This window comes from Lissotriton vulgaris, chromosome 2_1 (genome assembly GCF_964263255.1).
Source record: "Lissotriton vulgaris chromosome 2_1, aLisVul1.2, whole genome shotgun sequence".
Lineage (NCBI taxonomy): Eukaryota > Metazoa > Chordata > Amphibia > Caudata > Salamandridae > Lissotriton > Lissotriton vulgaris.
The window spans coordinates 1,413,306,033-1,413,370,106 of record NC_141687.1 but is presented as its reverse complement, the minus strand read 5'-3'; the positions used below and the strand labels follow the sequence as shown (position 1 = coordinate 1,413,370,106).

Sequence of the window (64,074 nt, the reverse complement as noted above, 5' to 3'; positions counted from 1 at the left end):
ATCATCAGAGCTGTGTGAATAACTGCATCAGTCCCATGCCCGAGGTGCATCATCAGAGCTGTGTGAATAACTACGTCAGCCCCGTGCCCGAGGTGCATCATAAGAGCTGTGTGAATAACTGCGTAAGCCCTGTGCCCGAGGTAAGTTATTAGCTCTACCAACAACTTTAATTTGATTTTTTAAAAGCAAAATGAAATTAATGCTTTCAATACTGTGCCACAAGCATGGGAATATTAGCTGCCTTTAATAAGCAAAGCATGGAGGTGCTGGAGGAAATGAGAAGTACAAATGTACTCTGTGATGCACGCTGTTGAATAATTGAAGACACAGTAGCAATCAGTCGGATCGAAATAGTTGAATAATTATATACCGGTGGCTGTGTCAACACAATTGTTGTTCACATTATCAGTGGTCAGTAAAGACACACAAAAGGAAACAAGTGCACTCTGGGGAAACAATACGGCCAAAAATAAATACAATCAAACTGCTGCTAAATGTAAATGAGATTCCATCATCAGAGCTGTGTGAATAACTGCATCAGCCCTGTGCCCGAGGTGCATCATAAGAGCTGTGTGAATAACTGCGTCAGCCCCGTGCCCGAGGTGCATCATCAGAGCTGTGTGAATAACTGCCTCAGCCCCGTGCCCGAGGTGCATCATCAGAGCTGTGTGAAAAACTGCGTCAGCCCCGTGCCCGAGGTGCATCATCAGAGCTGTGTGAATAACTGCGTCAGCCCCGTGCCCGAGGTGCATCATCAGAGCTGTATGAATAACTGCGTCAGCCCCGGGCCCGAGGTGAGTGGCACCGCACGCCATGCTGCCTTTCCGTGAAGCCGGCCAGGAAGAGAGCATATATCGGCGCACGGCGGAGACGCTGGCGCCGTGACCGTGCGCGTGACCAAATCTGCGCGTGGCTAGCTCTTGTCGCTCCTTCTCCCATTCACAATGCTGCGTGCGTGCACAGCTCTTGTCTCGTTTTGTCGGCTGAAATGATCGCTATAGTTCTCTGGCGAGAACGCGCTTCACGCGTTTCTAGCCGAGACCTAAAAATTACAAAAGCATGTGCAATATTAGAAGTGTATATTCGCTACAAGGATACTAAAGGGCTTATTTGCAGGCCCCTTGCGCCGCTGGTGCATCCCTGTTTTTACGCTCTGGCAGTGCAGACTGCAGACCCACATCTACAAGTTCACGCACAGCCACTTTGCGTGGCTTTTCATGGCATTGCAGAATGCAGCACACATAGAAAGAGGAAAAAACAAGGAGAAGTAAGGATATTTCTCCTAGTTACACCTCCCTAACGCCACCCATGGGGTGACGTTAGATTCTGACCCATTCCCAAGTTTATGATTCCTCATAAACCTGAGAATGCTTCAGATTCAAAGGGTGTTGCCTCAGAACACCCACAGCAGCACCCATGAAATGCCCCTTTCACGCAGTGGTTTGCGTGAAAGGGCCTGCGTCAAAAATGTGTAAATGAGGCCGTAAGTGGATGAGGTGTTGGAATGGAATGCTTGTGTTTGGTCCTGGTAAAGTGGTGTGCATGATTTGCTTGAGTAGTCCACACCTGAGGTTATGTTTAGACTGAGACTACAGCCTTTTCTGTGTTTGAAATAGGGTTAGGAAAACGCGATGACAGACAAGACAATGATAGTTCAGTGGTGTCCCTGGAGCTATCCCTCCCATGATGATAGGATCTGTGTGGGCTGCGCTTAAATTGTAATAAAATAACTGCCGGGCCCAAAGATTTGCTCAGAAACCCATGGTTGGTGCAGTCGTAGATGTGATGAATACCAACTGCATAGCCCTGATTCCACCTTATGCCTCTTAAATCCACCACCACAAACTCCCTGATTCTATATCTCACTCTTGCAGTCCTTTCAGCCTTGCTTTCTTCCCGTGTCTCAGTTTTTCCACCTTTTCTTCATTCCCCCTTTTGTGTTTTTCTTTCTGTTTTTCTCAAAGCCTGCTGTGAAAAAATAAGTGCGGGTTCCCTATAATGAGTCCTGGTGGGCCCCAACTTCAACCAACGGCTCAAATGAAGCAATGGATGTGGGACATTTTGTTAAATGTATTGAGCAGAAACCGTTCTTTTTACTTTTCTCACTGTTCTGGAACCTCGTGGCAAAGTGAACCCTGTATCACTGTATACACTCTCAGTATTCTGACACCACAAAGTGTTACCACATATGCCATCTTGAGGGTAACACCAGGAAGTTGGGGAGGTTCCAAGCTAATTTCCTCATATTATTCCCCTTGGTTGGTCAGATTTTTACCACTGGGATTTACAAGCCATTCATAATGAGGTCCAAGATTCTAGATCAAAATCAATTTGATAAAAGATGACATTTATAGTGTCCCCTAAGAACACGATGTCGACTAAACGTCCAAGATCGGCTTCACAAAACATGCTCATCCCGCCCCAGGAGAGATACAAACATTTTGGTGGCATAAAGTTCTGCGTGCAAAGCTCCATCCCTTGGAACTCTTGTCATTCTATCTGTTCATCTTGAAGCTGACTTCCAAAGATTCCAGGAAGTCCTGAACAGATGCCTTGGGTTTTTTTTTTTTTTTTTTTTTCGTCACAAAGAAAAGCCAGCATTTACAAAGTTTCCAACACTTTTTTCCAGCATTCCCCCCCTTGGGGTTCCTTTGGGATAGTCCGCTTCATCATTCCTGCCCAGCAAGCTACACTAATGGCGTGATTTAAAGTTTGGCGGCGAGGGTACTCTGTTGCGACGGAGGACAATTTCCACCAAACTGAAGTACCACCCTCCTCATTTAGAGTTCAGCTGTACTTAAGTATGTCAGTGATGGAGACTGTCAGTCTCCATGACTGACATACTCCTCCGACGGCCCGAAGGAGTAAGGACCATCAGAGGCTTGGCCATGTGTCCTCCATCCTTATTTAGAGCGGGCTGACAAATGAGCAGATTTAGCTTTTACACATTGCCATCTAAAACGTAGTGTGTGGTGAAAGTAAAAACGCGTCAGTTTGTACATACAGTGAGCTTCCAAGAAGTAAGTTTGTTTCTATTCATAGAACATGTCAACAATTCCCTCAGACCACGGCTGGAAGATACAGCACAGAATGATAAATTCTACCCTGCAATGGAACGCCTTGAAGACAGGGCGCACGTGGTCCCTCCATTAAATTATTAGGGGCTGTCTAGCTGCTATCGGCTGAACTGCCTCCTGGCTTTACAGCACCATGTGGCGCCAATGTTTTGTGTTGTTTTTCAACAGTAATCCCCACATTTCGGACCTTGGATACCGGTTGTATTCTGACCACACATTTTACTTTCATTGGAAAGAGGTGTTGGACAGATTGGTATCACCAGTGCTATAACTTTCATTTTGGGTTCGTTAAAGGCCAGCAGTTATATTATGTTATGCTGTGTTGCTACCTTGTGTTATGTAATAAGCATGTTTACAGTACTCTTCTTTCATTTGTATGGCCCTCTAACGTTCTCCTAGTTTGTCTTCCTTTCACTGTCCCTTATCAGGGCCGAACTGGGACCCCAAAGCAGCCCTGGAAAGTTTGTCGAACCAGCCCCCTGTGGAGGTGCAAGTGTGAAGCACTGCTGCTTTTATTACTGGGGACTGGTATTGCAGCACCACTGCGAAACGGGCTACCAGGAACAAAACCGTCTCCCACCATTTCAACCTCCTGGGGAAAAGCCTGATGCCCGCCCGCTATGACCAGTCTGGGCCTGCCTGTGATTCTTGTTGAACGGAGTCAACAGGGCACAAGTCCTAAAAAAGAAGTGGGGGGACGCTGTTGTCACGACAGGAAGTGATGCCAGGAAAGGTGGCTTGCACCATCAGACTCATTGCCTCCCCTCGCTCACCCCTTAGCAAATGGAGCCACACATCCACTCTTTGGCCTCTCTGGGGCGAGATTTCGCCCCAGAGAGGCCAAAGAGTGAATGTGTGGCTCCATTTGCTCCAGTAATCGAGCTCCCAGTAAAATAAGTGGGGGGGGCCATCCACCCGCGTGGTACCCCAACTCGAGCCCTGGGAGTCAAGGTCGGTTGACGTGGGGGCGCTAGAGGGCGCACTGCAGAATGGCCGCACTGTCGTGAGGCTCCTGCTGCCCGGAGCTCTTATCCGCCTAGGGATCCTGATTTCCATCGCTGCGCCCTGATCTGACCCTATAGATCCACTGGGATACCGACTGGCCACCCACGGTCCAACTCCTGGTCCATTCGGTGGTTGCTGGCCGAAGTTACGAGGGCTCCAAGTTTCCCCGACTTGCGCTCTGGAGGCCGGGTGTTCCGTAGCCCGGCGTCATCCTTCACGCTAGCCTGCGGCTCTGCAAGTGGAGTGTAGGCCCTGCTCTGCCTCTCTCCACCGGGCCTGCTTGCCGGCCGGGCATGATGCTGGATGCACCCTATCCTTGAACTGATTTCTCGGCTCCTACATCTGCCTGCCCAGGAACTATTGCTTACGGAGACACAGCGGATCATCGTCTGGTCGCCTGGAGAACAACCCCTTTGGCCTGGAAGCGGAGACGGCCATTTCTCTTCGCTGGGAGTGGCGGGGCGTACATGCCTGCTCGTGCCCCCGTTTTTCGGCGCTTGGCCTAGAACTTGGGCCGGCCTGCAGCCTAACTCTTCTTGACTTTGGTGCCCCACTGTGCTACTAGCGCTTTACTATGGGGAAGCCGGACACTAAACAATCTAAGTTGTCCTTTGACTCTGGAGTGGCTAGGAGGGGAACGCGACTGCTCCAGGATGCTGGGACTTCGCGGTCTCCCCCCCCCGCCTGTCGCTGATGCCGTGCCGCAGCCACCAACTCCGGACTTTCACCAGATGATGCAGGAGATGAGGCAGGGGTTTGCCACGATAGTGGACAAGGTGGACAAGATATCGTCGCGCATGGATGCGGTGGTCCAGAAGCTAGACGTGCACGAGGAACGCCTGACAACGGCGGAACAGCGCATCTCGGACCACTATGACACGGCTGCCACTCATACCACCCAGCTGGCGAGAATGGATAATATATTGCGGGTAATTGCCGCTAAGAATGAGGAGTTGGAGGCGAGGAGTAGGCGCAATAACGTTCGTATTGTAGGTGTGCCGGAGTCAACGAATGTTGGAAAGATGGAAACTTATGTGGAGAGACTTCTGGTGGGCGCCATTGGTGCGGATGCTTTCTCGTCCCAGTTCATCGTCGAGAGAGCGCACCGGTCACTGGGGCCTCGGCCGGCCTCTGGAGCCGCACCGCGCCCCATCATTGCGCGTCTTTTAAACTATCGTGACCGGGACGCTGCCCTCCAGGCTGCCCGCACCAATCGGGCCCTCTCCTTTGATGGGGTGTCTTTCACCATGTACCCCGACTTCACGCCGATGGTGCAGGACCAGCCTCGTAAGTTCCTGGGGGTGAAAAAGAAACTTCGGGAACTGCAAGTAGACTACGCTTTGCTTTACCCTGCCAAGCTTAGAGTGACGCACCAGGCTAAGCAACACTTTTTCACTAACCCACAGCATGCTGAGGATTTTGCAAAGCGCCTCAAGCGCGATCGAGCGGCTGCAGATCGAGGAGGTGATCGAGACCCTGAGGATGAACATTCGGCGGCTGAGGAGGAGGTCGCCTGATTGGGGTGACTCTGTTCTTTATTTTGTATTGAGACATTATAGACGTATGTCCTTTGCATTGACTTCCTTGACCGCATTGGAGGCCTAACTGCCATCCATTTGTTTGAGGCGGGGGCCTTATCTTGCCTGTTTTGCAATTGTATGTATGGGTGGCGTTTATTGGGGTCGGTATGGAACCGCAGGATGGTGCTATTTGATTTCGCGCTCTGGGCACCCACCCCCCCGCGCTGCGCCTGGGGCCATTTGGGACTCGTTGGCTCGGACACTGGCGTGGTGTGTGGGAGTGGTGTCGTGCACCTCTAGAGGGTTCCCCGGAGGGTGTACCCCACTTGTACCTTTGGTTTGGATTCTAGTCCTTTGTTGGTTGACTAGATGTGTGTTGGGGAATGGGGGGGGGGGGTGGGGGTGTGCATGGCCTGATAGTTGGGGTGTCATCAGGTGGGTGGGTGGGGTGGGGATGATGCTGACGACACGTGCTCGCCCAGGCCTCATGGGTCCTTGCGGGGATTGCTATTGCTGTCTGTGTGTACAGGCGCGGCTCCGAGCCCGCTGCTTCGGCTGGTCCATTTTTATTTTTGGCGGCATTGGTCCTGGGGCCTTCGTCCGTTGTGGGCCTGAGAGGAACGGCCGCCATCTTTGGCGACCGCGTGGTGGTGAGCGCGCTACACGAGGAACGCGTGTGCGGGTTGTGGGCCGGATGAGCTGTGTTTGCTGCGTGCTGCGCGATGTGTTTCCTTGGTGCCTGTTGCACGGATGGTGCAGCTGGGGGGGGTTGTTGTGGTTCTGGTTGCTTGGTTTGGAGATGGCTGGGATGTGTGTGGAGTGTATGTGGTGGGGCGACTGCGTCCTGGATTGGTGTCCTGCTGCTGGCTGCTGCTGGGAGTCGGACGTTCCGCCTTTGCTCATTGGGTCCTGTGGGGCCCTGAAAATGGCTAATGTCGACTGTCATTATAGACCAGATATCAATTGTGTCCTGGAATGTACGGGGTCTTAATGATGCCAGAAAATGTCGTAATGTGATCCAGTATTTGGACAGGCATGCTATTCATGTTGCCCTCCTCCAGGAGACGCATCTGCGACCCGGACCTTCCCCCAGCTTTGGTGGGAGGTGGGCTGCGGCCAGGATGTTTGCTTCTTACTCCTCTTATGCTCGCGGGGTTGTTATCCTTGTTAAAAGATCGCTCGCATTTCAAGAACTGGGATCTATGGGGGACCCTGAGGGGCGCTATGTGCTACTGTGGGGGCGGCTTGGGCAGGTCACTGTGCTGTTTGTTAATTGCTATGCTCCCAATGTTGATACGCCAACCTTTTTTATTACACTGTGGGGTCATGTGCTTGCTGTAGATGCCACTTACATTGTGTGGGGGGGGATTTCAACTTTGCACTTCATGCTCAGTTGGATAGATCGGACGGGAGTCCTCAGTATAATGTGCAAGCTAGAGAAGTTCTGCGTGGGGTTGTAGAGGAGGCTGGACTGATTGACAGCTGGAGGTACTCTCACCCTGCCACTACGGAGGGCACTCATTACACTGCACATGCGCGCTCATGGGCGAGGCTGGACTATGTGTTTCTCTCTGGGGGGTTGGCGGCTGGCCTACGGGAAGCTGTGCATCTTGCTCGTACGTATTCTGATCACTGCCCGGTGAAGGTTGTTTTATCTGTTCCCGGGCTGCAAAGGCCGCGCCCGCCTTGGCGCCTTTTTCCGACTGCTTTGCTTGACCCTGTGTTCAGGGAGGAGCTTGGCGAGGAGGTGGAGGCGTTCTTCCCCAGAAACAAGGGTTCTGTCAACAGTGTCGAGGTTATATGGGAGGCGTTCAAGGTTACGATCCGAGGAGTCACTATCTCTAAAAGTTGTGGAATGCTTAAAGTGATTGTTCGGACCCTCGGGGGCTTGGAGGGTGACTTGCGTGACTTAGAACGCAGGATGCAGGCTGACTCGGATCCCGGTCTTTTGAGCCAGTTCCGTACCAAGCTCTCCGAGTATGAAGAGGAGGCCGCCAGGGAGGCTAAACATAGGGGAAAGTATTGGACGGCGAGGAGGTACTGTGAGGGGGAGCGGCCCGGTAAAGTCCTTGCTGCCCTTACTAGACATCCAAGGCATGGGTCGGACGTGCTGGAATTGGTTTTGCCGGATGGCACTCGCTGTCGGGACACTGCGGAGATTCAGCGTACCTTCATTGACCATTACGCACACCTTTACACGACACAGCAGACTGGTGAGACACGATATGGCGGATTTCTTGATGAGTTGGCGCTTTGTTGGCTGTTGGATGATCATCGGGCGTTCTTAGGTAGGCCCCTGGAGGTGGAGGAGGTCAGGAATGCCATCATGTCTTTGAATAATGGGAAGGCCGCTGGTCTGGATGGCCTTCCTGCTGAATTTTATAAGTGTTATGTGGACATTATGGCCCCCGTCCTCCGCGAGGTTTTTGAGGAGTCCCTGGAGGAGGGGCGACTGCCGTGTTCCATGCGGGAGGTCCCTATTACGTCGCTGCTCAAGCCGGGAAAGGATCCGTTGGATGTGGGTTCCTATAGGCCCCTCTCATTGCTCAACTGCGATGTCAAAATACTCGCGAAGGTCCTGGCGGTGAGGCTCGCTGAGCTCATGCCTGTTATTGTTCTGCCCGATCAGTCGGAGTTTGTGCCCGGTCGTGCTACCTCCCACAATCTTCGCACCTTGTTTTCCCTTATTTCGACCATCGCTCCAGATATCCCGGTCGCCGCCATCTTCCTTGATGCCACTAAGGCGTTCGACTCCGTTGAGTGGGGCTATCTTATAGATGTTCTTTGTCGGATGGGCTTTCCTCGGATCTTTATTTCATGGGTTAAGCTCTTATATACTGATCCGATGGCGAGGGTGGTGGTGAATGGGGTGCTATCCCCCCCGTTCCCTCTCACAAGGGGGACTCGTCATGGATGCCCCCTCTCGCCCCTCCTATTTGCCATTGCCATTGAGCTTCTGGCCTGCAGGATTCGTCAGCTACACCAACAGAGCGCCTTTAATTGTCTTCAGCGTCAGGTCGGGATCTCTTTGTACGCTGACGATGTCACGCTTTATGTGAAAGATCCTGAAAGCAACCTTAATGCGCTCTTGCGAGAGCTGGTTGCTTTTGGGGGTGTCTCCGGTGTCCATATCAACTGGCGGAAATCCCAACTCTTCCCCCTTACTGCGGCTGTGGCTAGGTTTCCTCTTGATTACCCTTTGGAGTGGTGCGATTCGGAGCTGCGGTACCTCAGCATTGTTGTGTCATTGGACAGAGAAGAAACGATCAGGCTTAATTATGGTGTGGCTATTACTAAACTGGCAGACGACGTCACTAGATGGATGTCCTTGCCTCTCTCCATGGCCGGTCGGGCGTCACTTATCAAGATGGTGGTTTTGCCCCGCTTCCTGTACCTCTTTCAAAACCTTCCATATCATCCTGGTGCTTATTTCTTTCGCAGACTTCGCTCTGAGCTCATACGATTGTTTTGGGGGGGCAAACAGCCGCGGGTGGCTTGGGCTACCCTTACACTACCCTATTCTGATGGAGGATTCGACGTCCCTGAATTTGAGCTTTACTATCTTAGCGCTCAAACGCATTACGCTTATCACTGGATGCGCCCCACCCCGTTTATGCCCCAAATAGCGGCTGAACATTGGGTTGCCCATCCGCTCCCATTGGAGGGGTTAGTATTGGGCAAGGTATCAGATGTGGATACGCCTCGAACGACGGTGACATGCACGGTGGATGCTTGGAAACGGGTAGCACGACTGCTGGGTGTCTCCTTTCTTTATTCGCCGGCCCTGCCTCTATCCTATCATCCTGATTTGTCTCTGTTGCTGGAAACGGGGTTTCAACGAATGTGTAGGCGGCTCGGTATTCTTACGTGGGGTGACGTGTTTCACGAAGGTGCCTTCCGTACCCAGGCTCATTTCTTTGGAGCTGCTGCCTGCTCCCCTTTGGAGCTGTTTTACTATGTTCGTCTGAGGCAGGGCATGCGTGCCTTGTTACCGGATTTCCCTTCGGAGCCGGAGGTCACCCTCCCCCTCCATGTGCGATTGGTTTCGGATGGGCGTCACCTGGTGTCGAAATTATACGGTGCTATTCGCCGACAGCGCTCTGTCCCGGCCAATCGGGTGCGTGTGCAGTGGGTTGCTGAGCTGGGAGCCCCTATTACTGACGAGCAATGGAAGTATTGCTGTGGACTCACGGCCAATGTTTCTTCCAGTTGTCGCCTGAAAATCATCCATTACAAATTTGTCCAGAGGTACTATTACACCCCGGCGAGGAAACTTCGGTTTCATTTATCGGAGGATGACAGATGCGCTAGGTGTCGAGCAGAAGGTGCTGACTTTCTGCATTTGGCTTGGAGTTGTGCGGGGGTTCTGGAATACTGGACTCAGGTCCATGTGGCCCTGCAGGCTATGGCGGAGGATGGAGTGACGTTTGACCCCTTGGTGATGTTGCTGGGTTATTCTAAGGACGCGCCTGCCTCTCATCGTAGATTTGTTGACGTGGCCCTGCTTCTGGCTAAGCGTAGGGTTGCTTGCTGCTGGGGTCGGGGCAGGGTACCGCGCTTCCAGGATTGGTTGAATGACCTCATATACTGTCAGGACCAATATAATGTCTATTCTGAATTGATGCCTGTGAGGTGCAGGCCCAAGGACTTTTGGAGCCCGCTTCAGGTGTACCTCCTAACTAGAGCTGTGCAGGATTCAGATTCTGAACATGAGGACCGAGTAGGTGTTGGTTAACTGCAGCACGGTGGGCTGGGATATTATTCTACATTTGCTGATCCTCAGGTATCGGGGGGGGGGGGCTGAACTGCATCCTCTTACTGCGAGCTCAAGGGGGCTGTATTTCCTTGTATGTCACTCAGATGGTAGAAATAGAGATTGACCTCCTGTCGGGTCTTAGCCCTTCTTGCTGGTTCTCCTTTTGTTTTATTTTTTTTGCGCTAACTGAACATGCCCATACTGTATCGTGTCATCAGCTTACCTGTTCGTCCTGGATCATCATTCTCCGACATGCTATGTGAATTTAAATATTGCTATATATATTGACTGCTTTGCCACTCTGTACTCGGGACTTTTTTGAGTATGTCGTACTATTGTAATGGCCATTTATGACTGTATGTATCATGTATGCACTTCCTTTTTCCTTGCTTATCTCCAAATAAAGGTTTAAAAAAAAAAAAAAAGGTCGGTTGACGTCATTGCATTTGGTGTTAGATGATCTGTTTTCCAGTGTATTGTATACAGTTGGTTCATGACGAAGGTAAGTTAACTTTTTATTTATTTGTTTAAAATTAAACCCCCGCGCGACTCACTCACCCGCAAGTCATGCCAGCCGCGACTGTTAAGAAGAATTTCTGAATATACTTCAAGTAAAGTGTCAGTCACGTCAGACTGGTGTCCGGATTTATGAGAATGTCTCATTCCCGCTAGTGGCCTCACGGTCTATTACAATTTAATGAAGACAAGGAAGATCACCGGAGGAACCCCACACACAGCAGCAAGCTGGTCAAACGCGTATTAGTACCCATTAAGACTTTGTTACTGAGGACTTCTCCATGCAGTTTGTGGCCATGCTGCACACTGGCACCAGAGTGGCTACAACTGGGTGCCTTTCTGGGCCCTACTACAGGCAGTGTCTGAGGTCCTGGCACCTCAACTGGGCCAGTCCAAGAGAAGAGGCGGGTGACAGTTCTCAAACGCCAGAGTAATGAAGTAGTGAAACAGCAACAAACACATTGTATAAATGCAACCAAGAACTAAGCAGAGGTCAAAAATGTTTATGGAACCCTGAGAGTGAAAGAGTGAGTCTAGTTATTTAATTAGCACACAATAAGGTCTGACTTTCTGTAAATGGACATTTAATATTTTAATATTTCCTGGTAGGACAGATTCTTCAAGGTACCAGGTAAGAACGCATGGATTCAAAGGTTGGACAACAGTCTCCATAGGGACTTAGTACCAAGCGTGATATTACCGGCACTTGTTGGAGCTCAGTCTTGCTATGAAATAAACACGAATGACATTTGCTGGTGGTATCCTGGACCCCTTGCAATCCTTGCCAATTCTGCAAATCTCACCATATTCAATATCCTCCATTGTTGTTACCAGTGCCGGGGCTCTTATTCTTTTGTTCTTGCAGCAGCTCAACCTTCACCGGATGGATCTTAGCTGGAGTTTCGGTGCCGCGCCTGGGAGCCTCAATGCTCAGGATGCCATCATGGGAGAGCGTGGCCTTAACCAGCAGGGGATCCACGTCAATGGGCAGGATGTAGGTCCGGCTGAACTCTCTGGAGATGAAGCCATGTTGGTCGAGCTTCTGAGGGTGCTGAGCCGTCACCTCCAGCAGGTTGTCCACTGTACGGACTGCGATCTCATCTGGCATGAAATGGCACACATCAAGGAATACCTGGAACTTGTGGTCATTTTTGTTGATCTCTGAGAAACCTCGATCCTCCTGCTTCTTGATTCTGGGTCTGACATAATAGCCGTGATACAAAGTGGGAGCCAGAATGTCTTCAGGAGACAGACCTTAAAAGAGAAACAAATAATGTCATAGTTACATAACTATAAACATGCTACAGGATCATCTAATTAAAAAAAATAGGTAAATACAGAATGTAAGGCAAAAGCGAGAAGCACACTCATATATATGAGTTCAAAGTAAAGAAGTCTCATATGGGAAAATTATACCCATCAAAGGATAGTAAACAAACAGAGTTACAAAATCATTGGAACACAGAAACTAGACATCACACAACATTGTACTTTTTCTGAGAATTGATTCTTTCTTTTCTTTTCTTGCAGTTTTAAAAGCAAGGACAAGGAAACAGCCAACGCATTTCGTTCATAAACATAGGGACTTCTTCAGGGCTTAAAGACGTTTTTATTGTAGTATCCAAAGATTTGAGAAGGAGGTGGCTAGACACTACCCCGTAATGTTCTTAAAATGTGTCCTGCTTAAACTGTATTTTAAGTAAAAAATTAAGTTCTTCAAGTTACAATGACATGAAAATGTAATCCGATTTCAGGTATGCAAATCAAGTCAAAAGTCCCAACATGATTGTCATGCGAAGACTCTCTGGGGCATATTACCAACAACTAGCGATAATTTTTGTCTCTAACTTGTTTAGAGACAAAAATTATCGCCGCACATCGGCGATTTTTATCGCAGATAAACCTTGCTATTAACAAGGTTTATCGCAAATGCGATAAAAAACGGCCGAAATGCATGAATATCGCTGAAAAGTCAGCGATATTCATGCATTATCGAGCAAATGCTCTTAGCCATGTTATCCACCTCCCATTGGATAACATGGCTAAGAACTGCTCAGGGCAGGTGTTAGCTTTTGGAGATATTCCCGCTTAGCGTGAATATCTCCAAAAGTTGGTAATAGGAGATAGCTATGTTAGCGACTGTTTTCAGTCTCTAACATCTTGGCACGCCCACTTTGCATCTCATTAGTGATAAATATCACTGACATGCAAAGTGGGGCCCAAGATGGTCGCTATCTCCTACTAGCTGTCGCTAACTGGTGTTATCGACAGCTTGGTAATAGGGAGATAATTTTATCTCCGCTTTCTTGGCTTTTAAAGCCAAAAAAGCGGAGATAAACCCCCTTGATAATATGCCCCTAAGTTCCTCCGCGTGCTCTAGCTGTCGTGTAAATATTGAACCTTTTCTGTGACACAATCACCTGTAATTGATAGCAAAATACAAAAACTTTATAACATCGACAAATTTAAAAAAAGGCCGGCCAGAAACTATGACAGAAAGGCATTTGCACAGTGGCTTGACCCTGACATTTTGTGCAATTGTCTAGATTAAAGAAAGGTGCAAACACTGTATGACAGCTTTTTTAAACAAAAGCCAGCTATGCCGTTTTACATCAAAGGGCACAGAAACTCGTTATCATCATGTAATTTAAACTACAGTTTTAGGGGGCGTGGTCGACTGCCAACAGAATAAGGAGTGTTGAACTCACCTCCAATAAATACATTATAATGTCTCAGTTCAATCAGTGAAGTGGATGTTGTGTGTGGCTGACCTGGCTGTACTTGCCCATGGAGACAGGCCTGGTTATGAGCCATGGCTTGAGCGCACAGATAGCACCTACGGGTATGGTGATCACATCGTGCGACCAAAAAATAGCACATTTTGTAAAAATAGAAGAAGGACTACAAGCCTACATCAACAAAGTGGCAAAGAATGACATAACTTATCAACACAGAAACACAGACGAGGCACTAAGAAAATAAATAACGTTTACTTTTTTTAAACTAGCATCATACCTGTTAATTAAATTGCATACTTATAACAGCTGCTATCTAGCTCTGCTTTGGAACACCTAAAAAATGCCTCAGACTTTTTTCAGTTTACCCTTTCATAAAACCGTATCGTGAGCCAATTTTACCGAAATCTGCCGGGACAACTGTTGAAACCCAGGACCTATGGGGCAGGAGTAGGTCTATTCGGTTGGGAAAATCGGTAGGGAGTCTCCAGGCAGGAGAAGCTGTAAACAGGGAGGTGATGGAGCAGCCGTCCGACTGGAACCTGAGTGGAGCCAGAGTCCATTGTATTTGGACTGCGCACCATTTGAAAGCTATTCCAGTGAAGCTGTGCAAAGGAGAGCCCAGTCTTCAGGGCACAGGAACTAGTGGTGGGGCTAATTTACAAGCCCCTTGGACCTGAAGGTACATCACTTTTTCTCATATTGAAAGTGATGCACCGGTAGCGTAGGAGGCTTGAAAATAAGCATCCGCCGCTAGTCCATTAGGGATAAGGGGCTATGCCCCCCACCTTTGCCCCACATGAACAGAGTTGTCTGCTCACCTTTGCCTCACATAAACACAGTTGTCTGTCAGGCTGACAAAGGTCAGCCTGACAGACAACTGTTAATTTTCAGGTCAGGCAGCCATCAGCCAGACATGCACTAATTGCGCAGGTTCCTGGCTGCCTGAGCTGAACTTTGCTGGACTGAGGAAGTCACAGCTCCTGTGGGCGTGACCTCCTCAGCTAAGCAAAGGTCCCTGAGGCCCTCACCTCAGTGAGGAGGGGTAGCGTCACTGATTTCTTCACCCTGGGCATTTCAGTTTTAAGCCCTGAAGCACTCAGGGTCGAGTGTCAATCAGTGACGCTTTATCACAGAGTGGGGTGGGGTCCATGCCACTCGGTGATGACGTTGAGAAAGGAGCCTTCCGTCATTGGCTGAGCCAGGTCAGCCAACAAGGAAGGCAACAGTCTTAAGCCTCCTGGGACCTTCGAGGCAGAGCTTCAGGTAAGTATGTGTTTGTTTTTCTTTTTTAATTAATGTTTGGTGCATTTGTGCATGTATGTATGAATGTTTGGTAATGAGTGGGCGGTTTGCGCCTGTTTGGATGTCTGGTGTACATCCTGTTGGGGCACCACGCTAGTTTGGAGGCAGGGTCGGATTGGGATCACAATTTGGCCCGGGCACTGATGGAAAAAGTGGCCCACATTTAAGGGGCGTGGCTCACATTTAAGGGGCATGCTCACATTTAAGGGGCGTGGCCCACATTCAAGGGGCGTGCCCTTTCGTAATACCAGTCGGGAGCCCCTGCTCCCGACTGGTATCACGGTGCTTCTGTCATTGCATCCAGATATGTAAAACAAGTAACATTACACCTACAAGCAGCCAGGACTATTGGCTTTGTCAATGGTTGTTAGTTGCATAAGAAAAATCAAACACCATTTGCACAGACAAGGATTGAAAGTAGGAGGATACTGGTCTTGTGCAGGACACAGGGCCAAGGTGACAATGGCCTACATGCTGAGCAACTAAAAAACACAGCAAGGCCCCTTTCTGTCAAAATTATTCGAGCCCTCCAGCGCAGGAGCATCTGAATAGCAGCGAAGCCCCTGCTATTACTAACCTACTTAGCCCTCCCCAGACCTTCAGCTGAGGAGCACATGAACAGAGGTAAGGCCCCTGCAATTAGTAAATTATTCAGCCCTCCCCATCCCACCAGGCCTCAGGGCAATGTCCTGGCAGGGGAGCACAAAACACAGCTGAAGGGCCATCCACGTTAGCCAGGGGGAGGCTGAGGTAAAGATGGCGCGAGTTCCAAATATCACCTGGCCCCCACAGCCAGAACCATCCTTCCTCGCCTGCTATGCCCTGAATGTGAAGGGCCCTGGGTGAGGTGTTAAGAGACTAACACTGTTTCTGGGCTGCGTGGGCCCCAGGGGGCCGAGGTGAAAATGGCTCAAAGGTCTGAGCAAAACCTGGCCCCCAGGGAGGCCGATTCTTGCAAACAATCAGCCCTCCCCACCCCACCCTCAGCGTGATTTCTTGGCAGGGCAGGGGTGAAGGAGCGGCCACAGCTGATGATTGCTGTAGGGCCCCACAGCGAGGCTGCTTTCATTTCTCTGTCTCCGTGCCCTCTGTGGGCAGGTTTTTTTCTCCCCTGTCCCAGTCCACTCGATGCCCGAATGCCCGCATTGCCAATCCGCCCCTGTTTGGAGGGGATCTCGGGAGGGTGGAAGCTGAGACCTTTTGTACAGGGAGTGAACAAGGGGAATTCTCACCAAGTTGGCACTACTGGGTGCAGCGCTGATTGACTGTGGCAGAGTGCAAACCCCCTCCCGTGTTTACAATGCATACTGAGAAGCTGCTGGGACTAATGGTGGGGGAACGGTAGGCAATGGCTGGACAGCTGCCGAGGGTGCTGGTAGTGGGGCTGTTCGTTTTTTCCCTGCTTCCAACCCCAACAACTTGCTTCTAGGGCAATGGGAGACCCAACTTCACCCATTTTCTCCATTCACTTTGAGTATCTGCACAAAACCTCTGCACACTATTCACATCCACCTACAAAATTCCCTTAGACTTTAATGACAGAGCTGATTTAAAGTGTTCTTTATTTTATTTAAATTTTTATATCAACTTGCGTTGGATGTTTATTTTGCCTGCACTTTTGGCGCTCAGTTGGACGGGGATTTGTGTTCCCTCTCCTTTTTAAACTTGCTGTAGTACAGAGTTTAACTGACACTATTACAATATAGCTGCCCACAATTTGATTGCTTCCCTGGTGGTGATTTGTTATTGTCCCTTTCACAAACAATCCATAAAATGCATAGCACAACTGAAAAGCTTGTTATTTAAAAAATTATCAATAAAAAGGACCAATCAGTAAATATTTTACAATTTAAAATACTTATTGTAAGCATACAGCAGCCATGTTTCAGTGGCTGCATGCTTTTGTAATTTCATTTTGTGGACTCCGCTTGCATTAAATGAAAACGAAACAATTACCGATTGCACCATCTTATGAAGGCCAGATCTATTGGCTTTACCAATGCTTGCTCAAACTTGTTGCCATGTTTCATTATTGTGTATAGATGAAAAATGACTCGGTATACATGTACAGGTAAAATAACAAAGATTATTGTATTATGTAAAGTTCCAGATGTACATGTATGGATAGATAGGCCGAACTTCAGACTTTTAGGTGTTGCTGTACATAAAACTAATGTACTTGTGTATTTTTATAATATATCTATTTTGTGCATATTTTTTATTTTTATACTTTCCTCAATATTCAATAGCAAAGCACTTATAGATGCAATTATTATGTTTATATTTATACATAGTGATATATAGATGAATAAAATAAACATAGACCCATAAGCAACTAATCAAATAACTTATATGAAAAACCATACACTGACCTATATATATATGCTAAGCATAAAATGATACCATAAGTTATATATATCTATTTGTTAAGCAGACCTAAAGAATATTTATATATTTTTAAACATTAAGTAATAAGTTGTACAAAAGAAATGCACATACCTAAATACTCACATAAAATCAAATTATACATATTTACATGCACAGGCATTTGTTGTACATTTATGTTTGATTGTGGTGGTCATGTTGGAAAGAGCCAACTCATGAGTAGTCTTCTGAAGATAAGATAGTTATCGATGTTTGTGGATAATGAATTCCATAGTTTGTCTGCTTGAACAGACATAGATGTACCACCCATGGTTTATTTCTTGTATGGAGGGGTTTAGCGGTTGAGGTGCTAATCTTGAGTGGGGATTCCTTTGTTGTATGTGTTTGGTAATTTTATTCAATGAAAAGTGGTCCTGTTTCACGTATCACTTTGTGGGTGAGGCAAAGTAGCCGTCTTTGAAAAACGGCGCCGGGAACTACAGGAGGGGGAAGACATTCAGTCAGGTGTATCCGCCTGTCTATTTGAACTTGAGCGCTACTGCTTCATATTCTCTCCTCCCGGTTATGGCTTCCTTACTACTACATTAAGAAACCACCAAACTACGCGAGCAACGTTTATATTTTCCACACTTCGCCCATTTGGGCGTTGGCCACTACACCATTTCCGGTTCTTTCTTTAAGAGGCCCTGAAGATTCGCAGTCTGTTTCCCTGCGATGAAACACGTGTTGGCCAGTACAAGAGGAACAATAAACCGGTGTTATATACCAAAAACTTTACTTCATTTGAATTCCTTTTACAGCACTATGTAATCTATTGACTTTGGAAATTTCGATGTGCACGTTTGACTTATGCTACTGAAACTAGAAGTCATCCAGACAATATAGTTGTTTATCCAGTGCAGGGGCTTTGTTGTTTTTAGACATAGATGTACCACCCATGGTTTATTTCTTGTATGGAGGGGTTTAGCGGTTGAGGTGCTAATCTTGAGTGGGGATTCCTTTGTTGTAGGTGTTTGGTAATTTTATTCAATGAAAAGTGGTCCTGTTTCACGTATCACTTTGTGGGTGAGGCAAAGTAGCTTGAAGGTGGATCTTCTGGCAACCAGTAACCAATATAGGGTTCTCTAAGAAGGGAAGATGTGGGAGATCCGTTGAAATGTGCCGGTTGTATACTATAGCATTGTATACCCAGTGGAATGTGGTGTTGTCACTATTGTGACAACCAGCTGTAAGGCATATCTGATGTACGTGCATGCTGTGTTTTGATGCAATTCTCTAGAACAGTTTTGTAGTTCCACTTGCGACCAAAAGAAAGAATAGGTGGGTATTCATTATCAGGATGGAGAGCAGTAGCAGCCCGTGGAGGGAGGGCTGCAGGGCGGTGGGGCGGGGTGGGGGAGGAGCAGGGTGGGGGGGTAGTAAACTATGGAAGAAGGCATAATGGAGGTAAGTAAACAAATAAATAAATAAAACTAATTTCATTGCGCGTACTGCATTGCATTTGGCAATGTAGCGCGCGCAATGAAATTCGTTTTATTTATTTAGTGTATTGTCCATAAGGATCCCCAGATTCTTTGCGCATTGCTTTGGAGCAGGGGCATCACCCAGTGTCTGGGGCCACAAAGTGGTATTCCAGACAAGTTTAGCTCCTCCAAAAAGTACCAATTCAGATTACCCTGCATTTAATTTAAAGTAGTGTTCTGCCATCCAGGTTGCCATCTCCAAGAGGCAGTTATTCAATTTTAATCTTGTGTTCTCGTGCCATTCTTCAATGGTCATCAGCAGTTGGGTATCATCTGCGTAGTGGCACATACCAAAGCCCCACTTCTCACTTGTAAGTGAATTTTACACACAGATTTATTGGGACTTTATGTGTCATTATTAAGCCATGGCAGACCCAAGTAAAAAAAACCTCAAAGATCAAGATTTTCAGAAGCTAATTAACCACAAGCCGACTATGTTTGCCAATTTCCCCAGGCTGTTGCAGCACCGTGACTGATACTTATAGCCTCAGTCATATATATATTCACTGAAAAAACCATAGGTTTCACACCAGTTATAGATCGGAATTAGCATTTAAAAAACCTATTAAATTCACTGAAAAAACCAAAGGTTTTACACCAGTTATAGTTACCTGGAAATTTTACTGACATAAAACCATTGAAATTCCCACGTTATAGTTAGTTGGACTCACTATAACTTGCGCGTCAGCAATGCACTGCTGATGACGTCACATATTACATCACTCATGACATGGTCAGTGACATCACTCATGACATCACTGATGACACCATCCAGTGAATGTGTGTCTTTCTGAAAAATAAATATGTTTTATATATGTATATGTAAAGGTCGATGGAAGAATAAATGTTTTAATAAGTGTGTAAATGGATGTTTTAAAAAAAGTTGATTGGTTAACTGGCTTATTAAATGTATCTTAGTGAATACATATATTAGCGAATACATTTTAAATATTTAAATATATGTATCAGTGTTTCACTTTGTGTATAAGTGGCTGCATGGGTTGGTGAGTAGCTATATGTGTGTGTATAGGGGTTATTAGATGTTTTTTTTAGTATCAGTATGAGTGTCTGAATGGTTTGGTGGGGGTATTACTTAGCACATAGATGCATCAATGACTGACTCACTGTTTGTATGTGTTTTGAAGACAGCATATGTGCAGGACTGTATGGGTGGATGAATGTTTATATGTGTGTGTTAGTGAGTGAATGACTGTGTCACTAGTGTCTTTATCAGTAACGACATATGTTTTAATCTAGTATATGTGAGTATTGATGTATATAAGTGAGTATATGTGAGAGTGAGAGATTGTAAGAGTTCGTGTTTAATTAAGTATGTGTTTCTATAAGTGATTGTTTAAGAGAGTAAGTATGTGTAAGTTCCCTTAGGAGTAAGGTGGTAGTGTGTGTATACTTGTATATGCAAATAAATGGATGTTCAATAGTTTATTTGCATGTGTGAGTATGCGTGTGAGTAACTTTTGGATGACTGTCGGTGTGTAACAGGATGTATAAGTGTATCACTACATATGATGAGTGAGTATATATATGAGTGACTATATAGAACTGTTTGTGAATGAATGGATGTGTATATAGATGGTGGAATTACTGAATTGTTTGTTGTAACTGGTATGGGTATCTCCACTTTTTTGAAAATGTTAAATACTATTTTTGAATATGTGTTTCAAGGCTTATATTACACTGAAAGGAGGTCTGTCACTCTGTCACAAGGATGGTGTCATCAGTGATGTCATGAGTGATGTCACTGACCATGTCATGAGTGATGTAATATGTGACGTCATCAGCAGTGCATTGCAGGCGCGCAAGTTATAGTGAGTCCAACTAACTATAACGTGGGAATTTCAATGGTTTTATGTCAGTAAACTTTCCAGGTAACTATAACTGGTGTAAAACCTATGGTTTTTTCAGTGAATTTAATAGGTTTTTTAAATGCTAATTCCTAACTATAACTGGTGTGAAACCTATGGTTTTTTCAGTGAATTTCAAAGGTTTTTTAAATGCTAATTCCTTTCTATATCGATTTTCTAACCTTTTTTTTTTTTTTACAATTTGCTGTTTTGTGTAAGTATTCATTTTTGATGTTTTTTTTAATATAATTTTTTTCTTTTGCGCTCTGGGTGCGCACTCTGGTAAGCTCTCCGGTAAGCTCTCCCGTAAGCTTTCCGGTAAGCTCACCGGTAAAAAATGGGACTTTTGTTATGTTAAAATGGGACTTCTATAGCGCAACGGCTACTCCAAAGGAGTGTCCCGCCGCTTTGTGCTCCAGACCTAAAGAAAGAGCTGGAAAACATAACAGTAAAAAAACAGGAGCCTAAAATAGGAAGCGGACTATCCGGCGAACAGCCAAGTTTTTAAGTCCTTCCTGAAGACAAGCAAGTTCGAGGTAGTCCGCAGGGACACCGGTAGGGAATTCCAAAGCTGAGGGGCAAGAAATCTAAAGGACCGGCCGCCTAGACGGGCCCTTTAGATACGTGGTACCCGAGCCAGAGCCAATGTTTCCGACCTGAGAGATCGTGTAGGTCGGTAGAAGTCCAACCTCTTCTGGAGATATTTGGCACCATTACCATGCAAGGCCTTATGGGCTAGGGTCATGGCCTTGAACAGTATCCTCTTCCGTACAGGGAGCCAATGGAGGGAGAGGAGAAGGTTAGAGGCACTAGTGCGACGATGCAGGCCAAAGATCGCTCGAGCAGCAGCATTCTGGGTCACCTGCAAACGCTGAAGGAGATATTCTGGCAGACCCAGATATAGGACATTTGCATAGTCCAATCTGGATCCTATAAGTGCCTGGACAGTAATCCTCCGATGTTCCTCAGAAAGAAGGGGAAAGAACTTGCGCAACATTCTGAGGATCCCGAAGCATGTTCCCGTAAGAGTAGAGACCTGGGATTTGAGCGAAAGCTCATTGTCAATTTTTACTCCCAGGTTCTTAGCCCACTTAGATGACTGAGTTGGAGGGAACATGTCAGCAGGCCACCACCCATGCCAATCTGGTTCCGATGGGCATCCGAAGAATAGTATTTCGGATTTATCCGAGTTGCACTTGAGGCTGTTGTGTTGGAACCAATTAAAAACAGCCCCAAGGCACTCACGGATCCTATCTCCATCGAACTCCTCGCCCTTATCGCAGGTGAACAGAAGCTGGGTGTCGTCAGCATAGGAGACGATCCGGGCCCCACAGGACTCTGCCAATGTCGCCAGAGGGGTCATAAGGATGTTGAATAGAGTGGGGCTCAATACAGAGCCCTGAGGCACTCCGACTCCCAATGGCGGCATTTCGGCAGACCCAGGTGGGACCCAGACCGACTGCCGGCGGTTGGCTAGGAAGGAACAAAACCAGTTGAGCACCATCCCCCCCAGACCGATGTCGTGTAGTCTAGTGAGGAGATCCTCATGGGGGACGGTGTCGAACGCCGCCGACAGGTCCAACATAACCAACATCACCCTGCCTCCAGCATCCAGCACCTCCTTCACGATCTCAGAAACTTCCAGGAGCGCCGTCTCGGTGCTCAAGTTGGAACGAAAGCCCGACTGGGATTCATGGAGCAACTCGTGTGACTCCAGGAAGTTAGAAAGCACGCTATGTACGTGCTTCTCCAGGATCTTGGTAAGTGCTGGAAGGAGCGAGATTGGCCTATAATTGGATGGTACTTCTGGGTCAAGATTAGGCTTTTTAATGAGAGGGATGACCATGGCCTGTTTCCAGGACTGGGGCAGAAATCCCTGACTCAGGGAAAGATTAAGAATGGGATTGGCAATGGGGTTAACGGCGTCTGCCATTCTCGCTAAGAATTTTGCTGGGCAGGGATCTAGCGGAGAGCCCGATTTAAGGTTCCTCATCAAGGCTAAGGATGCAGCAGTCGACAGAGGCGGGAAGTCTAACAGAACTGGGCCTGGAGACGACAGGGGAGTTGTCTCAGTCGGCAGAGTTGACGGGTCATCTATAGGTCTCAGAGGAAAAGAGTCCTGAATTTGCCTAATTTTGGTGGTAAAAAAATTAGCAATGGTGTTGGCCCAGGTCTCTGCCGGAGCGTCCTGAGCTGAGATTGACCGCGGGCTGGTGAATTCGCGCACAATCGAAAAAATCTCCTTACAGGAGTTTGCCGCGTCTTCAATCCTTTTGGCAAAATAACATTTCTTGCCCTGAAGTATTAGATCATGATATGACTTCAACATAGTTTTATAGAGTTGTTTAGCCTCAGGCTCATACTGGACTCTCCAAGCCCGCTCAGCGACTTTGCATTGCCTACGATGATGAGCCAATTCCTCCGTAAACCAAGGGGCCGAGACCCGTTGGGCGGCGGACCTGGGTGGCTGTAATGGGGCGAGCTCATTTAATCTAGCAAGGAGCCAGGATTGCAGGCTCTCCAAGTCTTTCTCCAGGTCACCCGTATAGGACATGGGGTGATCCACCAGAGCCTGCGCTAGCAGATCCGGAGTCACCCGATGGAGTGCCCTATAGCTGCCACCCTGCTGTCTCGTGACACTGGCCGGAGAAATCGTAGTAGATGATATTTCGAAATGAACAAGACAATGATCAGACCAAAGGACTGGCAGAAGTGTTACAGCCATAATAGGTGAGGTGGAAAAAACCTGGTCGAGTGTGTGGCCTTTATCATGGGTCGGGCCAGAGATATAGGGAGTAAGGCCCAGAGTAGATGCAATATCCAGCAGCTTGATAGCATCCTGGTCTTGGTGATCATCCATATGGAAGTTAAAATCTCCAGCCAGTATGCACCGCTCTGATCTTAGAACAAGGACCGACATAACCTCACCGGAAAGCGCTCCCAGAGCGCTACTTTCGTTCGTGAAAAAAAATATGAATGAAAAGTTAATAATAATGCAAAACATTTCGTACCATACAAATAAAATCCGTTTTTTTTTATAAGGAAAATGATTATGCATTTCCGTAAAAGTTTGATGACGTCACTTCGGCGCGCAACGTAAGCGCCCTCGGAAGCGCCTACGTTCACGCCGCGTAAACGTACCCGGAAGCGCCTACGTTCGCGCCACGTATGCGCCCCGGAAGCGCCTATGTTCGCGCTGCGTTTGCGCACCCGGAAGCGCTCCGGAGCGCGCAGCGTAAGCGCGTCGGGTCATGTGACCTTAAAATAACACTTTTCATTGATTGCTAACAGTTTTTTTTTACAAAGAATGAAATCCCCACCCATTTCCTTCACTTCTTCTTTCACTTTTGTGACTGCAAGACCTGCCTTTTTGCTCCTGGATATTTGTTAGTTTTACAATGGCTACCAGACAATCCAGCAGTGAGGATGAACCAGAATTCATCAATGAAGAGCCTCCTCAACGAAAAGTTAAGGAACATTTCATTTGGAAACTTTTTATAATCCCACCTGGACTAAAAAAGGTAAATGCTCCAAAAGTGCAGTGCAGGATCTGCAAAGAAGAGCTGTCACGAGGAAACCCTTTGAAAAAGTACTCTTTTGGGAACTTCACAATGATCCGGCATGTGGAGAGGAAGCACCCCCAGAATTTTGCCGGGGAAAGTGTCAGGGCTCTGGCACAAGAGGTTCCCAGTGATGGGGCCTCTATATCAACAGGAGGAGCAACTTCTTCTGGGAGGGGGAGATCACAAGAGCTGGTTCCGAACATTCAACCTGCTTTTAACCATGGTGCCCTCAGATGCAGATACTTCAATCAACTGCTTACCTTTGGAGAACAAAGTGTACAGCTCATGGTTCGAGCATTAGAAAATCATCGCTGCCCTTCCCACCCCTAATTTTATTTTTTTTGTTTTTTATGCTCCTGTTGAGCAGTTTCCATTCCCTGTTTTTGTTCCTGTTTAGAAAAAGGAAGAAAACCCAAAGTTCTTTTCAGAACTACCTCCAATTCTCATCAAAGAGCTATAATCTTAAAAAAATGAAAAAGAGTAAGTGAAATAGAGTGCATTGATAATGGAAAGGAGAATGAGTAAGAAAGAACAGAAAGGTATGAGAGGAAAAAGGAAGTGAAGTAGGAGGACTGAAAGAAGGTGAGTGTTAGGAAAGAAAGTTATGAGAAGAAGAGTGAATATGGGGAATGTTGATATTCAATGAAAATGTTGAAAAGGAACAGGGGTGTGGAAGGATAAGAAAAGATGCATTGCTGGACTTGAAGGCAGAAGGCCTCATTTATGAAGCCATGCGTCACTTGAACGCCACCAAAGCATCACTTTTTGTGACACAACAGTCCAATAAAAAATGCACCTTATTTATTCATATTTACAAAGTGGCGTTTCTAGGTAAATACGTCACTTTGTAAACCCCTGTGCCACATTATTCCTACGTCAGGTGTAATGTATGCAAGAGGGACGTATTGACGCAAGAAAGGGTCGAGGAGGTGACATAGTGAATAAACTGGAGGCCTCATTTCTGAAAAGTGACGCATCGCTACGTGAAAACAGCGATGCGTCACTTTTCTGGGCGCACTCCTTATGACATTCCAGATGTGTCATATTTAATTTATGACTAATCAATTCGCAAGGAGTTACAGATACGTCAGTATTTCTGACGTATCTGTAAACACAAAATTGACGCATTACTGGAGTGCGTCACAAACGTGACGCAACTCCAGTAATGCGTCCTTTCACATGGGGAAAGCACCATGTGAAAGGTCTTGCATCAGTCTTACACCTGCTGTGAGGCAGGCGCAAGATTTTGACACAACAGCATCCTAAAAGTGACGCAGTGAAATCTCATAGATTTCACTGCGTCACTATTACAAAGCTTTTTGCGGGGGAACGCCCCCTCTGCATACATTATACCTGACGCAGGTATAATGTGGCGCAGGGTTTTAAAAAGTGACCCATCTACCTAGATGCGTCACTTTTTAAATATAGCGCAACAAGGCACATTTTTTTACACCGATGGTGCGATGCCCCACTTTTCTGTGCGCACTCCTTACGACATTCCAGATGTGTCATATTTAATGTATGACGAATCATGTCGCAAGGAGTTACAGATATGTCAGTATTTCTGACGTATCTGTAAACACAAAAGTGACGCATTGCTGGAGTGCGTCACAAAAGTTACTCAACTCCAGTAAGGCGTCCTTTCACATGGGGAAAGCACCATGTGAAAGGTCTTGCGTCAGTCTTACACCTGCTGTGAGGCAGTCGCAAGATTTTGACGCAACAGCATCCTAAAAGTGATGCAGTGAAATCTCATAGATTTCACTGCGTCGCTATTACCAAGCTTTTTGCAGGGTAACGCCCCCTCTGCATACATTCTACCTGACGCAGGTATAATGTGGCACAGGGTTTTAAAAAGTGACCCATCTACCTAGATGGGTCACTTTTTAAATATAGCGCAACGAGGCACATTTTTTTACACCGCTGGTGCGATGCATCACTTTTCTGTGCGCACTCCTTACGACATTCCAGATGTGTCATATTTAATATATGACGAATCATGTCGCAAGGAGTTACAGATACGTCAGTATTTCTGACGTATCTGTAAACACAAAAGTGACGCATTGCTGGAGTGCGTCACAAAAGTGACGCAACTCCAGTAATGCGTCCTTTCACATGGGGAAAGCACCATGTGAAAGGTCTTGCGTCAGTCTTACACCTGCTGTGAGGCAGACGCAAGATTTTGATGCAACAGCATCCTAAAAGTGACGCAGTGAAATCTCATAGATTTCACTGCGTCGCTATTAACAAGCTTTTTGCGGGGGAACGCCCCCTCTGCATACATTATACCTGACGCAGGTATAATGTACCCCGCCCCCTTATGGTCAATTCCCCCCTTTGTTTTTGCCACCTCTTGTGTCTCGATTTTACCGAGACACAAGATGGCGGCCACTCCAGACTGTTTAGAATGTTTACAGACACCCCAGAGCCAATCAGCTTTCAGCGCGCAAGTCGCATGGCGCGCCCGGTGCGCTCCCCGGTGCGCGTACCGGGGCGCGCCTATAGATATATATATTTTTTTTAACCTAAATTACTTAAAATCCACTGGAGCACATATCTTGAGACATAGCAAAGGCACATCGGGCTACTAGTCCCTACAATTTTGCCAAGTTTGGTGTAAATCCATTCAGCCGTTCGAGCTAAAAGTGAAATTGACCGCCCTATGGAAATTAACATGGGGAAAACGCGTTTTGGGACCCCCCTTTTATCTCGGCCCCCGCTTGACGAATCCCCCCAAACTTTTAGGGAAAGACCGGAACTCGACGAGGCCATTTTGAGGAAATTTTCAAGCAGATTCGTCAACCGGTGCCAAAGTTATTCCAAATAGAATTTTGAGATTTAACATTGAAAAAAATCCTAACTATAACTACATACTGGCGACCGCCAGTAGGTAATATATATATATATATATATATTACCTTTGGTGCAAGACTTGCAGGTTTTGCACCGAAAAAAAACCCTGTTGTTGTCAAGCCATGACGTCCTTTCTAGGGTCTCTGGGCAGGTATCTACTACCTGATCTCTGAGAGATGGAGCTTTGCTGAAAGTGAGTGTTGCTCTGTTTGGTAAGGTAGAGCCAATGACAGGGTCATTGGTGACAAGAGGCCAGTTTTTATTGATTATGTTATATATGGCCTTATGCTGTCTACTGTACCCAGTGATGATTCTAAACGTATTGATTTCATTAGATTTGATATCACCATCTGTTGTCAGAGCCATCTCACTAGGCAAATTTTCTCCAGTATATTTTTGAATAGATCCTGTCTGCTGGGAACCATAGATTTGGTGCGTGCTCCCTCAATGAGTTGTATAGAGTAGCCTCGCTATAAGAATCTTTCACTACTAGCTGCCTGGGCTACCTCTAAATCATTTGAATTACTGCAAATTCTTCTTATGCGCAGCATTTCCCCATAGGGGATGCTGGCAATGAGGTGGGAAGGGTGGGCACTGCTCGCATGTAAAATGCTGTTGCCAGCAGTGCTTTTCCGATACCGTTTTGTTTCCAATTTGCCATTTGATACAAATACCACTGTGTCAAGAAAGGTTACAGATTCCTGACTCAAAGTTGCAGTAAAAGCAAGGTTCAGATCATTGGTGTTAATAGCATTGAGGAATTCGATCGCCTGTTGCTCACTCCCCCTGCAAATAACAAAAAGATCATCAATAAATCGAAACCACCCCTTTACGTTGGTCTCGAATGCCTCCATATGTGTGGTTTTGAGGACCAGCTCCTCCCAGGCTCCCATGTGTAAACTTGCGAAGCTCGGGGAGAAGCTGGCCCCCATTGCCACTCCTTGTAGCTGTCTGTAAATGAGGTTGTTGTACATAAAGACATTATTGCACAAACAAAATTCCAGCATTTGATGTAACATCATATTGTGATCCTTGAATATGGGGGGACGTCGTGATAGATATTGGTCAACAGCTTTCAACCCATCAGAGTGAATTATGCTGGTATAAAGGGCGGTGACATCGAGTGCCATTAGCCAATCACCCTCCATCCAACTGACATGCGTCCTGCACATATGATTCCAATGTTCGAACATACCCTTGTAAAAAATAGTCAATGTACACAGATGTATGCTCCAATAAGCCTGCTCTGGCTGAAATGATGGGTCTGCCTGGGGGGTTATCAGCATTTTTGTGCACTTTGGGTATGAAATATATGAGGGTAGTCACAGGATTCTCAACTTTCAAATATTTAAATTCCATGGTAACTTGCAATGATATTCGGTTTTGGTGGTATTGAGATTTGCTATATTAGTTCTTTCATAGCAAGTACGATCGTTTAATTGAAGGTATGCCTCCTTGTCATAGTTGGATCTTGACATCAATACAATATTACCTCCCTTATCACTGGCACGTATTACAATGTTTTTTTCTTTGGTAAGACGTGAGGTAAGGGCCATGTACAGCTGAGATTGTTTGTCATATTTTTTCTTTTGTGCACATGTGTTTCCATGCAAAACCTTGAGTTGTTTGACAACATTCTCGTGGAAAATGTCGATGGCATCACGAGGTAAGATGGGATTAAATACTGATGGCGGCTTGAAAGGAGTAATAGCTGAGGACCGATTACCAAACTCATCAATATTGCCAATGCCCATTGATCTCGGAGTCTGGGGCACATATCCTGCCCCATCAGTGATCCATAATTCCATGATATCCTCAGGAATAGGGGTACCTGGTATGTCCTCCATTGATGTCATAGAGGATTGCTGGCAAAGATATATATATCTCCAATTCCAACATTTTATCATCTTCCAAAACTACACAAAACAGCCAGGATCCACCTGGGAGACCGATCGTGTCCTCTGTGAATGGGTTGACAGAACATATGTCGATGTTCATTGACAATTATCTTTTTCCCTTTGTGGCCCAACTTCAGTCATATATAAAAGACACTAAAGATTTTCTGAACGAAATTGAGAATGTCCTGTGGGAACCTTCCTATTTGCTTATGGTATTGGAAATTACCAGCTTATATACCAACATCAAACACGAACATGGATTGCCTGCTATTGAATACAGCTGCGTTTGCACAGCACAATTGTATGCTATTAGAGTATGTGGAGTTCTGCCTGACAAGTAACATCTTTTTGTTTGAGGACCAGTTCTTCAGGCAAATTTCTGGGACTGCTATGGGCACCTGCTTTGCCCCCAGCTATGCAAACTTGTTCGTTGGCTGGTGGGAGGAGCGGGTGCCCAGGCAGTACCAGGGTCAGGTCATCGGGAGAGTGGTGCGGTGGCATAGATATATCGATGACCTGTTCATCGTGTGGAAGGGGACGATGAACAAGGCTCATCGGTATATCGATGTTTTGAATGATAACAACAACTTACACTTCTCGGGTACTATTAGTCCAGTGGCAGTGGACTACTTGGATCTAAGGGTGTTCGTTGATGATAGCAGGTTGCACACTGCACTTTTCCGTAAGCCCACAGCTGGGAATTCTATTCTTTGTGCCAATAGCAATCACCCTCCCAAACTAGTCCAAAGTATACCATATGGAGAGCTGTTGAGGCTAAGGAGGAATAGTTGGCGGGATCAGGACTTCGAGGCAGCTGCCTCGGAGTGTATCAAGAGATTTACCAGGAGAGGCTATGATCAAGGCTCTCTAGAAAAAACCCTTGGTAAGGTCAAAAAAATTCCTAGAACACAGCTTCTACTAAATAAACCCAAAGAGGAAGGCATTAGTCTAGCAGGCAAGTTCCGGATGATTACTCCCTATTCTTCTGAATCTAATCATCTTAGAAAAATGCTCCGAAAAAAACTGGCACATCCTTAAAACAGACCCTATCATCAAGGAGGATATTCCATCACAACCGCAGGTTACATTTCGTAAAGCGAGGTCCCTGAGGGATATGCTTGTTAGGAGTCATTTACAAAAAGCTGTCCCGAGAGTAGGAATGTTGAAAGAAATGAAAGGCTTTTTCCCGTGCAGTAGGTGTAAAGCCTATGCTGCAAGTAAACGAGTGCTGACATACAGTATACCTGAAACTGGAATAACTAAAGTAATTGATAAATTCATTACATGCAGCACACCGTATGCTGTCTATTGTTAAGTTTGTCCTTGCGGCGTATGCTACATAGGCAGCACTATACATCAGTTAAAGATCAGAATCCTTGAACATCTGAGGGCAATAGATAAAGTTGATCCTGGTTACCCTGTCGCAAGACATTTTGCTGAATTCAATCAGAGCGATAGGGGAAAATTGCAGTATTTTGGTCTGGAGTTCGTCCCTAATAACATCAGGGGGGCGATAGGCTAAGGAAACTTAGACGCTTAGAATACAGGTATAATATTGATGTAATGACCAAATCCCCTAAAGGTTTAAACAGCTGGGAAGAGTTGGCAGTGCACCTGGGGAAATAACTGTCTTTCCAGAGTTTTCAACAGAACTGATATGAATGATGTCTGTGTCCCATTTGTATAGAACTATGACTGTGTTTTAGGTTTTAGATGTTGAACTTCTGTCTTTGATTATTGATTATTGACTTTTGTCGATTGCATTTAAATTTTGAAAGAAATCTTTTTCTTTTTCTTTTTCCTTTTGATCTCCAAGTTCTATGCTGCTAAACTAATATTAGTGTATGTAATACACCTTTCCCTCTTTTTCTCTTTAAATGAATTGAACTGATTATTTTGATTAATGGGTAGGAGGGATTGTTAAATTATTGCTGCTCTTTGTGTGATGATATTATATTGCATGTGTTAGGTATGTTATACAGTAGTGATATTGAAAAGGGACTTTGTGCCGATGCACATCTAGATTCTAACATTGACACCATAATCTGAGGTACATTGTATGCCTGAAGTTTATTGCCAATGAGAATAACTAACATGAGAGCATGAGAGAAGGTAATGAAGGGTTGGCAGTAACTTTCTTTGTGGAGATGTCATCCTCTACAGATGTGTACTGTAGGGGTTGTAGCCGATCCACGGCGGAATAATGAAAGAGGAAACCACTTGTTTTGAGAATTTTTTTCAGTTAATTCCAGATATACTGAGGTTTTAACATGAGTGCGAGATCGCATAAGAAAAGTAAGTAAGGGCTAGATGCACAATTACACGCAATGGCAATTCAAAATGGCGTAGAAATAACAATTAGGTAGAGAGAGAAAAGATGTGGATTTGTTCTCCCTGGTCAGAATTTCAAAAACAAATTGAATCCACCGGAGGGTGGGTGTGGTCCCTACAATGATGGGGAGCACAAAGTGTTTTTAAAATACCCCTCAAACACCAAAAGGACCCTTGGTGTCATGCTTCATCATCGGGGTCTTCGCACCTCTCTACGGGATTTGGCGTGCTACTACCTTCGCCTACGTGGGAGGACTTATACACAGACTATGTGTGGTGTGTGTGAGGTTGTGATGATCACAATGGGCCCCCGGGCTGGCACTGTTAAAATGGTGTATTCTGAGGTTCTTATGTATTACAATGTACATCGCCTCAGGTGTGCGTCAACATGTTTTGGAGTGAAAACTCCTTCTTCAGGACGGGGTGCACAAATCCCCACCTTACTCACGTATACACTTCGATCCCCACTACTCACTGATCATCACAACCTCACACACACCACACATAGTCTGTGTATAAGTGCTCCCACGTAGGGGTAGGTAGTAGCACGCCGCATCCCATAGAGGGGTGCGAAGACCCCGATGATGAAGCATGACACTAAGGGTCCTTTTGGTGTGTGAGGGGTACTTTAAAAACACTTTGTGCTCCCCACCATTGTAGGGATCACACCCACCCACTAGTGGATTTTATTTGTTTTTGAAATTCAAAATGGCGCTCATTGTTTACATTTGTGGTTTTGTCCCCTTTTTGATTTTAATGCCGGTCAAAAAACTTTATTAACGTGCCACCCACAGAGAGCTGTATGATGTGCATGTTAAACAGTGGTGGTGCTTCATACATGATTTGTGCATTATCTGGGAAGGATCTATTGAATCTGCTTTTAATTTTGGTAATGATATCAAAAAGAATGATTTAAATTTGAATTTCTCAGCCCAGGTTAGTAATGAGAGTGTACAATTTCTGGATGCCGAGGTATATATAAAAAAATGATACCGTACATGCCAAATTACATTAAAAAAGTACTGCAGGAAATGCAGTACTGCATGCCAGCAGTTCTCACCCTAACCACCTCATTAAAAGTATCCCCTACGGAGAATTTTTAAGAATAAGGTGAATCTGTAACCGAGATCAGGACCTTAAATTCTGCCAAAATGAGGCATTCAAGAGGTTTAAAGCTCGAGGGTACAAGGATAGGGATCTCAATTCGGCCATGATTAAAGCTAATAGTCACATTAGAGATGAATGTTTACATAGTGCTAAAACTGACACTATATCCATGAGTAGCAACAATATAACTAACCAATCAGGACCTAAGGATACAGTGAGACTCATTACTACCTACAGTCACCAGGAAAGACAATTCAGGAAAATTATTTACAAAAACTGGCGCATTATAAAAACAGACTTAACAATGTCACAATTGGTGCCTGAGCTACCTGCGCTTACTTTTAGATGTGCACCCTCTGTGAGGGATGCACTGGTGAAAAATAGTCCAGAGGTCACCGTTTCATCTAATTGGTTGTCCAAAAGAACCGTTTTTTATAAGTGCAGCTCGTGTTGAGCTTGTAAATTCGGGAAGAATACTTGTGAGTTCTCTACAGCATTTGAATCTAAACCTATGAGAATCACAAGTGTGTTAACGTTTTAGAATGTTCTTGTAAATTAAAATACGTAGGCAGTAACAAACTACAAGTTTTTAACCGCATATTGCAACACTTGTGGGCTATAGTAAACTCTGACCCAAGTTACCCGGTGGCTCGACATTTCAAACATGTGTATAAGAATGATCTTAAAAACCTGAGTTACTTTGTGATTGACTCTGTGCCCAGATCACTCAGAGGTGATAACAGAGAGAAAAATGTAGACAGTTAGAGTCCCATTATATTTTAATACTTGATACTAATGGTCTTAACACGGGGGAGGACCTACACAACCTTATATAACTAATTGAGCAAGACTCTACTGTACTGTATTGGATTTTCAGTTTTGGCCTAAGGGTAAGTTGTCTCCTTTTGAGGTGGTCCATTGTTATTCCTGGGTTTTTAGCTGTGTTTTAGCCTGGTTTTACCTCTGGTTTTACTTGGGTTTTACCATGTTTTACCTCTGGTTTTACTCGGTTATTGCGTAGCTTTGCCTGGAGTTTTGTCACTTTGGAGATTTTACCTTTTATGTCTTTTAGCTATATTGATTTTAGCTCTGTATCCTTTATCCCTATTAGGCTGTATTGTATGATGTTAAAATAATGCACTAGCACTTTATATCTACATTGATGTATACAGGTACAATCGGCTGAACATGCCTACTAGAATTTAATACTTTTATTCATGTTTACAGGACTGAGCTCATGTTGCACATCTATATATGTTTACAATGCACTTGCATTCTATATTTATAATGAATTTAAGCATCTACAGGTCATTCTCATATGATATTGGCAGTTATGACTTTAACAACTGGCTTTTAGATGATGCTATTATTTTAATATAAGTTATATACACTTGCACTTTATCACTATGTCATGCAGGCAATTTTACCCGTTTAAGCGATCATGGGATATTTCAGATTTACTTTAACAAATAGACCCTTGCGGATGTATTTGGATTGTTTGAAGTATTTTGTTTAGTTTCATGCTTAAAGAGAAGAGCGGGCTCCCTTTCACCAGTTTTTTTCACTATTGTCGACATTATTTATTGCTCATTGGCCCATAGGACGTCATGTGATCAAGACAGTGTTTCACTGTCGAAACGCGTAATGCTGGGCACTTGCCACGATGTATGGAAGCTGATATCCTTGCAATAAACGCACTTTAAGCAACTAAAAGCACGTTGTGGTCCGTACCTGAATTTTGCCGTGATGCCAATAGGTAGCTGTAGTTAGGACCTTGTTTCCATAGGAAAAGCATTTTTGACTTGCCTATATCTGTTGCGCCGGCTGACTAATCTTTTCGGAAAAAAAAGTGTCATAGTAAGTCTTGTTGTGCATGACAAGTTTTGGGGTGATCCGTCAAGCAGGGGCTGAGAAAACAGGGTCTGAAAAAAGTGTGCTTTCCCATGTTAATTCCCATGAGACGCATAGTCGAGCCTACAGCCCTAACCGCTGGATGGAATTATAATACATTTGCCAGAAAGATAGATACACAGATTGTGCTTTTTGTTATTTGATGTAGATTCGTTTACTAGTCCTTGAAAAAATTAAATTGAAAAAGAAAGAGATATCTGTGTTTGGGGATATTTGGCGGCGATATCGCGGATAATCGCGAATGCGCACGCCAACAGAAATGCTGTGATTGGCTGGCCACATCCTGATTAGAAAGTTGTGGCCGTCTTTTTATTGATCGGGGACCGGTTCCTGGGGCAGAACATTTCTGTGACAGCTGACATAAGGTGTCAGGGTGGCAGTACTCTGACCCCATGTTTGAGAAATGGGGGTGAAAGTGGCTCAAGTTATGTAGCAAAAATTAATATTTTTAATCACACACAATATTTGCAATGATGTCGCGATCACCCATGCAGCCTGTTCATGTACCATTGAGGGGACGTCACGAGTCACGACTATTGACGTCATAGTGAATATTGGTGAAAATATAAAAAATCCATATATAAATATGCACACTTGCAACAGTTTTACTGATACTCTCACACACACACTCAAAGAAACACTAACACACTGAATCACCCACTCCCAGACTCACTCAGACACTAACACACCCACTCAGAGATCCACTAAGACACTGACACTCTCACTCACAGACCCACTCACTGAAGCACCCACTAACATACCCAATCTGACACTTATGCATCCAGTCACAGACCCACTCAGAGACTCATTCACAGACCCACTTAGACACTTAGGCACCCAGTCACAGACCCACTGAGAGACTAATGCACCCACTCACATATCCTCCCAGAGACTCATGCACCCGCTTGCATACCCACACAGAGAATCATGACCCACTTACATATGCACCAGAGACTCATGCACTCACTTGCATACAAATGTGTTGTGGGAGGCTGTAGAGAGAGCAGCAGCCCCCCAGAAATCATTTATTAAAAGTATCTCTGTGTTTCCTAGGGTTTATATGTGGGAGTAGATCCACACTTGAAATACATATGTGCATTTATATGAGTTAATCCACAGTTGAATTCATGCATGTGTCTTAACATGAAGCTATTGTATTTAAAACAAAAACTTTTTAATGTGTTTTTTTCGGTCCTAAATTATACTAGGCCTAAGCTAAAGACTCGACTCCGTCTTTGTAATATGGCTGCCATATCATGATGTTCATTATGTGTTTATTTTTTCTTATTGTACACCATACGCAGCACAATGTGCACTGTTTATTTTGTATGACATATTGCTCTCAAAGAAGTTACTGAAGGAAGACGTTTTGCTACTTTTCAAGGTCTTCCTTCAAGCACACAGCATTGTGTTCATTCGCAATTGTTTTCTGTTGTTTATGTAACTAGTTTATCCTGACACCTACGTATGGCATTAGGTCAGAAGGAGCAAACCACTATTCATACAATGAATTAGTGCTAACATGGTAGGTGTTGTACTTGGCCCGGTTTTCTGGGTCATCCCCAAACCTTTTGCCTTCACCCTTCTGTTTTGCTAACTTCATTGTTTGCTGGCTTTAGGACTCTGCAGTTTACCACTGCTAGTCAGTACTAACATGCTTGTGCTCTCTCTTTAGAACATGGTAGAGTTGGCTTACCCCCAATTGGCATATTTATTTTATTTGTAAGCTCCTAGTAAAGTGGTACTACTGCTCAGGGCCTGGAAATTCAATTCTACTGGTAGGCCTGCAGTACTGATTGTACCACCCACTTAAGTAGCCCATTAAACATGTCTTAGGCCTGCCATTGCAGCCTGTGTGTGCAGTTTTTAAACTGCCATGTCGACCTGACAAAATATACCTTTGACCATGCCCACACCTTCCTTTTTAATACATATAAGTCACCAGTAACGTAGGCCTTGAACAGCCCTGAGGTTAGGGTGCAGTGTATTTAAAAAGTTGGACATGTACTTTTAAGTTTTACACGTCCTGGTAAAGAAAAACTATTACATTTGTTTTTCTCTACTGTGAGGCCTACCTCTCCCAGAGGATAACATTGAGTGACCTTATTACATTGGATCACTGACAAAATATTGAAGGTCAAAAAATCGACCTACAAAAATATCGGAGCAAGAATATCGATGTTAAGAATATTGATATCCTATCTACAACATCATAAGTACAAAAATATCGGGGGGAAAATATTGTTGTTAAAAATATCGTTTTTTTAAGTTAAAAAAAATATGTATCGCAGGCTTCCGTCATCTCGGACTGTGGCTTCCGTGACTCTGCGCGGGAGGACAGGAGGATTACTACGTCAGAGATGTATCATGATATTTTTTGGATATAAATTAAAGGACCCACAGTAAAGACTTTCTGTATGGTGTGGACTGCTGTATCTTTACCTGTTTCTTTTGTCGATCACCACTTTTAAATTCGTCACAAACTACTTCGGGCCTTGACTTGGAGCTGCTTTATAGATTGCGGGACTACCAAACTTAGATAAAGTTCCCTTACTACAATTCCATCTACAGACTTCTGCTCTTCGACATTTTTTGATATTGTGACACAGGCTGTGTTCTGTTGAGCCTGAAATTGTGCCTGCACAAGGGATTATTGAACTTTGCCCATCTACAGATACTATAGAGATATTGGATGTTGCAATAGAAAATAGAATCTGGATTATCACATCCAAGGCCATAATTCTGGGTCCACCCTACAAGTCTACATATATTATTTGCCCTGAGGAAGTTCCTTTTACAGGAACGAAACGCGTTGGCTGTTGTCCAGTGTTTATATGAAGATCAATAAAGAACTTTTGAAAAAAAGTGACCAGTTTGTGACTTTATCCCTGGTGCTGCCTCCACTCATGTATTGAAAAATAAATGTAAAATAAACTAAATAATAATTATAAATAAAATAAACATAGTTAAACATATTTTCTAATGTTTAAAATTGATAAGTAATATACATAATTTAATAAAACATGAACTAAACATATACATATAATATATAATATATATATACTTACTTAATATTCAGTTTTGATATTTATTTTAATAACTAATAAATTATTTAAAAATATTATAAATTACAAATACATCTATACACATAAAACAATAACATAAATACAAATTAAATAATTCTATATAACAAATTTAAAAAATGCCATTTACTTTTAATATTTTTAAAATTAATTATATACTCTATTGACTAAAATAATACAAAAAATAATAAATAGCGGAGGGGATAAAACTACTATTCCAACTCTAAAAAAAGCAACAGTAAGGAAAATGTTGGATAGCTTTGGGCTTAAAATTACTATTCCCACTCCAGAGAGTGCAACAGTAGAGAAAGTGTTGGATAGCGTAGGGGTAAAAATTACTATTCCCACTCCAGGGAGTACAACAGTTGGTAAAGGGTTGGATAGCGTAGGGGTAAAATGTACTATTCCCACTCCAGGGAGGGTAACAGTAGGGAAAGCGTTGGATAGCGTAGGGGTATAAATTAGTATTCCCACTCCAGAGAGTGCAACAGTAGGAACAGTGTTGGATAACGTAGGGGTAAACATTACTATTCCCACTCCAGAGAGTGTAACAGTAGGGAAAGCGTTGGATAGCATAGGGGTAAAAATTACTATTTCAACTCCAGAGAGTGGAACAGTAGGGAAAGCGTTGGATAGCGTAGGGGTAAAAATTACTATTCCCACTCCAGAGAGTGGAACAGTAGGGAAAGTGTTGGATAGCGTAGGGGTAAAAATTACTATTCCAACCCCAGAGAGTGCAACAGTAGGGAAAGCGTTGAATAGCGGGAGGGTAAAAATTACTATTCCCACTCCAGTGAGTGCAACAGTAAGGAAAGTGTTGAATAGCGTAGAGGTAAAAATTACTATTCCCACTCCAGGGAGTGCAACAGTAGGGAAAGTGTTTGATAGCATAGGGGTAAAAATTACTATTCCAAATCCAGAGAGTGCAACAGTAGGGAAAGTGCTGGATAGCGTAGAAGTTAAAAATAACATACTTATAAAGAATTTTTTTTTAAATAATTAATGAATTAATTATTAATTAACTCTAAACTATTTACAAATACCAATAAATAATGATTAAACACATAATTACCAATGAATAATAATTACCAATAAATTAATAATAAATACCAATAAGTAACAATGAATACATATTAATTACCAAATAATAAATGTTGAACAATAAAATATTTTAATAACAAAAAACATATTAATTATTACAACCTAATTGCCAATTAACAAATATTGAACAACTAAATGATTTTTATACCAAAAATAATAATTATTAAACATTAATTACCAAATAATTACTTATTAATATATTAATTAAAGTTATCAATACATAATATTTAATATTATTTAATTACCAAATAGAACAACAATTAATTATTTTTCATAACCAAAAAATTATAATTTAAAATAATGACCAATTATTAATTAATATTCAATAAATTAATTATCAATACCCAACAATAAATGTAATAATTGCTTAATTAGATTTCAATAACTTCCAACACTATTCCCCTATAAATGCACAACACACTCCAAAAATAAAATAATACACTTAACATAATTATCAATTAAGCAATTATAAAAAATTAATTACCAAATAATAAAAATTAATTACCAATTAATGATTGATTAACAAAAATATAATTATCAATACCAATTAATTAAAAAAAATTATTACTTAATTACAGTTAAATCACTTCCCACCCTATTCCCCTATAAACCCACAACCCGCTACAGAACTCAAACGCAAAAAATAATTAAAATTAATTTATAATTCCTAAAAATTAATAATAATTTAGTATAATGAAATTTACTTTCCACCCTATTCCCCTATAAACCCACAACCCGCTATGGTACTAAAAAACATTATTAACATATAAAAATTGTATACATATATTTTAAAACCAGTAGAACACTTAACAAAACACATATAACACATACTTAATACATAATAAAATAATAACAATAATATAAATATCAATATTAGTAACATCGATATTAGTAACATCAATATATTTGATATTGATATTACTAACTTCGATATTACTTATATCGATATAAAAAAAATCGATATTACTTACCCTAGGGTCGATATTGTGTCCATCAATATTCTTAACATCGATATTCTGTCCCTTCAATATAGTCACCTCGATATTAGTGTAGGTCGATATTTAATGTTCGATATTTTGACTGCTCACCATTACATTTAATCAGATACATGTAGGCAGTTTGAGTTTGGTGTCAAAAGAATTGTAATTAAAAGCCCTCTTTAATGGTAAAGCCATATTTTTTGTCACAATTCTGAAAATGCCACTTTTACAAAGTTGAAAATAAGACACGAACTGCCGCGCCCATCTGTCGCACTGCGGAGTGGGAAATCTTCGCTCTTGTTTAGACAATTGTGGTGAGTTTATCTATTTTCGCCGTTGTTGTCATCTTTAGCCATACTAGTCCTCATTCATTCCTTCTTCCTTCAAAACTTTAAAAATCACTGCGGGGACAGCGGAGGTCCATCCTTTTTCTTTTTTTCATTTTTCATATATCAACTGAGCTCTTCTGAGGCATTTCGCAGTGACACGTTTACATAAAGATCAAGCTAAACACTTTCAGCAACAAATGACTCATTTCATCTGCCCAATGCATTTCGAGCCTAGCTGGCTCTTCGTCAGGGGTCTCTGTAATAGAACAAAAACACATTTCAACTATCCATGCTCTGTTGCCCTTAACAAAAAATATACCTCTCCTTTTAAACTCAAAATTCGAAATACTGTATAACTGTGTGTACTTCGAAACCATAACCCACACCTTCACCCTTACAAATGTGAAAAACGTATGACCAATCCTTAAACTACAGGCATTTCTCGAATTCTCAAATCAGCTCTTAATCTACCCTTGCTACTGCCAGCTGTCTAAGGGCAACAAAGCATGGATAGTTGAAATATGTTTTTGTTCACAACTGCGAAAATAGATAAACTCACCACAATTGTCTAAACACAGATGGGAAGATTTCCCACTCCGCAGTGCGACAGATGGGCGCGGCAGTTCGTTTCCGATTTTCCACTTATGTATAAAATGTGACCGGGGCGGGTCACGTGCTCTGATCGCACGCATTCAAAGACATCTTGTTTTTGAATAATGAAGTTTACAGAATATGGCAAGGGCATCCTAACTCAATAACTCTTTTTTCTACGAAATGAACCGTCCCAATCAGGCTTGCACCCCAAGGATAAATGTGTGAATTCAAAGGAACTTATGGAATAAAGAACTTTGATCACTAAAGAGGCAGCAGTTAAGCAGAAAGTTGATCTTACAAATTGACGATTACATCCATCTAAAACGCATTACTACTATGAACTGTTGAACCACGGTTTACACATTGTTTTTTTCTGGTGAAATTGTGTTATCATAGCACGAGGTTTTTGACTATGTCATTGGGGAATGCATTATGGGATTTGTAGTTGACGTGAGGCTTTTTAATTACAGCGGACAACTTTAAGGATTTTGGGACATCAGGTTCGGTGAGGGAGTACCTACACCTGACTAAACACACGTGGGGAGGCTTCTGTTTAGTATTTAACGGTTGACTGTGATTGGGATTTAACAACGTCACAAGCACTGAGCAATGAAAATGAGGAGGTCAGGCTGCTGGCGGTGACTCGCACAAGGTATTTACGATGCATATGATAATGAAGGGAATGGAGACAGCTGGTAGTAGCGAGGGTAGATTAAGAGCTGATTTGAGAATTCGAGAAATGCCTGTAGTTTAAGGATTGGTCATACGTTTTTCACTTTCGTAAGGGTGAAGGTGTGTGTTATGGTTTCGGAGTACACAAAGTTTTACAGTATTTCGAATTTTGAGTTTAAAAGGAGAGGTATATTTTTTGTTAAGGGCAACAGAGCATGGATAGTTGTTATGTGTTTTTGTTCTATTACAGAGACCCCTGGCGAAGAGCCAGCTAGGCTCGAAATGCATTGGGCAGATGAAATGAGTCATTTGTTGCTGAAAGTGTTTATCTTGATCTTTATATAAACGTGTCACTGCGAAATGCCTCAGAAGCACTCAGTTGATATATGAAAAATGAAATAAAGAAAAAGGATGGAACTCCGCTGTCCCCGCAGGGATTTTTAAAGTTTTGAAGGAAGAAAGAATGAATGAGGACTAGTATGGCTAAAGATGACAACAACGGCGAAAATAGATAAACTCACCACAATTGTCTAAACACGAGGGAAGATTTCCCACTCCGCAGTGCGACAGATGGGCGTGGCAGTTCGTGTCCGATTTTCCACTTATGTATAAAATGTGACCGGTGCGGGTCATGTGCTCTGATCGCACGCATTCATAGATATCTTGTTTTTGAATAATGAAGTTTACAGAATATGACAAGGGAAGGAGTGCATCCTAACTCAATAACTCTTTTATCACTTTTAGAAAGTTGGCATTGTCTTGCCCTAACCATTTGGTGCCTGCAGCCTGTTCCTGGGTCACATGACTATGTGTCACTGGCAGTTGGTCTTTATGTTTTGGTCCCAGGCAGTGAGATAGCGGGAAGAAGGGTGTTGGCAGGATGGATCACTCTGATTTAATGAATGGTGGAGCTGTCACCTACCACACATGCACATCACAAAGGTTCTACCTAAGCACTCTCGCAAAAGGTTTAACAAGGCCTTTAATGACATTCGACAAGCTGGGGCCAGGAGATTGAGGAAGGGGATACCTGACACCTCGGGGTGGAAACCTCTAGAAGCTTATTCCACTTCAAAGTAGTCCCCTAGTATAAATATTAGACCCACCTTTACAGTACACTTTTGGACCTGTGGACTCTGCCGGGAAAAAGGGCAGCTGTCCTGCTGAAAGTGCCCTGCTGTACTGACCTGCTGCCATGCCCTTGACTGAGTGAGAATGACTGGACATGCATCTCTGAATGCAGGAAACTAAAGTGACTCCAGGGGCTAGTTGGCTGGAATCCTTTTCAGAAGCCGAAGGGACATAACAGGCGTTCAACACCCTTGACTACAGCATTTGGACTCTGCCATCTGTGGGTCCTGCCCTCCAAAGTGGTGCCACCCCAGTACTGGACCCCGAGAGTGGGCCCTTATGTGCTCTGCCTACCCATCTGTGGATCCAGCAGAACAGACGCATTTCCTGTGCAGCGCGGCGTGCCTCTGACAGAACGGGTGGATCACCTCTGCTGCCCGACACATCGCCGTTGGAATTGACGCATCACCTTTGCTATGCAAACTTCCGCGATGCAAGGATTTTTTGCTGCCTACAGCATCCCATCAGAACTGTCGCTGCATGATGCATGCCTACACAAGGACATACTCTCACTAAATGCAGCCCATTGGAACTGCAGGTGTTCAATGCATCTCCGTGCAAGGACACCACCAAGCACAAAGCAGCCCATCCGAACAGCCCCTGCACGACACCTCTCCTCACCCGAACCTCGCATTGCCTCTGCTGCGCAATGCATCCTCACGCAGGACTTAGCATCCTTTTGCAACCAGGATTAAGGTACTGTGTACAGCTGGCCAAAGTAGGTCCCTGGATCTGGCTGGCACTCCATCGTGGTCAGCCTAAACGTGTTACTTTGTACCTGTCAGGCACCACCATATAACCACTGTTAGCGCTTTGTGCTTTTAGCATTATTTTCACTTAAATCTTTAAAATTCCATATCTCCAGTTCTACTGATTGGATGGTTGTCACTTTGGTCGTGATTTATTTATTACAATTTTCTCTATTTTTCTAAATTGGTGGAAGATTTTTTTGTCTGGTGTTTTCACTTTATTACTATTTGAAGTGCTGCATAAATAGTTTACACATTGCTTCTAAGTTAAGCCTGACTGGTATATGCCAAGGTACCAGAGGGTTGAGCCAGACTTTTAACCGAGCCTCTAGGGATGCTGCAAGATTTTCTATTGATTTGCTGTACATTTGAAACTAAGCCAATTTTTCCTGATTTTGACTAATATGTGACCGAAAATTCGCTTTGCACATCTGGTCCTGAGGGCCTTCTTGGCAATTGATTTCTGCTTACCTTCACTGAATTAATGGGACTGCTGCTGCATTTGCCTTTTTCTATTTTCTGTATTGCACTTTTAAATTTCAATAAAAAGTTCATGTTCTTTTCAAAATTTCTATTCTCGAACTCCCTTTTTGAGTCAATTCTTTCTTATTGACTGTTTTAAAAGCCTATTTTGAATCTTATCTCTAGACTTCAGATCAACACTGTTTCCGACTCTGCAACCATTATAATGAAGAAATTCTAAGTGATCGCATATCCCCATATACAGTGTGATCCCAGGAAAAGTTTATGATGTTCCTAAGCAATCCCAGAGAGGAAGCTTTTGTTCTTCAGCATGGGCCGCAGGGCCCACTTGGGTTTATGGTTGCATTATGTGGTCTGAAGCGTGGAAAAAATAGACTAACACGTTTCATATTGTTTGCAAATCCAATAGGTTTGCTTTGTTTATTGGTGTGGTCACCTTTAACAAAGCCAATAGACTTGTCTTGTATAATGATGAGGTTACCCTTTGATAAACCCAATAGGATTGATGTTATATAATGATATGGTGACCCCTTGACAAGCCAATAGGCTTGCCTTATATGTGGGACCAACAGTGGGGTTGGGTGCATGCTAGTTTAATCAATCTTTGCGTTAAACAAATTCCTATATGTTCACTGAAAAAAGCAAATATTAAAGTGATGTTATAGTTAAGTGAAAATGTCAGGTAACAAAAATACTAATGAGCTATATTGTGAGAAAATTTGCTATTGCTTTTGTACTGCTTAAGAATATGGCATTTGGAAAATGCTTGGCTTCCTAATGGGACTTGCTTGTGTGGAGGGTCTGGACATTCCATGAGGAGTTGACTAAGTACAAAGGTTGTGCATAATAGGGACTTCACCACCTCACACTGTTTGAGAATCTGTAAGTAAAAGGTTATGCACAGGGCAAAGCCTTTTTGTAGTAGGGGCATAGCGACCTAATGGGGCATGGGTGTCGAGAGTGAGTGGCCCCTCCATGAAGAGGTGCGCATAGGGCGAAGGTTCAGCATAGTAGGGGCTTGGCCACCTAATGAGGTTAGTGGTTCTAAAGGGAGATAGATATAGTGTAATTATTTTACATAAGCACATATGTTTATGTAAATTAGGCTTTACATCATTTCACACCATTTAGTACTTGTTGTTACATATTTCAAAGGCTTTAATGGTTTGTAAGTTGAACACAAGATTAGTGGAAGACGTCATCAGTGATGTTTGATGATGTAATTTTGCGATGTCATCAGTGAAGTCATCAATTATGTCATTTAACAAGTACATGGTGGTGGGAAAGTTATAGTTAGCTCGCTGAACTAGAAATGTTGAATTTTAGTGTTGCTTTCGTTATGAAATGTAATTTTTTACAATTGCATTACCTAACTATGTGGTCACCTTAACCTTTGTTTTTTTCAAAGAATTTCCAGTTTGTTTAGGTATTTTAAATGTATGCTAAAATCTTAATACCTTACCTAACTTTAATGATATATTTTAAAAAAAGATATAATTACTATACCTAACTGAAACGTTAATTTAACCTTTTTTCTGGGTAATTACAGTGTTTTTTATTTTGTTTATTCAACTCCCTCAGTGAACCTGGCTTTAGGCCCTGTGTTGTGTGGGTGTGGCTGTGCGATCTGGCTTGAGACCGGCCCTGCACTTAACCCTCAACGGGTGGCCAACCCCTGACTGTGCATGGTGTAGGGTTAGCCACAGGACCTACAGTATTTTGTACCCTCTACGGTTCGTCCCTCTGGACTCAGATATGAATTCCAGTCAGTCAGGGCATCCCTATGCTGCCCCCTATCATATCTTTTATTTAAACAAGTTCATTTCCCAGGGACCAACTCCCAGTGTCCTGTAATAGCAGCTTCAACATTTTTCTTCATGCTGTAGCCAACCAATAATATTGCTTGGACCACAGGACAGTTCCTGTCCAGTAGTACTGAAATGAACGATGGGGGAAAAAGCACACTCGGCCAATCTGATCACTCTATTTTTTTCATTTGGGGTTCTGCGTTGGACTCCCATGATACCAACTGCCCAGATACCTAAAATATCAATTCTAAATTCTGAAAGATGATCTCTTCAGCCTTTTTTATGTATTGTTTCTCACAATTTCCTATAGGGATTAATATGTGAAAACGATGTATGGGTTCCCCCTCTTTTGCTTTCCCCAGCTTGACGGATCACCCCAATCTTTCCAGGAAGGGGCTGAGATGCAGGACTTTTTTGGGGAAAGTTTTGTGAATATGTGTCAAACAGCGGCAAAGTTATTAGCAAAGCAAAAAATGCTTTTCCTATGGAACCCTTACAAAACTACAACTACACAGTGGTGACCGTATATTGGGAACCACCCACCAAGCAAAAGCAAACACCTCGGCTCCAGCGGGTGGGAGCAATTAAAATGCTCCCACCCACTGGAAGCGGAGGTTTTTATCTTTATCCCTGTGCGCAGATATGCAGTCAGGGAAAGAGGTGAAACTATCGCTCCTGCATGCATTGAACTGCATTTTCAGCAGCTCCCTGTGTGCAGCAGCAATGCCGACTCTCAAATGAGGCAGAGACTGCAAGGGCTTTGAGCCTCCCAAGTGGTCCCCATTGTGCACATTGAGTGCCCTTGCTGGAAGTGGGGAAGTGGGTCGGTGAGTGGGAATGTGAGTGGCCGGGCCACATTTCAATGGGTGTGGGGCCCCTTTTACCATCTAAATAATATATATATCAATAATGGGTGCTGAGGGAGGGACAGAAATCAGCCTGTGGAAGGGGGTTGCACGGCCCCTTTCCCCTATTCAAATGTGGCCAGGCCCTGGGGTATGGGGTCCCTGGGGCCAAAGTCAACCTGGTGGGTGCTGTGTTGCCCCCCCTCCCCATTGAATTATGGCAGTCCCACGAGGATGGGGTCCCTAGGGCCAACATTGGCTTGGAGAAGGGGCTGCATGGCCCCCCACACCCATTTAAATGTGCCTTGGCCACTAACACACCCACTCACAGACCCACTTAGCACTCACAGACCCATTCATATACTCACATACCCACTCACAGACCAACTCAGACACTCACGCACCCATTCACAGACCCACACACCCACTCACAGACCCACTCAGACACTCACTCATCTACTCACACACACACTCAGATTCATGCACCCACACACAGACTGACTCACATACTCATGGAAGCACTCACAAACCCACTCAGACACTCTCACACCTACTCACAGACCCATTGGGACACTCACTCAGACTCTCATGCACCCACTCAGAGACTCAGACACCCACTCACAGACGCATTCCGATATTCATGCACTCACTCACAGACTGTCAAACACAGAGAGGCACTTGCATATCCACTCACTAACAAACCCACTGAAAGACTTATACACTCACTCACACACTCACTCTCAAAAGTTACAGGTTACAGTTAGGAAATACAATCTAAAAACTTTTGAAATTCACTGAAAAAAAACAAAGGTTACAGGCATGTTATAGTTAGGAAATAGAAATAAAAAAACCTTCAATATCCACTGAAAAAGGAAAGGTTACAGTGAAGGTACCGTCAGGCTCATATTTCACTCATACAAAACCAGTGAAATTCAACAGTTATAGTTACTTGAGCTAACTATAACTTAAGTCCCCGCAATGCACTGCTTATGACGTCACATATTACATCACTCATGACATGGTCAGTGACATCACTGATACCATCACTCATGACATCTCAAATGATAGCACTGATGACTTGCGCCCCAGCCATGCACAGATTTCTCATCACTAATTTCATTGCAAATGTTGCAGTGATATTATCAATGATGTCATAGAAGATGTCATGAGTGATGTAATATGTTGGGTAATTAGCAGTGCTGAAGACCTTGTGGCCAGCCCCCCACATGCAGTCAACCTTATACTGTGCGCATTAGCGGGATGGCCACAAGGCCTGGCCTGTGGGCAGGCCCTGTGTCCAACCTCCTCTAAAGGCAGCCAACCCCACTCTGAGCAGTGCCTTCAGTTGTGCGATGCAGGGGCTTGGCCACAGGCCTAGCATGCGGCCAATGCCCGCATGCAGCCAACCCCCCAAAAGCAGCCAACCACATGCTGCATTGCAGGTGGTTGGCCACAGGACCTGGAAATGGGGGCCCCATCCCTCAACGTCTTTTTAGGTTGAGTCTAGTGGGAGCGCGCAATCACTGCTCGTTTTGCAAGACTGCTATAGTAGAGTATGGGAGAGAAGCCGCACCCACTCTCGTCCCATAGTTTTCATTATCTAATTCCATCGTCTTTCATAAATGCTGCCTTGGGATTCATTAATAGGCTTGTTAGTCCCTCCTTAGCACAGCCTTGTCTTCATTTGTACCCTCCCATTGCAACTGACCCTTTCACTGCAGTTGTTATACAGGACCTGTTCTTTAGTCTGTAGGCACTTTTTACTTTATTGAGTTTCCCCTACTGCAGGTCGGGCATGCGCTACTTCGGCTGAAACTGTTTGTGTTTTTTAAGCAGCACAGCCGCCCCATAACATGGGTGCCTGCTTTCAATCACTTTAACACAGTATTAGCTAGTGTCTGCTTCAAGTCCCCAAGTAAATTGCATTTAGAAATGATTAGCAAACTAAGGGCCATATGTATCATACAAATTTGCATTCGCAAAGGCCGAAATTCGCAGAATTTCGGCCTTTGCGAATGCAAATTTGCTAAATGGGATGTATGAATGAAAATCCGGTGCAAAATAAGGAGTAGCAAAATTTGCGATTCCTTATTTTGCAATTGCATTTAAGGAATCGCAAATTTTGCGGTTCCTTAAATGCAATGTATGAAGCAAAAAAAATTGCTAATCGTCCCTAAGGAATTGCAAATTACCACCCACTTCAAGTTGATGGTAATTTGCAAATTTCTTGAAAAATGCCCATTTTTGCATTTTTCTAAGTGCCATGTGATGCACATACATGCCCTAAGGGCATGTATGTGCACCACATGTTCTCCCATACTTATTTCAGGGGTGCAACAGGGTGTCCTTTGGACACCCCTGCACCCTTGAAATTATTCTCAATTTGCGATTAGCAAATTGCGAATCGCAAATTGAGAATAAATTTCCATTCCTTCCTATGGGCCAGGAGGCCCATAGAAATGAATGGGAAAGTATTCCTTAATTGCGAATTCGCAATTTGCGAATTCGCAATTAAGGAATATCAAGAAATCGCTAAAAAATTACGATTTTTTTGATACATACCAATAGGCGATTTTGAAATAGCGATTTCTTAAAAAATCGCTATTACAGAATCGCTAATTGATATCTTGATACATATGGCCCTAAGTCATGTGAATTCCGGGTAGGACATAATCCTGTGCTAATGGGCTTAAGCTGAACAACAGCACATCTGTGTTACATGTCATCTGTACTAAAGCCACCTGACTGGTTGTTTTCAAAAGCCTATTTTATTAATTACAACACCACCACCAATACCACTACCATCAATACCACCACCAATACCTCTATCAACACCACTACATATATCACCACTACATATGCCACCACTAATACCACCATCAGCAATACCACCACCACAGCACCACCAATACCATGACCACCAATACCACCACCACCAATTCCACTACTACCACCACCAATATCACTACCAGCACCAACACACCACCACCAATACCACCACCACCAATCCAATACCACCACTGCCAATAACAATACCACCACCAATACCAATACCACCTCCAATACCACCACCACCAATATCAATGCCACTACCACCAATACCACCACCACCAATACCACCATTAATACCACCACCAATACCACCATTAATACCACCACCAATACCACCACGATTACCACCACCAATACCACCATAAATACCACCACCACTAATACCACCATCACCACCCATATCACCATCAATACCACCACCACCACTAAGACCACCACCAATACCACCACCATTAATACTACCACCACCAATACCACAACCACCAATGCCACCACCAATACCAATATCACCACCACCAACACAACCACCAACAATACCTCCACCACCGATTCCATCACAACCAATACCAATAATGCCACAAATAACACCAATACCACCACCACCAATACCAATGCCATCACCACTACTAATACCACCAAATCCACCACCAATACCAATACCACCACCATTACCACCACCACCAATACCAACACCAGCACCACCAGTACCACCACCAATTTCACCCCACCAATACCACCACCACCAATACCACCACCACTACCACCAATACCACCAATACCACCACCACCAATAACACCACCACCAATACCACCACCAATATCACCACTAATGCCACCAACATTGCCACCACCAATACCACCCCAATACCACCACCGCCACCAATACCACTACCACAATACCACCACCACCACTAATACCACCACCACCAATACCACCACCACCAATGCACACCACCACCACAAACACCACCACCAATAACACCACCAACACCAGGACCACCAATATCACAACCACAAATACCACCAGCACCACCAATAACACCAATACCACCAATCCCAATGCCACCACCACCAATACCACCACCTCAGCACCTCTGGCTCACTAGTAATCCCAGTGGCACAGTACGAAGCCGGAGCTGCAGCCAACACCATCCATCCCTCCCTACATGCCTGTCATAAAGCACAACCGGCCCTGCACCAGGACGTGAAGCCAGGGCCCTACTACAGCTGGGGTGTTTTATGCCAAAGATAGCAATGACATTACGCAATACCACACTGCAGGAAATAGCCCCCCGCTGCTCTTGCTCCTGAGCCACAACAGTGTGATCACAGAGCAAAAGGTGTTGGTGCGCTTTGTTAGTGTTTATAGCTGGGTTCATATGTAACTCTCACTTCACACTTTGGGGCCTATTAGGATGGCACCCTTGTGGTGCTGGGATCGGCCGCTAGTGGTGCGGGGGTCCCATGCCTGCAATTAGGATGCCACCACCACGGTGGCGGTGGCATCCCCCATCCACATCATTGTGGCGAGTGGTGCACCCAGCACCGCCCACCACAATGCTGTGGCTGCACACTGTGCATTTGCACGCACAACATGGCAGGCACCGTGCGGAGCCTGCCACGTTGTGCATGCAAAGGTAGGTACCCCCCATGTGCCCTGGGGGCCCGCAACGTGCCCCTCAACTGCGAAATCTGCATGTCTGATCCCTGCATGCATAGTAATATGGATGGCTTTGTCTAACAGACACCGCCACCATATTCAAACCTTTTCTGCCCGGTCGACTCATCGACCGGGCGAAAAAGCGGCGGGCGGTCTTCTCGTCCGCCGCGGTACCCCTTGCCAACATAATCAGGCGGGGGTAAATTGCATGTGGGTGGGGGATAATGGCGGGCGAATCACCACCGCCATACGGGCGGTGGTGATCCGTCCCCATTATAACAGACCCCTTTGTGTCTGTCTAATTTACAACACTACACATCTTTTTCACTGCACTATTTATCACTACTTTGAAGGCGTTGCAGGCCGGTCTCTTCCTTTGATATTTACAATCTAACAAGCAGTCGAGAAGGCCCTTTATTATTTTTATTTATTTATTTATTTATTTATTTATTTATTTATTTATTTATTTATTTCGGCCAGTTTGGCCATAAAAGACACATATACACTTTAAAAATAAACAATCATAACAACATAAATAACAACAATTAATTAAAAAGTATTGTTAAGAAATAATTTTTACAATCTCCATTTAAGATATATTTCATTTTGGCAGAGTTTTGTAAACATATACACGAGTCCTGCTCAGAGTACCTGACCTTGTTTCTTGCGAATAATGTAAACAGAGTAAAGGAACCTACTTATGCTAAATACAATGTACTGGGTTGAATTGCTTTTCATGATCCTATAGGCTATAGAACAGTATCTCGTTCCTAGAAGGTTACACATTGGTTTTATCCATTTCTTTCTAGCTTTCATGTACGCACTACATATAAAAAACATATGAACCTCATTCTCCATGCAGGCATTGAAACACATAGGGCAACACCCGCTTTTAACATTCAATTCTCCCAGTTTTTTCTGTGACCATCGTTCTATATTATGGTTCAGCATAAGTATCCCATATCTGAACTTTAGATAGAGGGACTTTGCGATGGGTGGCTCTATCTCATCCAGGAATGTTTCAAAACGAAACTCATCCTTGAATGATAGAAAATCCTGAACTGCGGACCCAACTCTACTTCCATCTACTAGTTTGTCACTCATGTGAGTCCAGAAGGCTCGCTTGACTATTAATTTAGAAGAGGTCGCTAAGTTGTCAGGCGTCTCCCACATTGAGTATAAGCCCAGGAGGGTAAACCATTTTTTGATATGCACAAGCCACTGGATAGAATTAAAAGAATCAAGATTCAACAGTTCTTGTAGGCCATTTCTATATTCTATCAATTCTGGGGTGGTCCACAACCTAACCCAAAATATTAGTGGTCTTACAATGGCAAAATAATCTGTTCTTCTAAAATTCAGGTCAAGTTGAAGGGGTATTAAAGGTGTGCTATTTGGGACCCTTACAATGGCACGCATAAATTTGTTGTCCAGGCTCTGAAAACTATCTTTTGCCCAAGGTCCCCATATCTCTGCTCCATATAACACAGCAGATTGAATTTTGAATTTAAAAAGTTCTAAAACAGGGGTTACACTTTTGCTTGTGCTGGCATTCATTTTGCATATAATCGGTTTAGCATTGTGGGCATATGATATCTTACTTTTCTCAATTTGGGCTTTCCAAGTTAGTTTCGAATCAAGTGCAACACCCAGATAAGAAAAGTTTTCCACAGTACCTAATTTCTGACTATTCAAGGTCAAGAACCCTCTGTCTGGTTTGCTGGGATTTAATGACATACATTTAGTTTTATCTGCATTAATTTCCAAACCCTTTGTCATGCAGTAACAGCTAAAGGAGTTAAGGAGTGCCTGGAGTCCCTTCTTGGTCTGAGACATGAGAATGGTATCATCTGCGAAGAGCAACGCAGGCACCCTTTCTCCATTAAGCTGCGGGGAATCATTAATACAACAATTCAGATAATCAGGGACATCATTAACAAACAGAGAGAACAAGGTAGGTGCCAAGACGCACCCCTGGCAAACCCCGCGTTCAATAGGAATGTTGCGCGTCAGCTCACCATTTGGACCCCACCTAATGTTTGCAAAGTTTCCAGCGTGCAACTCAACTATTTGAGCCAGGAGGCATCCAGGTAGGCCTATTTCACTTAACGTTTTCCAGAGCAAGCTGCGCGGGACAAGATCGAATGCAGCTCTCAGGTCAACGAAAGCTACGTACAGGTGACCTTTCCTAATATGCACATACTTCCAGATCAAACAACAAAATCGAAATATTTGGTCTATGGTGCTGGTCTTGCTCCTAAACCCAGCTTGGAATTTGGAGATTATATTAGAATCGTCCAGCCAGTCGTTGATCCGAAATAGCAGATGTTTGGCATATAATTTTTGCAGCGTGTCCATAAGACTAATTGGTCTATAATTAGAAGGTGTCAGTCTATTCCCCTTTTTAAAAATAAACACAACTTCCGCTGCACGCCAACTATCTGGAAAGCAACAATTTGAAGACAAAACATTAAACAAGCGGTTCACGTAAGGGGCCCAAACTCCAACATCGTGTTTATATAGGTCCCCCGGTATTTTATCTGGGCCTGGTGCTTTAGTGCTTTTTAGTTCGTTGATCGCCCTTACTGTTTCCTCCAGTGTAAAGTTAAGGGGTTCAATAGGAGGGGGAGACCATATACTCCTATTGTTATCACCATCGTATTGTTTGTAAAGAGATGTGAAATGGGTTACCCAAGTCATTTCATCCAGAAACATGTCTTTCACAACTCTCCCTGCGTGCCCCTCGTTTGCCACCAGCCTCCAGAATCCAACATTATCATTGATTTTTGCAGCAGCTAACATTTCAGCCCAGATCGACTCCTCCCACAGTTTCTTTGATGTTTTTTGGGCGCGTTTGTATTCCTCCCTTGCAAGTTTAACTTCTTCTTTTGATTTACTTTTAATAGCAAGCAATAAGTTTCTCTTAGCAATCCTGCATGAGTGGTCGTACCATAGTTTTCCATGACTGGCCACTCTTATGTTTTGTTGTTTTTTCCTTGGCATTTTTGACAGATATGTTTTTAATTCACTAAAGAAGGCATTATGGAGTTCAATAAAGTGATCAAAGTGTACAGGTAAAAAGGTGTGGTCAGCTATGTGTGCAAACGTCTGCTCAAAAAGAGAATACACCGACGCTAAAGCCTTACCATCTGCCAAAATCCGGGGCCATTTTACTGCGCATCTATTGTTATTTATGAGAACATCCTCACACACTCTTCCGTTGGTGTTCTCAGTTGGTGAGGTGATGGTGTCACTAAACATATGCACATCGATGTAAAGTTCCAAAGGATAGTGATCACTTTCCCCCCTACTTGTCACTTTTAAGTCAATCAAAAAATGCCAGATGCTAAGTGAAACAAGTAAGAAGTCTAAGTTGCTAATGGCTTTGGAAAAGGTTGGTTGTTTTAGCAAATCCGAAGGGAGGCGGCCATTGCATGCTCTAAGACCATGATCTGCGGTTAGCCTTAGTAGTTGGCCGGCCAAGGTAGAATACTTGACAAATTTTGAAGTTTCGAGCTGGGGAATTTTATACACTTGGTCCTCATCTTCAAAAACATCATTGATGCCAAGAACAGGTTCGAAATTGCAATTTAAATCTCCTCCCAAAATAACCGGAGTATCTCCAACTACGTTTTTCAAAAGGAGATCCAAGGCTTCCAAGGTAGGTGAGACCTTAGAATGACCAATTGGTCTGTTGTATACATTGATGATGTAGCATTCATTTCCATTAGGAGGAGTAACCTTTAGGGCCAAAATATCAGGAGTGCCTGTATCGATAGATTCAACCCTCATAACCAGAGTGATCTTAAGCCAAATGATCAGACCCCCTGATGGTCTTCCTCTGTCAGACTGGACTGCCTCGGTTCCATAAGTTTTGTATCCGACCCGGTGTGGAACTTCAGTCGCCCAGGTTTCTTGTAGCAGACAAATATCACTGGTGTCAACATAGTCTGCCCAATCGGGGTCCTTTAGGTTCTTGGCAACACCAGCGATGTTCCATGATAGGATAAGCAAGCGAGATATTGGGCTCTGGTCATCAAAGGCTGGCATCATTACCGGCTGATTAAGTACACTGCCCATCTGTGAGTTGGTCATTTCTTTCTCTAGCTCTTTAGCCATTTCTCTAGCTACGGTATCAGATCCCCCGTCCAGACAACCCATATCTAGGCTATAGCATACTTTTTCAACTGGCAAGGACGATTCCTTTTTCTGGTGATTTGGCATTATCCTACGCATCCTATCCTCAACATCCTTATCATCATCAGACATTAGTTGATTAGTTCTGGGATGAGAATTGTCATTACCAAGATTACAAAAGGTGTCATATAACTTGGAAATACAATCAGGTATAATTCCAAGTCAGCCGACGGCATCTAAGCAACTGTATCTATTGAAAGTGGGAATGCCAGACCACATATTGTAATCAACCTGTCTAGCCAAGTTGGGTGCGTAACCATGATACTGGTTAACAGAATTCCAGTTAGGGCCATATTGAATGGGCCTGGGTGGAGGGTAAAAAAACGATAAGGGCCTAGCTTCAATGGGTGGGGTTGCTCCATATGATTTCCATTTGCAGATTTGTTCAGCACTGTGGGGTTCCTCAAAAGATATGACAATACAATCACCCATAATTGATTTAGCCATGGGCCCTACCCACGGTACCCTCCGAACCATAAGGATTTTGCTTTTCATGTGGTTCGGAATGGGTTTATTTGTATTTAGCCAATATATCACTTTATTTTTTAGGGATTGGAAATTCTCTTCATATTGGCTTTCTAGTTCAGGCACCCCTGTAAGAACAGCTACAAATGGGCTGGCGTCAGGTGGCAGGTCTATATACCCTCCTTTAAAGTTACTATACGTATGGCTAGATTGATAATTTGTCTTGTTGATAGTATTTGCAAAGGATCTGTCAGACGGGGGTTTGTTGCTTGCAGGGGTGATATGGGGGTAGGCAGAAGGATTTGATGGGAGTTTCTTTGGGGCCGGTGCACTCTGGATAGAAGAATGGCTAGTGGCAGCATTTGGCAGTTGGGATGTATTACTTTGGCCATGACTTTTCTGCAGGGGTTTGTTAGTGGTGTTTGCAGTTGTAGAAGTTGTGGGAAGTGAATTTGATTTGTCAGTAGTGCTAGTTGACTGTTTAGTATTTATATTTTTTACTGTTCCCTCCTTTTGTTGCTGTTCATTAGTTGGGTTTTTATTCAATGGAAACACAGGAGCGGGAGCTGGAGCTTGCTTAGGGACTATAGGTACATCAGTACAATTAAGGCTTAAGCTTGATAAGGTGATGACACTTTTCTCTACCTCAAGCAACTGATTCTCAATGCCAGTTAGCCTGACTTCTAGCGGTCTAAGTAATCTCTTAAGCGTCCCCCACACCAATTTTAGGAATTCTTCCCTTCCCCCTTCTTGTTCTATCATATCTAAGGAAACTCTTTGGCCCTCATGAACAGAATGGTCGGCCATTACAATGGAGTTTTGCTCATCTGTGGTGTCATTAGTACTTTCTACAGTTAGAGGCGCTTCCTCAATTATAGTATTGTCAATAATTACACTAGGCATGTTTGAAGCAGCCCCCATAATGTTCTGACTAAGTGCTACCTTTGCCTTTTTCCTAGCATAGGCAGTTAAGTGTTTGCGTTTTCTCTTGTGTTTTAATGGCGCCTTAACAGGTACCTGGCTTTTGTTAGATTCTATTTCAACCAGTGTTTTATGGTTCGCCCCATTTTTGGTATCCTCGGTGCTCCCTATCGGAGGATCCAAAGGAGGAGTGTTTTCGGGTTCAGCACTAACGGAAGGCCCAATGAAGTCATGATTGATAAGGGGGGTTGTTTCCTCTGCAATAGAGTGAACCTCGGCCAGAGTGATGATTGGTATGGGTCCAGTAGTGCGCTCGGGAGTTTTTGAGGTAGCAATACTACCTAAAGAAGATTTTTTCCTAAGTGCAAGTCCGGTAGAGAGCCTCCTAGCACACTCTAGTTCTAGTGATACTTTGTGCTGAAGTTTGGTTATTTCGTTATCAATTGAGAGGCTAGTCCTGGTAATAAAATCATCTAGGGTACCTGTAGCCTTTTTGGAGGTCTTAGTAGCCTTACTCCTAGTTTCGCGGACAGACATTGTATGGGCAGTATATGAGATAAATCAAAGCAGGGAACCCAACTAAATAGTACACATAAAAAGACCAAGAGGGCTGGCCCGGTCCGGTCTTAATCGGTCTATAACGGCCTAAAACGGCCCTGTCTTTGCCCAGTCTTCGCCCGGGCTGCGTCCCGCGCTGCGGGAGTAGAAAGTTATTATGTAGGGGGCGAGAAGGGTGGGGGGCGGGCCAGCAGGGAGAGCGGACCGGAAGCTCTCCGTCGGTCTCGCAGGGACTTCTGGGAAATGAAGTCCCTGCACGCTCGCAGCCCCGCTGGTTCCTCGCGCCCCTTACCGCCTTGCCGCCTGAGTCCTGAAGTGCTCTTCCACGATGTTACTGCCACTAGTGCCCACCAGCGAAGCAGCACCCGCGAAGCGGGTGCTGCGAGGAGTGGGCAGATGGACTCGTGCGCTGCTGTGATAGTGCGCTGGTGCACTACAATGCCTCGTTAATGGAGCCTGGAACCTCCGTTCAAAAAGTAAGTGTCCCACAAGGTGGAGAGGCAGGAACACCTTTAAGAACCTTTGATGGGCGGGGGGCGGGCCAGCAGGGAGAGCGGACCGGAAGCTCTCCGTCATCTCGCAGGGACTTCTGGGAAATGAAGTCCCTGCACGCTCGCAGCCCCGCTGGTTCCTCGCGCCCCTTACCGCCTTGCCGCCTGAGTCCTGAAGTGCTCTTCCACGATGTTACTGCCACTAGTGCCCACCACCGAAGCGGCACCCGCGAAGCGGGTGCTGCGAGGAGTGGGCAGATGGACTCGTGCGCTGCTGTGATAGTGCGCTGGTGCACTACAATGCCTCGTTAATGGAGCCTGGAACCTCCGTTCAAAAAGTAAGTGTCCCACAAGGTGGAGAGGCAGGAACACCTTTAAGAACCTTTGATGGGCGGGGGGCGGGCCAGCAGGGAGAGCGGACCGGAAGCTCTCCGTCGGTCTCGCAGGGACTTCTGGGAAATGAAGTCCCTGCACGCTCGCAGCCCCGCTGGTTCCTCGCGCCCCTTACCGCCTTGCCGCCTGAGTCCTGAAGTGCTCTTCCACGATGTTACTGCCATTAGTGCCCACCAGCGAAGCGGCATCCGCGAAGCGGGTGCTGCGAGGAGTGGGCAGATGGACTCTTGCGCTGCTGTGATAGTGCGCTGGTGCACTACAATGCCTCGTTAATGGAGCCTGGAACCTCCGTTCAAAAAGTAAGGCCCTTTATTGCAATCCATAGGTCTCGCACTTGCGAGAGTTTAAGCTATTAGTATTGTAATTGACGATACATTTTATTTATGTTTTAAAACCCAAAACACAAGTAAAAGGTAATGCCATTTACAATGCCAATAGAGCAAGCTTGTGTGAATGCGAGACCTATTACATTGCAAATGCTTATTTTAAAGGGGGGGGCAGCGTACCCCCCTCCCCGAGCAACAGTAGGCCCTGGAGACCTCAACCCTCAGGGCTGTAGATGTATATATATTTATATAAAGTCTAGACTCCTGGCAGGTTAGGTGATATTTAAGCTTCAGCATGTGTGACCCTGCATTACTCCTGGTCACTTTATAAAAACAAAAGTACGTTTGTCTGTTTTCCTTTATGCATTACTACACCATTCATTCGATCAACATGAAACTTTGGGAATTTGTTGAGTACACTCCTGCGAAGGTTTCTGGCAAAAAGAAACAAATTATTATTTTTTTTAAATTTAAAAACAAAAACAAAACAAAAAAAAATTGTTAAAAGTTGTTGAGTACACTCCGGCTAAGGTTTCTGGCCCAATTTCTTTTTTAATGTGTTAAATAGTGCCCCCCCGGCCCCCTAGGGCCCTCATAATCTTTCCAATACTGAACATTTACAGTTTCCGGTGCGACTCGCTTTTGCAATGACCATCAACAAAACACAAGGACAATTGCGGCAAGTGTGTGGACTAGATTTGGAGAATCCGTGCTTCTCATAAGGACAACTGTATGTGGCCAGCTCACGCGTCGGAAAACCTTCTGATTTATTTGTGTACGCACCAGACGGAAAAACAAAAAAATACTGTGTATCCACAAGCACTCGAATAAATAAACAGAATTAAAACAATACTTTAAAATGTTTTCCATATTAAAATTAATAAGTTTCAACAAAAATGACATAATGTAAATAGAATGTTATCATAACAAGTTTCCTTAAATTTCCTTTCTTCTTAGATCGCAGAACGCGCGACGGGTAAGCTAGTGTTTTATAAAATAGAGAAGGTTCTGCATTTTCTTGCAGCTTGAAAATGAAAGGCGACCTGCGCTGCACATAAACAAGAATCACGCCATGTGTTTTTATAAGGGACTATTAGTCACTAGAAAAGAGCGTGCTTTTTTAGTGCTGCTTATTTTCACAGTGACATTGTTCACATTGGTGGTAACTAACTGAAATGTAAGAGCGTTGAAAGAAATTTTGGACTTTAGCACTATGAAAAATGTAGCAGTTACCGGTGTTTGACACAGTGTAGAAGGGTAGCTCGAGACTTTTGTGACTGACAATGGCACACTGCGCATGAAAAAACTTAGTCTCACATATCAAGACTTCAATAAAAGCTGCAGTGAAAAATGATTTTAACTAGTTTGGCAAGGACTAAATTAAATGGAACAAAGTTATGTATTAGGCTGTGTCCAGCAGCTATGCCGGGCATGGTCGAAAGACCATTATGGTCTCAATTGAGCACACAATGTAACCTTCAGTCCAGTGAGGTTGTACATTAGTCTTGCATTTACACACATGTTCATACTGCTTAATCTTTAACTTCTATGCCTATGATCATATGAGCGTTTAATACTACTGCCTATGAGTATGCATAGTATATTTTCTATGTCTATAACATAAAGAGTATAACGTTGTATTTAAAATGGTGCCCCACAGATTTAAGAAAGGCTGTAGTACAGAAGAAACACATCTTTCTGTGTCACGGGGTGATGAAGGACCTGCCTTATTAAATTGATCTACTTCTCCAGCTTCTGTGTGTATGCTCTCTTCTTAACCCTTTGCATGCTGATGACGGAACCGCTCCGTCATCAGCTGCGGGTGCGCTGTGCTGATGACGGAGCGGTTCCGTTATGGCCCAGCCGCCGCGCCTGCGCGGCGCTGATTTCGCGCCTGCGCGGGCGTTCTAATGAGCGGGGCGGGTCATGACGGAACCGCTCCGTCATCAGCATAGCTCAACCGCGGCTGGTGACGGAGCGGCTCTGTCACCAGCATGCGGCCGCCGCGCGGCCGCCCCGCCCCTTTAGCGCTGCGGCGGAATAGCCGCCGCAGCGAAGGGGTTAAATGGAGCTGGGAGGAAGTTTGTGGGTGTCTGGGTGTGTGTGTATGTATATATATATATATATATATATATATGGTAATCCCCCCTCCTGAACTGTTCTGGAACCCCAAGGCACACATGATTTAAAGCCCTAGTGCCTACTCAGGTCACCCACCTTACCTTTGTTTGGGCCCCGAGGGAGCCCCAGGGCCCTGTGGCCTCAGGCAGTTCCCCACATGCCTGTGGGAACCAGCACTGCTCCCACTCGCAGGATGATGGAAAGATTTATGAGGGAAATGCGTTTTGGGGCCCCACACCTTTCTCGGACCCCACTTGATGGATCACCCCGAAACTTTCAATGTGCAAGCGAGTCCAAAATAGTACTTTTTTGGAAAGTTTCGTGGAGATTTGTCAAACAGAGTCAAAGTTATTATCAACAAAAAAAATGCTTTTTTTATTTAAACAGGATCCTAACTATAATTACCCAGTGGCGACTGCCACTGGGTAATAATTTAAACAAATTGTGGATTTGGATAGCTGTAAGCAACATATTTTTGAACACCACCCAAATGTATTAAGTCACATTTTTCCACTACCCTCATAAATGCAAGAAGTAAATCTCAAATTCCTAGATGAGTATATATTATGCGCCAATCACTGATCATGCATAGAAATCCATGACATCTTCTATCATGTGATATAATCAATGACAGGCATTTTAGCAAAAAAATCTTCACACAATGAAAATCTGGTGTAAATGAACGCTTTTGAGAGGGCTGGGAGTAATAACCAATGGGAAGGTACCAACGAGTATTAAAAGGAGGGAGCTGTTGAAGTATTAAAGCGAGGTGCTTAGCGACTACATTAGACTGTACACAGTTTGGAGTAATATGTACACACATCCTCCGCCCAGAATATGGTAAACGCTGTAGAGGGTCACCACAGGTTTCCATTGTTTTCTAGAGGGGAGTGAGGGGGGGGGGGCATTCTACCTTCATCCCCAACTCAGTAGGGCATAATTTTATTTCACAATACTTCATTTAACTCAGAGACTGTTATCCAGCACTACAACACTCAATTCAAGAAAGTGGTGATTGGGGACCTCACGAAGGGTTGTTAAGGAGTGGAATAAAATTGCTATCAACGAGAAGTCTGCTTCTTGATCTTCTTAATATTTTCAGGCAACAGAACCGTTAGAAGGTAACAGAATTAAGACGCAGTCAAATTATCGATTGGCCCAAGGTCACACAGTTTGGCCAAGCTGAGAAACCAGAACTGAATGTATGCCTCTTGCTCATATAATACCAGGTACCAGAAGAACCCATTCCGAGCCCCCTCGTGCGCACTTACCGTCCCCAAAGTTCTGCTCGTACATCTTGCTGGGGTTGGCGAACTCATATTCCGCACTCATCGGATACGCGTGAGGAACAGCCCTGTCCTCCATGACTTCGAACGCGGCAGAGATCGGTTCTTGATTAAAGGAGAACAAACGATTTCCGAGTGAGAAGTCCACGCAGTATAATGTGTTTTTTCACCGGGCAAATTCCAAACGGAGGGGAGGGGATGGAAATTGCCGACCGAAATAGACGGAATCAGACACTGCGACCTAGCCGGCTTACAGAGGGATGAAAGCAAGGCCTCTGCCGCATACCGGTCAAAAATATTCTTCGCTGCTGCGAACGCAACAGCAACACAATGAAAAGGACTCGCTTTTACTTTCCCTCGAAATGTAATGTTTCGATTCCAGATGTCCGTTTATTTTATGCAAAGCAAGAAAGGAGCCCTCAAGATACAGAAGAAAGACTATCAGGAGCAGATAGGTGTAGTACAGGTACTAAGTGGGAGCGCAGGTGAAAAAGTTCATCGGGGGAGGGGTGGGTACAGGGCACAAGTCCTATAAAAAAAGTGGGGGAAAGGACAATATGCAAATGATCTCATGACGTCACGTGCTGAACGTGTCCCGGTGTCTGAAAATTACACCGGGACACGTTCAGCATATTTCTGTGGGGCCCAGCTTCTTGGCAGGGGTGACGACGTCCATCCTGTGAAAAGCGTGGGGGGACCCCGTCCACCCGCGTGGACCCCGACTCGAACCCTGGATGGGTAGTTGTAAAGATGGCACAAGGCTTCTAGTGGGCTTTGGTTGGTTTATTTGCGCTTAAAATTAAAGCAATGAATCGTTCAGGGTAATACACAGTAAAACATCTCTAGCTGTACAGCAGCAATACATCACTGAAAAGGTTAAAGTCACAGGGTCAGTTTTACAAGAAAGGGACGCATCTGTAGAGATGCGCCACTTTCCCTGCGCCACCCTGAGAAACCCTTGCGCCACCATGGATTCGCTGTATTTATTTGCACCATGGCGCAAGGATTGACAGATGCGTCAGTAATTATGACGCATCTGCTGGGGCAAAAGTCATTTATTGCTGGAGCCGTGTCGCAAGCATTACGCAATTCCAGCAATGCATTTTGAGGCCTATTCCCACTACACTGCGTCACTCCTTATGCCTGGTTCAAGCAGGCGTAAAGTCTTGACGCAGTGGTGTCCTAGAAGTGATGCAGTGAAATCTTGTAGATTTCACTTCGTCACTTTTACGAGGCTTTCCTGTGCGGGAACGCCCACCCTGCATGCATTATACCTGACGCAGCAAGTCTGAGATACTGCTGGTAGGGAGAGACTCACGGCTGTGGAGCAAGCTCTGGTGGCCTGTCTCGCTGGGGCTTGCACCTGCCCCTAAACTGGTGGTAAAAAACCTGGGGGTTTGGATTGACAACGCCATTAGCTTCCGCACCCAAACCAAGAAGCTGGCTGAGACTTGTTTTGGGCTACTGCGGGGGCTCAAAACTCTGTTGGGTTTCTTTGATCCCCCAATCAGGCAGATTATTGTCCAGGCTTTGATTATGTCAAAACTAGACTATGCCAGTTCCCTGTATTTGGGGGCCAACCAGACAGAAATTGTCAGACTACAAAAGGTTTAGAATGCGGCGGCACAAGCTCTCCTTGGCGTGCCTAGGAGGTGTACTACTTTTAGTGCCATCCGTCGCCTCCATTGGCTGCCTGTGGCCAAGCGCATAGAATTTAAGGCCCTCTGCATTACGTTCAAAATCCTGAATTTTTTATCTCCTGGTATCCTGGCCAATCTGCATACCTTCTATACCCCTTCCCGCCTACTTCGTTCTATGGGACAGAATCTTGTGGCTGTCCCTAGGGTGAGGAGGGTCCGTGCTGGAGGGCGCTCCTTCCGTGTGTTTTCCTTGAAACTCTGAACCGTGCTCCCCTCTTCCATCCGCAGTATAAAGACCTATCTGCCTTTTCGTAAAGCTGTCAAAACATTCCTCTTCCCTCTGCTGTAAGTTGCCTTCTGGCCACTAGCTGTGCAGTTTTCTGCTTTCAGAGCCAGGACCCCCCTTTGCTGGGGCAGCCGTGCGCTCTATAAGCCGTTATAACATAACATAACATAATGTGACGCAGGGCTTTACAACGTGACGTATCTCCCTAGATGCGTCATGATGTAAAGTGGCCACATTTTTTACACCGCCGCTGTGTCACAAAAGTGATGCAATGGCGACGCAGAAGTGTCACAAGGGGCTTGTAAATCTGCCCCACAGAGCTCAGGGTAAGCACTTTATAAAGACACAGATCATCAGGGTGATTTATAAATACATTATCACTGTTGAGTGTGGTAAGGGGCCATGGCTCACAAGTGAGCCATTGCCCCTCCACTTCCCCAATAACGGTATGCTGTTTTGTTCACGTGCAAATGTATTTATGCCATAGCAGTGAAATAAATGTGGACCAATAATGCATTACTTAGAGCAACTGTACTAAGCAACACACATTCATACAATTATGACAACAGTGCAGATGTCAAATTGAAGTTTATTACAAAGTACAGCAAAATTGTCATGGAAACCACTTTTACGGTCTTACAGATTGTGTTTAACAACTACACACAGAGGGAATCAACTCTCCTAATAGTGTCAATATCTCCACTGTTATTTTGTTTCTATGACACAATGGCGAGATTTTTTTTTCAAAATGTTAAAATATCGCCAAAAAGAAT

At 44.3% G+C, this 64,074-nt stretch overlaps 1 protein-coding gene across 1 annotated transcript; it reads right to left on the bottom strand.

Moving 5' to 3' along the window:
• Positions 1–11,441: 11,441 nt before the first annotated feature.
• Positions 11,442–61,541, bottom strand: HSPB2 (heat shock protein family B (small) member 2). The gene is made up of 2 exons (XM_086958853.1): positions 61,361–61,541; positions 11,442–12,128 (listed from the first exon to the last, which is right to left on the bottom strand). The coding sequence occupies exons 1-2, from the start codon at positions 61,452–61,454 to the stop codon at positions 11,683–11,685; spliced, it is 540 nt and encodes a 179-aa protein (XP_086814979.1). The 5' UTR covers positions 61,455–61,541; the 3' UTR covers positions 11,442–11,682.
• Between the last annotated feature and the right edge of the window lie 2,533 nt (positions 61,542–64,074).

What these genes read in the sequence shown, in the direction of transcription:
- HSPB2 (XM_086958853.1), bottom strand. Translation starts at nt 61,454, where the DNA reads ATGGAGGACAGGGCTGTTCCTCACGCGTATCCGATGAGTGCGGAATAT. An exon ending in CGAGCAGAACTTTGGGGACG is followed by an intron (nt 12,129 to 61,360) that starts GTAAGTGCGCAC and finishes TTCTCTTTTAAG; the next exon opens with GTCTGTCTCCTGAAGACATT.